We start from the raw sequence: 72,089 nt of genomic DNA, 5'->3' as shown, positions 1-72,089 counted from the left end.
CCTTCAACAACTTTTCTCTTTGATTTCAATCGAGTCCCTCTAGCAAACGTTGACCCCCCTCTTGTGCTTCCTTCCCTCTTTTTAACATTATCAGGGTTGACAAAATAAGAGATTTTTCCTTCTCAACAGTAGCTTCAACCTCTTCTACTGTTTGAACATGCCTTGTGAATGAGTCAGCCTGCTCCATTCGCTCAGCCTATACTCTATTCAATGCGTTTTACATCTCCATCATTTGTGCTCGAATAAGTTCTATTACTGATATAATATTTTGATGAAGCTCTAGGGTGAAAGTCTTAGTTTTAGCATGATGCTCCGATTGACGATTAAAGAAATTATTTTCAAACTTCTTGTACTGAGTGTTAAGAATGTTGATTTCATAAGTATTCCTCTTCAGAATTTTCTCAGTTTCTTTTTGGGTGGCAAGAATGGAAGAGACATCTTCTTTACTTTAAGTAGACCCTTGTTCAAGATGACCCAATCTGGACGATATGTCCATTATATTCTGCTGCATAGAACTCAGCGCATCCATGACTGAATTACAAAAGTTTGCTCCACCAGGAGAAGCTTCTTCAAAGGATTGAGCAGCCGAAGATACGGCTTGGGAACAGGCTGGAGTAGTGCGAATGGGGCTCACATGCACATTTACTTGTAAAGAACGCTCTAGTTCTTTATCTTTGGGAGGAGAAGAGGGAGCCTTTGATCCATCCTTAGACTGATCTTGTTCATTTAGAATGTCGGCACATACCTGATGAATATGCTCTGAAATATCTTCAGAGTGAAGAGGTAGATCAAAAACGTTGTCAATAACATATGCAGTTGTCCTGATGGGGGATGATCGACGAATAGGAGGAGAAGGAATAAGATCTTCTTACAAAGGTGCTTCTTCTGAGGATGAGGATGACTCATCTTTTTCAGATTGATCCCCCTCAGCAGAGGAAATCCTCTCAGAATCTGCTTGCTTCAAGGGTTCCCCCTCAGCCTATGACCCTGGTGACTAATGAGCTAACTTAGATGATTATTCCTCGACCAATGGAGATTTTTCTACTTGAAGAATAGGAGGGGCCACTTCAGATGTCTCCTTCTATGGACTGGGCATATGATTAGCTTCATCAGTAACTATTTCCTCTTCTAAATTGATATTAGATTAAACTAAGACAGGAGTTTGTTCAATAATATGCTAGGCCATTAAGCGCTTTTCTTCAAATGATACATTGGTCAGCTCAATAAGATGTGCAGCAGCCTGCGCCTCTTCTTCGGAAATAGTCTGATCACCTTCAAAGATTTTCATAGGCTCTTCTTAACTAGAAGACATATCATCAAACAAATTCAACCCAGAAGACTCGGTGTAGTGAACGTGTTGAAAGACTATCGAGCAATAGTTATTCATAATCAAATCAAGTCGCTTCAAAGCATTTTCTTTGCAAAAGAATCCCTGTCAAGCGGGTTGAAATTGGCATTTCTTTCCTCAAGCATGGGAAAGAGAGCCCGACCCATGATATTCGCCACCACGAGATCCTTTCTTTTGAAGGGTTTAGAGACCTCAGAAGTCTTTGCCCATTTCAGGACTCTCTTTTCCATCTTGATCAATTTCTTCCACTCCTTTTTCAATTTCTCCCTCTTGGATAATTTCATCAAATTGAGTGACTAACCTGTGATTCAGTTAGGTATCGAAAATTTCAATTTTCTCAATCGCTTTCACTTCAACTTGCTCCATGATAAGATTAACAATGCTGCTGACATACGAAACCTTTTTCGGAATTTCTTTAGCAATGCCTTTTCCCTTTCCAGGAACTACGGCTGGTTTAGGAGTGAGCAAAGGTTCTCTGATGGTTATGCTAGGAGCCCCCTGACTTCTCTAATAATTTCATAAGGGGACATAGCCTTCGCAATGGCCCCTTCTAAAAGTACAGACACTCTTCTCGTTCCCTTAACAATGGGTTGTTCTTCAACAATTTCATTAATAAACGGCTCAACATTCGGCTAAATGGGAGCTTGTTTAGAGGATATAACAACAGCAAGAGTTGGAGCAATTACCTGCTCTGTTTCATTAACAATATTGGCATTACTAGTAGCCTCAGCAACTACTGATTCTTCAGGAAGGATAGACGATAAATTCCTGTCAAAGCATTCAATATTTGGACCAACTGGCTCAACAGTCGGTCCTTTAGCTTGTTCCAACACAATAACATCAATACTTGGCACTACGGCCGGAGGAGTAGATTCTTGGACGCCTTAGACTCCTTAGACGCCTTAGACACTTTAGACGCCTTAGACGCCTTCGTCTGATCAACAGCAGGTCCAGAAGATCTAGCCTACTTCTTCATCGGGTTGGGGGAGGGCGAAAAAGACGAGATTGGAATAGCAGCAAGAGGAGGAATACCTTGTCTTGTCCTTTCTGGAATGGAGTCAACTGCTCCAGAATCCTTCTTCAACGTACTCTTTAGGCTATTAGAGTTAGTCGCATATTCCATAACTGAAGATTTGACTCTTTTAGTGTCTGTAAAAAGGATGGAAGTAACTTGACATTTAGACTAAGTGACCGACTGGCTACTCGTCTGTTGGCTAGATGAACCAGAGTTTATTTCCTTTAAGAGCTTCAATCTTGCAAGGGTGATCTTCACGGAGAAATTAGTGAAAATGCGACTAGGGTTAATAGCCTCACCCTCGCCCATAAGAACACCTAGATGCTCCATGAACCAGCCGAGTTCGATTAAGAAGCCCACACTCTGCTTGTTCCTTGAATAAACCAACTGGCAGAGATTAGAAAATAAGGTGGATGCCCAGTTGATCGACATACCTTTTGATATGGCAATTATGTAATCGAAACGGTCTTGGTTATACAAGTCGAACGAACTTGCCCTGCTCTGAAGAGCCTTAGCCACAATGTCGTTTAGAAGAATAAAATGCGGCTTCAGGGCCTTCTTCCTGTTTAATCTGATAGAACTGCCATCGTTTGAGAAGACGATCTGCATTTCTGAAATAGTTCCGACTGGAAGCACTATGTCAAAGGTGTGACCCTCTAATGGAAGTTCAAAGAACTCAGCATACACCGATTCATCGAAGGAGATAAACTTTCCATTCACCGTCGCCGTTATCGAATCTCCAACCCCAATCGTCGTCTTGAAAAACTCGCGGACCTCCTTTTCGTAGAAAACATAAGGACCGCTGAGATATTTCCTAAGGTCGGAGTACTCGAGAGAACAGAACATTTCCACGACATACTGTTGATCGAAAGAGTAAATAGAGTCAAAATTTACTTGTAGTGTGTTGTGAGCAAGAGAGATAACTTTCTTGTCAGCCATTTTGAGAGTAGGAGATGGATTGGTATGGAAATAAGCAAGGTTCTTTAGAGAGAAGACAGAGAGAAAACTAGGGTTCTTAGAAAATATGAAGCGTAAGATACCAGAACACATGCAAAATGTCTTTAAATAGAATTCGAACAGTCACATGTTTAACCGTCACTTTTTGAGAAAGAAACTCATTAATTAATTTTAGACGCCTTTTCCCAAAGTTAGTCATCATTAACTGAGTTTTTACCAAAAAAATATCTTAATATTTAAGGGTATATTAGTTATTTTCTTTAACATTGAAAGACATGTGTCTTCAAGTTATTCGATTTTAGAAAATAACTATTTTAATGTTGGGGCGGGAAATATTAGATGACAACGCATGTATAGATGACAACTGTCCTCAATTAATCCGAAGATGAAGCGTCAAACTACACACGTAGTTAGACGTCTAACTTGCTATCTATATTCTGGCGTCTATGTTGGATAGACGTCTATTAGACGTAGACATCTAATCACGCTTGTCTTATAGACGTCTAGTCATCTATTAGACGTCGATGTCTAATTACGCTTAAACAACACGTGTTAAACGTGTGTCTGGTTAGACGTGAGCGTCTAACTACGCTTGTTTTTCAGACGTCTAACCTGTGTAGGTTTTAAACCAAGACAAATATCCAACACAGAAGCACATACTACATAAGCAAGTATACGTCTAAGTACTTGCTTTTCTTTTAGACGACCTCGTCTCTTAGACAGATTAAAGATTTCGTCTGCGTGCATCTGTCTGAACAATTTAAACATTAAATTTCCCCCTCAATTTATTCATATTTAAAACAAATAAATAAATGATTTGAGGTCCTAAAGACCCAAAAATAATTTTAGGGAAGAAAAAAATAGTCCATAGGAGTGGCAAATGTGCCACTTGTTGATTTGTTGGAGCATGTTCTCAAAAGAGTGGTGCTCCAAGTTTCCTCCATGCAGCTGCCCTATATCACCTACACAAAATGTATTTATAGCTTTTGGTACCCACATTCACTTGGGTCCTCGATCAATCAGTCCTTTAGAAATCCATATTTGAGTTATTCTGATGGACTTCCCATTTTGTGTTGTGATTAGTGCGCATGATTTAGGCTTAGCACACGTCTTCCTGCTAGCAGTAAATCCCTTAACTTTAGAGGATGATTTTTGTTTAAAACTCCTTGACTTCTTGTCAAGTTTTGATATGTCAAACTTGCTGGTTGCTTCCTTTCTAGGTTTCAACCAGCCTACAGTTGGCGGAACATAAATAATCTCATCCTTAAAGGTTAGATCCTCACAGCTTGGATCAGTTTCATTATCAGTTAAACTCCCTTTGACAAAGCTTATTGGATTAAACTTGTCTGTTGTTGAGTTTAACTTTTCATTGGACTCATCTGGGATAACTTTATCATATCCTAAACTGGATTTGCATCCGACAGGCCTTAACAGACTAATCTGATATTTGACAGCTTCTCTAGACCTTGTCCAAGAACTGACAATATAAGTTAAACATTGGTTTTCAGAAAAAATCGTTTGAACATTTTCTTTAAATTTCTCATTTTTAGATAAGATCTCGACCATGTTGTTTTCAAAAACTTTTGAATCAGTAGTTTGAGATAAAATAGATTTATCGATTTCAGATATTGATCTTATTTCATTTTGAGATTCAGATAACTTTTTGTACTCCATGACCATGTCATTGAGTGTAGTAATTAAGTCATTTCGTGAGAACTCTTCTAAAGATAAATCAAATACCTCGGATTCCTTAGAGATTCTTCTTCTCTTACCATGAAGCAAGCAACCTCTTCATCATCACTATCACTAGATAATGAGTCGTCTGAGTCGCTTTGGATCCATTTAGCCTTGCTATCAGCCGCCATGAGGGCTTTCAGCTCTTTCTCGTTGTCTTTCTTTTTCTCATCATGTTTTGGCTTCTTGCACTCCGATTTGTAATGACCTAGTTTGCCATAGTTAAAACATTTCACGTTAGCCTTAAAGTTAGTCTTATCATCATTATTATTATTTGAAGAGTTTGAGTTATAATTGCTCTTCTTTATAAATTTGTAGAATTTCTTCACGAAGAGAGTCATCGCGTCGCTGCTGAGCTTCTGTGCAGCCGTCTTTACTTCAGTGGCAACTGGTGGCTCATCAGTAGTCACCAAAGCCTTGGTAATGATGGTGGATGTGGGGTGCTCTTCTTCATTCCTAGAGTTCAACTCGAACTCATAAGACTTCAGATCGGCAAACAAGTCAAAGAGCTTCATCTTATTAAGGTCTTTGGACTCCCACATCGTCATAGTCTTGATGTCCCATTCCCTGGGCAAAGCTCGCATGACCTTTATAGCAATCTCTCTGTTGCTGTATGTCTTGCCCAGAATAGATAGAGTGGTAACGATTTTGCTGAATCTTGCATCAAACTCAAACATTGTTTCTCTATGACGCATCTTAAAGTTGTCGAACTGTTGTGTGGCAACCGTAATCTTGTTTTCTTTGGTTTGCTCGTTGTCTTCACAGAGTTGAGTGAGTCTTTCTCAAACTTCTTTGGCAGACTCGCATGATATGATGTAGTTAAACATGCTATCGTCAAGAGATCTGTATAAGATATCCATGGCTAAGTTGTCGAGGTTGTTCTTTCTCTTGTCTTCATTTTTCCACTCAGATCTGTCTTTCTCTATCTTTATAGGACCTTCTGTGACAACACTGCACATGTCATCATCTATGGAAGCAAGATGAACACGAACTCTCTTCTTCCACACGATATAGTTTTTTTCGAAAATATAGGGATCTTGGAGGAGCTAACGTCTTTAGTCATGATTCAGGTTCTTGTTGGTGCTGGAGAACAGAAAACGAGCCTCTGATACCACTTGTTAGGATCGGTGCTACCAATAGAGACTAAGGTCTAACTATTGATAACAACTTATGATAAACGATTCGATAATAATCCTATGAGGGATTAATATCTGTTTCTATTCTTCATAAATCCTTCCAACTCTTGAAACAGATTCAAGTGCGGAAATGTTCGTCGGATTTGAAGCTTTGAACTGATGGAAGATAAATGACAGAAAGTAAAGAACACAGGGAGTTGTTTATGGATGTTCGGAGTAAACCCTCCTACGTCACCCTTCTTCCACAACCGGAAGGATATGCACTAAATACTTTGAATCAAATACAACTTATTGAGCTAGCTAACTCTCTGTTAAACAGAACAACATCTGTTCAACTTACAATATTCTCAACAATATTCTCATAGCTAGACAATAATTGATTTTCTCTCCTGAGCTTGAATGATGATAGAAATCAGTAAGAGCAAGAGTAAACTTGTGAATTCAGTAATTGTTAAGGTTGGTAAGATTGGTGATTCGGCTGGTGTCCTTGAGCATCTATTTATAGAAGGACACCAACGATCGAATATTTTTTGTGGACACGTGGCAAGAGTCCGTTGGAAGGCCTCCCATATTACCAGAATGCAGCAGACTCTGAGCAAATGAATCGTGGTCGTACCGAACTTGTAGTGCGCCAAATATCTTCTAAATTTGTCTTGTACGAGACAGGCAGTTGGAAGGATATTTGCGTACGTGGCGTTCGTTCATTTGATATAATTAGTTGGCTTGTCAGACTACACGGAAGTGAGTGGAGCAGGAGTAGCAGACAGCTAGTTGATCGTGGTTAGACATATGCTTTCTTTATACAGCTGTTAAAGCAAGGCATTAGATGTGCTTCGTTAGACCAAGTCTAAAGGAGTTAGACGTCCTCGTCTAACTACGCATCCCTTTAGACCAAGTCTAAAGGAGTTAGACGTCCTCGTCTAACTACGCATCCCTTTAGACAAAGACTAAAGGAGTTAGACGTCCACGTCTAACTGCGCGTCCCTTTGGACCACGTCTAAAGGAGTTAGACATACTCGTCTAACTACGCATCTCTTTAGACTAAGTCTAAAGGAGTTAGACGTCCTCATCTAACTACGCATCCCTTTAGACCAAGTCTAAAGGAGTTAGACGTCCTCGTCTAACTATGCATCCTTTTAGACCAAGTCTAAAGGAGTTAGACGTTCTCGTCTAACTGTGCGTCCCTTTAGACCAATTCTAAAGGAGTTAGACGTCCTCGTCTAACTACGCATCCCTTTAGACCAAGTCTGAAGGAGTTAGACGTCATCGTCTAACTACGCATCCCTTTAGACCAAATCTAAAAGAGTTAGACGTCCTCGTCTAACTACGTTACCCTTTAGACCAAGTCTAAAAGAGTTAGACTACCACGTCTAACTACGTTACCTTTTAGACCAAGTCTAAAGGAGGAGTTAGACTACCACGTCTAACTATGTTAACCTTTATATTAAGTCTAAAGGAGTTAGACTACCACGTCTAACTACGTTAACCTTTAGACTTGGTCTAAAGGAGTTAGACTACCACGTCTAACTACGTTACTCTTTAGACCAAGTCTAAAGGAGTTAGACTACCACGTCTAACTACGTTACCTTTAGATCATGTCTAAAGGAGTTAGACTACCACGTCTAACTACGTTACCCTTTAGACCAAATCTAAAGGAGTTAAACTACCACGTCTAACTACGTCTAATTAGTCTGCTTAGACCACGTCTAAGTTAGCATAGTCTTATGCACCTGCACAAAATAGACAACTTAGCTTTATTCTAATTAAACATATATCTTTATTCTAATTAAACATATTTCTCACCTAATTAACTATTTTCTTTACTTTACTTGTGAATTTAATTTTTCCCAACATGATAAACACATTTTCCGCCTCTAATCCGCCTCATTATCATCCCCATGCAAGAGTCTTATTTTCATTCTACATCGAATAATAAATTAAAAATACAACTTTTCATAATCAAATTCTGAATCTAAAAAATACTATAAAAACCTTCATTGAAAATATCACAATTGGAGAAAGTGGCTCTAGTGTAGTCACACCATTATAAACGAAAAGGGAACTCAAGGGTGGGTGCCGGCGGTGCGACATTAGTGTTTTAGGCTTAAAAAATAATTTATTTTATTAGGTAGCCAATTCTCGTACTGTCACTTATATTTATACTTTCTATAGCAAAATTTTGCCTTTCTGTCAATTTTGATTGAAAATAGAATAAAATTTTATTTTGACTATATTAATTAAAGATTAATAACATACAAATATCATAATTTTGACTATAATCCAAGATTAACAACGAACACATTCGTTACACTTCGAGCAAACTCCTAGAGTTGTTCGACACAAATTATAACAAAAATCTATACACTTTTTGTTATGAACCCCATATTTACAATATCCAAACGAAGGATGAAACCCACAACAAAGGTTACTTTCATCTGCGGCCTCCCATATAATAGAACACCCAAAATTATTCATACAAAATATGAAAAAATACTAATAAAAATGTTGGTTTCCAAAAATAAAATTTTACAAACCTATGCATAGGATTAGGGAGACTACAACAATGAGAGCCAAAAGTCTTGTTTGTTCCATCTTTTTTTATTCTTCTTGCTAAAATAATTTTGATTTTAGTGGTTTTATTTTGTGATTATTTATAGTCTTGGTTTGTTTGGTAAAGTAAATAAAATGGAATTGATAATATTAGAGTATTAAATTTCAACACAAATTTTTTTATAAAAGTTAAATATGTTATCACTTGACTAATAGACTATCAGAATAAAAATAAAAAGTAAAAAGTAAAATTGATTTTTTTTTTATAAGATTTAATTAGATAAAAATAATTTTTAATTTGTATAAAATAGAATGCTGATCAGTAGGCCTTGTTTGAAAAAAGATTATCTGGATAACAAGATTTTTATTATCACAATTGTATCGTTCAAACCTACTAAATTAATTATTTTATATATATATATATATATATATAATTTAAATATTAAATAATAATAATAAATAAATAAATTTATAAATAATTCAAATGTGAATTCGTATCCTTAGAGATGAGTTGTAACTAACTTGGAGATGTGAGATTTGTACTTTTGTAAGGTTAGGTTTTATGTAAAATTCTTTATATAAAAATAAATAATAATTCTGTAAATATAAAAATTTGACATATCTTAATTTATAATTATATTATTAATTTTATAATAATATTAAAATAATATTTTGAATTTTTTTAATTAAAGTAATTTAAAAAAAAATTTAATTAATTATTATGATTCTAATTAAAAAATATAAATAAAAACTAAAAATAATTTGAGATTAAAATATTATATTTATTTTATCCAAATTAAACCCAAAAATGAAATGAAATAATTTAATTATGATTTTAAATATAGATTATATATAATTTATGACTTAAAACAATTAAATAAATACCTAAAAATACCCAAAAATAAAATAAATGGACATAATTTTTATTATGTTTCCAAAAATATTTTTGTTTATTAATTTGGTGAAGGAAAATTCAAGAAAGGGTAAAATTTTGATTTCAATTAACCCTTTTATTAAAAATATAAATTGATGATCTTGTGTGACGGAAATTATGTTTAAACTTTACAGCAGAATTTGTGGCCATCAGATGAGCGCTTGAGTTTCATCCAACGCGCCAGAACGTTCCACGCATCTGGTTGTAATCAAGGAAGCGCGCGCCCGGGTCCACACCGAATCAACTAACGGGAACGCTAACCCTATTAGCCTAGACATCCAAACACCAAATGGAACCTAACGATGGACGGAACGCAACATCGTGTTCAAATTAAACAAAACGACGTCGTTTTGTTCAACTTCTTCGCAAGGTCAGAAAAACGCGTTCGACTCTAGCGTCCTTCCAGAAGTCTTATCTCCGCCATTACTCAACCTTATCCCTCCATTCTTTCACTAACGTACACGTCTCTCCCTCGCCTTCAATTTCCCTAGGATTAGAAGTCAAAGCCTACCCTAGACCTAGGTTGTCGAGGACAAAATAGAAACGGAGAAGAAGAACTTCATAAGTAAAATTAAAGTTGAATTCGTCTATGAAACCGACCTAGCTCGGGTATAAATAGTCTCTAAGAGTTCTTCTTCCAATTCATCGAACAAAATGCAAATATTATAGCTAATTCGAAGAATTGTGAAGAACTCCGACGATTGTCTTTTTGAAGAAATCGTTCCAGTGATCTAGGCTTCGATCTAGGACTTAAGAAATCTTCCTACAAATCATTGGAGTGTTCTCCAATCACTTATAAGCTTCTAGACCTACTATAATTCAAGTTAGGATTTAAAATTGGATTTTTCTAAGTTCGATCGGGTTGATCTTATTTATGGTTCAATTTTGTTCTTCTATAGTTGAAATCAATCCCTAGATGATTTCTAAGCTTTCTATCGAAAGAGATTTCATCAATTCAACCTTAATAAAAAACAAATTTGATTTGAAAATCTAGAAATTTTGAATTTCGTGTTCTTGAGCTTTAAAGTTTGAATTTTGATTCAATTAGCTGTCTAACATGTTAGGATGATTTCTAAATCATAAAACAAACATCTCGATCATGTTTGATCCAACTGAAAATTTTAAAATAAATGAGTTTGAATTTTAGTTTTAAATATTTTTACAAAGCTTGATTGATGTTTTTGTTTTGGCCGTATTCGATTGTAAACATAATTTCAAAGCTGTTGGAACAAGAATTAGGCCATGAGATGGCCTAAATCAAAAGTTCTAAAATTTTACCCTAAAAACCATTTTGAAAAATCAATCGTTATAGAGTTTGATTGATCGAGTTTAGGGTTAGGGATTATGATCCCTACATTCATATGAGTTGTTAGCAATTTACAAATCATGTTTTTATGATCTGTATAAAAAGATACAAACTTATAGTCTTCATACATACTAAATGAAGAACACTCGGTCCTCTTGGACAGAGTCCTGTAAGACCGAGGACCGAAAACTCTCGGTCCTAACCGAGACCAAGGATCGAAAAAATTGACCTAAGACCAAGACCAAGACCAAGAACCGTTGTTCTTAAATTAGGACCGAGCTCTAGGACCGGTGTTCTTGAGTAAGGACCGAGAGATCCGACCGAGGATTCTCACCTAGGACCGAGAGGACTAACCTAGGATCGAGACTCCCCAAACTCATGACCGAGAAATCTAGATCTGGGACCGAGACTCCCAAACCTAGGACCGAACAATCCGAGTTCAGGACCGAGCCTTCTAAACCCTATGACCGAACCCTCTAGTTCTCTAACCGAGTGTTCTGACCCCGATCCAGACCACCCTCGGTCTAGACTGAACCCATCTGATCCCAGACCGGTAAAAATGGACCCAAGCCCTAGGACTTTGGTCTTAAGGCCTGTTTTGTTCCACTTTTCAATAATTTTGGAACCCAATCCATTTTCAAATAATCCCGAGAGGTAATAAAATAATTTAAAAATATTTTCGGGATATTTTCCAAACAAGTATTTTTACGAAGGTCCCGTTTGGAATTTATTTTTAAATTCTAATATTTCTCTGAATATTTTTCGGGTCTTGAACTCAATATTTATTAACCGCAATCGCAGGTACGCACTTCTAAATAATTTTGTACAATTATTTATGTAATCTAAATTTATCCTTGATTAGGACATTCGGACAACTAATTAAAGGAAATAAATGTTATAAATAAATCGTTTGATAGCCAGAATTTTAAAAAATAAATCTGTTTTCAACGGGCGCGGAGGACATAGCGTGAAAGCTCTTTCCCGAGCATAATCAAATAATGAACATCTTATGGAAACTTTGGTATAAAGTATGTCTATACATGTACCTTTTATTGATTTTTCTAAAAATCATTTAGCGACTCTATTTTTGAATAAATAACATTTTATTAAATTAATTGTGTTTGATTAATTTAAATTGGATTTCAAAATTAAATTATTATTTGATTACCATAAATTCTCATATTATTAAAATTTGAATAAAATTAATTATTTTTACATAATTAATTTTAAAAACGATAACGTATTGTCAAAATCTTTAAAAATAATGTTTTATTTTTAAAACATGTCTAACACGCAAATTAATGTTGAAATGCATCGAACCTCGAGCCACACTGAGCCCGTATTGCTACGTGTTTCTAACACGTGCTAAGTTACAGAATTTCCGAGTTTACACTCTTATTATTTAATTTCTCAAAGACAATATTTTTAATTTAAATTATTCTTTTAATTAATCTCAAATTATTTAAGCAGATAGAGTTGTGATAGGAAAAATTGTTTAATGTAAATGAATTATTTAGATTCATATATTAGAAAAATTAGATTTAATTCTATAAAATTAAAATTAAAATACTTAATATTTTTATTAATTATATAAATAATCTAGTCCAACATTAAATTATCGTAATCGTTTACTTTTTTTTCAAGATTTTAAGAAAATCAAAAATTTATGAGCTCAATAATTTTTTCACAAGTACTTAGTTTCTATTTTTATATTTATTTTCTTGTACATGTCAATTTTGTTGATTTATTTAAACTGCTTTTATTGTTTTTATAATATAAAAATCTTTTCTAATAAAAAATTTATATATATAATGATATTTAATTTTTAAAGTTTCTGAATTGCCGGGTCGAGAGTTGTGGTTAATTTGGATTTATATATGTGAGAGTAAATGGATATTTGGGTCGGATTGTGGGTTGACCCGCCCATATATATTTAAAACGGTTAAAAATAAAATTTAAAATATTATAAGTACAACCCTTTAACCAACTAGGCTAATAACACTTTATATCTTAAATTCAACACCAAAATTTGATGAACGCGAAACATTTTAACAATATAAGTTCAGTTTTTTAACTAACTAATATATATATGTTAGATAAAATTAGACCGGTTCACATAAACCTAACTTAAATAAACCTTTCATGCAGAACAAGGAACCGGACCGGTCAAACAAAAGAACCGACTAAAAAGGCTAGCCGGTCAAGTCACTAAACCGACTAGGAACACGTGGAATATAACCGGACAAAGAAAGGATCGGCCAAAGCTTAAAACCGGAAACATCAGACAGCCGACCAGCCACAAGGCAAAGGAATAACCGGAAGAAGTCCAGTTACATCACTCGTACCGGAAGCCATCCGGTTAAGTCGAATGACCGACCAGTACAAGAAGACGATTCGGGTATCTGTTGAGAATGATACCAAAGGAACAGACTGAACACTTACATATCCATACAAGTCTGAGGAAAGCCTGCAGGTTGTAGAAGACAGTCCTACAGGATCTTTCCACTTCGGGATAAGTCAGAAAGGAGATCTTCCAAGTACAGACAACTGTCTAACAGACAGTGTCCACATTGAGTAAAAGACAAACCTAGCAGGTTTGCCTTACACACCGGAAGAACAGACCGCCAGGTCTAAGACAGACCGCCAGGTCTAAGACAGACCGCCAGGTCTGAGGTTGACCGCCAGGTCTGAAAAGATGACCGCAGGCACTGAATCACTGAATCACTGAACCTCTGCACCTCTGCTCAGCCAATCAGATTCAAGGAAATGAAATATGACCGTTGACATATTTCACCTATAAAAGGGGCAGTTGAAGAAGAGTAAATGCGGGACAAGTAACATACAGTGAGACAAGTGAGAAATTCTAAGAGCATTTATTCTACAAGTGATAAGACTGTGTTGTTCTAGAAAGCCTAAGTGCTAAAGCTAAAGTGTGTGTTTTACAATTTCGGTGTAAATTGTAAGAGTGTTATCGAGCAGAAAATAAGTCTCGATCGGATTGTACTTGTATTCCTTAGTGAATATCCTTTTCGCGGTTTCGAGAGGAAGGGGTGACGTAGGAGCTTTATCTCTGAACATCCATAAAATCTGTCTTGTTATTTACTGCCTGACCGACTTCATTATCTAACCGATCCATACCGCTCCAACCTACCTAATCCTGTCCAAGCTGAATCTCCAGATTACCGAAACCGACCCACCAAACTTTAAACGTTCATCATCTGAAACTGATACTGTCTATCATACAAGTGTGCTGCTTCAACCTGAAAGCAAACCTCTTCCGCGCTTGAACCTAGTTCAAGGGGGTGTGACAGGCTGTGTAGTATTGAAACCCCGGTGTTAATCTCTAACCGGATTAACCACCACCTTTCGAGTAAGAACCGCTAACCGGTCCAACCCCGGTCCTCTAGCGGCTACCTAGATCCTAACAATTGGTATCAGAACAGGTAGTTTCAATACTCAAGCAAGCATGTCTTTCGATAGGCCTCCAATGCTAGAAGGTGATGACTTTGCCAACTGGAAGGCACTGATGCATTTACACTTAATCACCTTGGACGATGAGATGGAGTCCATTCTGGCCGAAGGACCAATAATTATTAACAAGGACAGAAAGGAATGGACAGTTGAAGATAGAAGGAGACACAACCTGGACAACCATGCAAGAAACCGGATCTCCAACAGCGTGGACAGAAACACATATTGCAAGATTAGAGATTGCAAAACCGGAAAGGAGACATGGGACACCGTTATCCAGATTTTTGAAGGAAATGAAAGAACAAAAGAGAACAAGATAATGGTAGCCACCCAGAAATTTGAAAGCATGAAGATGAAACCAGGAGAGACAATGAAGGAATACAGTGACCGGTTCACTGGTGTGTTAGATGAGCTAGCAACACTTGGAAAGAGGTATGACAACAAAGAGGTTATCATGAAAGTATTGAGATCTCTTCCAAGTGCGTGGGACATAAAAACAATGGTAATGAGGGAGTCAAACTGCCTAAACAAGATGAAACTGCACGACGTATTCGAAGATCTAAAGGCATATGAGTTTGAAATGAGATCTAGAACTGAAGAGGAGGTCTCGGCCTCAACCTCAACCAGAGCATTGATCACACCCATAGAACCGGTCGCTCCTGCACCAGCACCGATCAGAACAGCCGAACAGTTTACTAAGGATGCCATGGCTATGCTTGCACAAAAGTTTGGAAGATTTATGAAAAGGAGCCAACCAACAAACTACAACTACGGCGATAAATCCAATGTAAGATGTTATAATTGTAACTGTTTGGGTCACTTTAAGTGGGAATGCAGGAAACCAAGGAGGGATACCCGGAAACCGGATAACCAAGATAACCGAAATAGTTATCAACAAACCGGTGAAGGAAGTGAGGTACCGAAAGCACTAATAGCCGACGATAGAGGAAGTCTGTGGGCTCACAACGATAGTGATAATGAACTCACCTGCCTCATGGCAAATGAGGAACAGGTATTTGATTCTCCTTGCGACGAATTTACTAAAGATGAACTATACAATGCATTGAATGACATGGTAGAAGAATATAGGAACATACTAGCCATGTTTCCTAAGCACCTAAACATTAGAACCGGCCCTATAATACCCATTCCGACAGAACAAGAGGTACCCATTATAACCGAACCTCCGGTCGTAAAACCTGATGATACCCCTATTTTAGAAACCGAGTTAGATCCCAAGACCGAACAATCTAGTGAACCGGCTAGCGAACTAACCGAGGAAGAAAATGCCCGACTCCAATATAAGATGGCTGCATATAAGAAATCTAGTGATATAGTAAAGAAAATGTGTAGTCATTTCAGACACCCCCGTTGCAAGTTTGGCCTAGGATACACAGAGGATAGCTCTAAAAACCAAAAACCTGTAGGGAAAGTAAGGTTTACAAGGAGTCACCTCCCTCTTATAAGATTCATTAAAAGTTCCATGACCGCTGAAGAGGAACTGACCGCATACTATAGGGAAGAAAAGTTAAAATACGACTATGTTGGTCCAACCGACTCTGAGAAATGGCTTGACCCTGTAAAAAGAAAAGCCAAAATCCTCAAATATATGAAAGCTCATCCTGAACCGCGTAGGTCAAACCGAAGATCACCAAACCGAAGATCACCCCCATTTAAGACCTATGTAGAAAAACCGAGATACACAAGACCGAGTGCCAAAAAGACGGTTAAAACCCTAGCAAAGAAGACCGTCCGGTTTGTCAAGGTTTGGATACCCAAGGGACTAATCGCATGTGGACCCAAGTAAATGTGGGTACCAAATAGTTGTAAATATGTACATTTTGCACGATCCAAAGAAACGGCTAGGAAACTCTGAATGGTTCTTGGACAGCGGTTGCTCCAGGCACATGACCGGAAATAGTAATTTGCTAACCGATATCAGAACAGTAACCGGTGCTCTAATCACCTTCGGTGACAACTCAAAAGGTAGAACTGTGGGCAAGGGTAAGATTGTCCATGGTAACCTGACTATTGATAATGTACTTTTAGTCGAAAACCTACGTTTTAACCTGCTTAGCATTAGTCAGATGTGTGATGCTGGATATACTGTAGAATTTCTTAAACATGCATGCTTAGTTAAGAACTCTCAAGGTATTGTACTGCTAACCGGAAATAGGATAAGTAATATCTACAAGGTAGACTGGAAAACTAAAGTAGAATATCCTATATGCATGATAGCTAAGACTGATCAAACCTGGTTGTGGTATAAGAGACTAAATTATCTGAACATGAAAACCTTGAACTACATTCGCGGTAAAAAGCTAGTTGAAGGTATTCCTGACATAGTATTTAACCAGGACAAGGTTTGTTCAGCATGTCAAATGGGTAAACAGACTAGGTCATCCTTTAAGAGTAATGGAAACATCCAATCTAGCCGATGCTTAGATCTTCTTCATATGGATTTATTTGGACCGATTCAGGTCGTTAGCCTAGGAGGTATGCTTTATACCATGGTAGTTATTGATGATTATTCTAGATTTACATGGGTAATATTTTTACCATCTAAACGTGAAACCGCATCAAACCTGATTACACTTCTTAAACGATTGCAAAATGAAAAATCAACTCGCATTAATAGCATTCGAAGTGATCGAGGTACCGAATTTACTAATAGTACCTTAATCGCATATCTTGATGAATCCGGCATTAGACACGAGTTGTCTAGTGCTAAGACTCCTCAACAAAATGGCCTGGCCGAGAGAAGAAACCGGACTCTCAAGGAAGCCGCACGGTCCATGATAGCTGATTCCGGCATTACTCAGAAATTTTGGGCTGAAGCTATCAACACTGCATGTTATACACAAAACCGGTCTTTGATAAACAAGTTTCACAACAAAACACCGTATGAGGTTTATTTTAACAGAGTTCCCAAACTTAAATACCTCAAGATTTTTGGTTGTAAATGCTATATACATATAAATGGCAAAAACTAACTCTCTGTTTTTGATGCAAAAACTGATATCGGGATCATGCTAGGTTACTCAGCAGTGAGTAAAGCATATAGAGTATACAATAATAGAACTGCAACCATGGAGGAAACACTTCACGTTGTTTTCGATGAATCGGTTGAAAGTAATACTGCGTCATGCTTTGATCTACACAACAGATTGGAAAACAATAATATCCATTCTGATAGTGAAGATGAGACTCCGGTCTTCAGGCGGTTTGTCCATGACCAAATGGGTAACATTGAAATCCGGCCGGATCAAGTTGTCCCACAACAGGAAGCTGACACTTCGGTTCAATCCGAGGAAGTCGGTCGGTCTGACAATCTTGTTCAGCCTACCGACATGTCTAGCCTTGATCAAGTAAACGGTAATTTGGTAGACATCCCTGAACTGAATCTCAGAAGAAACAGTAAACATCCTCCTGAGAAAATTATAGGTGACCCTTCGAAACCTGTTCGAACTAGGCGTCAACATCTGGAGGAATACTTTAATTCCGCGTTTATATCCCAGATTGAGCCGAAAAGAATAGATAAAGCATTGTCAGATCCGGATTGGATCTTGGGAATGCAAGAAGAGCTAAACCAGTTCGAGAGTAGTAAGTCTGGTACCTTGTCCCTAGACCGAAAGAACAGCCGGTCATAGGAACAAGATGGGTATTCAGAAACAAACTTAATGAGGACGGTTTGGTCACGAGGAACAAAGCCAGATTAGTGGCTCAAGGTTACAAACAGGAAGAAGGCATTGATTTTGAAGAATCATTTGCTCATGTACCCAGGATTGAAGCCATTAGGATTTTTCTAGCCTTTGCTGCTTTCAAAAACTTTAAGGTTTTTCAAATGGATGTTAAAAGTGCATTTTTGAATGGTGAATTACGTGAAGAAGTATATGTTGAACAGCCACCCGGTTTCAAAAGTGCTGAGTTTCCAAACCATGTATACCGGTTAAACAAGGCTTTATACGGTCTAAAGCAGGCTCCTAGAGCCTGGTATGATACTCTAACCGCGTTTTTATTAGCACATGACTTCACCATAGGTTCGATTGATAAAACACTGTTTAAATTTGAAAAGAAGGAACATATCCTACTTGTTCAAATCTATGTAGATGACATCATTTTCGGATCAACCGATCCCAAACTATGTGATAAATTCTCAAAAATGATGACTAATAAGTTTGAAATGAGTATGATGGGAGAATTGAGTTTCTTCCTAGGTCTCTAGGTAAAGCAACTCAAAGAAGGAACCTTTATAAGCCAACCTAAGTACACCAAGGAGCTCTTAAAGAAGTTCGGGATGGACACTTGCTCCTCGGCGGCTACTCCAATGAGCTCATCGATTAAGTTGGACAGAGATGATGAGGGCCAATCGGTAGATCAGATCGCATACCGGGGCATCATCGGCTCTCTTCTATACCTGACAGCGAGTAGACCGGACATTCTGTTTGCGGTCGGTGTGTGTGGGAGATTTCAAGCAAATCCAAAGCAATCCCATTACACAGTCGCAAAGAGCATACTGAAGTATCTAAAAGGCACATCTGATGTCGGTCTGTGGTATCCAAAGGATTCGTCCTTTAACCTAACGAGTTATTCGGATGCAGACTATGCAGGGTGTAAGATTGACAGGAAAAGCACAAGCGGTACGTGCCAATTCCTAGGTGACCGACTGGTGTCATGGCATAGCAAGAAATAGACATCGGTGGCCACATCCACCGCGGAGGCTGAATACTTGGCGGGCGGAAGTTGCTGTTCACAACTCCTCTGGATCCAACAATAGCTGAAGGATTTCGGTGTCACAACCGAAGAGTCCTCGATCTTCTATGACAACACAAGTGCCATAGCGATCACTTACAACCCGGTTCTCCACTCTAGAACCAAGCATATTGACATAAGGCACCACTTCATCCGGGAACATGTCACGCTGAAGCATATCCGGCTGGAATACGTACCGACTGATCAACAAGTAGCCGATATCTTCACGAAGCCTCTACAGGAAGCTAAGTTCTCTCAATTTAGACTCACTCTCGGCTTAACCGACATTAGCCAGATCCTTCCTAAGGATGCTTAAAAGGAAACCGGTTCGGACAGATAAAACCGGTAGTTCCTCCTAAACTGTTGAACTTCAAATTTTCAGGGTGTCTGTGGAAGAACCGCTCAGTTTATCAGATAGAGTAAACCGACCGGTTACTTGGTGTATGCACCAAATAACCGCATTGGGATGAACAACTGATAACTGACCGGTTCGGAAGTAGGTTACCCTAGATTATTTGAATTTCAAACAGAAGTGGAATAATTATCAGTGTTTAAGGATATCTGTTCTGAAGCATTGCCCTTTTAGAGTAAACTGGTCGCGCCTAAAAAGACGTGAAGATCTGATGATATCTTTCACAGTCCAGGCCTATGACCAACACCCTAGACTGAAAACCTGCCTATTTCATGCAAAACCTCTTATCCTGCAGTTAATAGATATCATCTCATTTAATACCTGGACAATAGGATAGCCCCCCAACTAATATTTAAGTGAAGCAATCACTTACCAAAATACTCACAAATCAAAAACTCACTCTCTCACTAAGGCAAAAATGTCTCAGTTTCCCAACATACTTCAGGTTGATTTTCAGTCGTGCTCCAGCACTGAGCACTACTATATTTATAGAATGATAAAATCTTTGGAAGATACTGGCCTCCAGTACTTCCTTGACGACAAACACACTGTTTACCCTGAGTCCATCCTGGAGTTTTTCTACAACGCCAGGGTGTTCAGGGGTACCCCCCATTTCGATACCCATATCCAATCTAAGGTGGGGGGTATCATCTTCGACTTCACCGAGAAGGACTTTGCTCGGTGCTTTATTCTGCCAAAGCAAGGGCTGACAGACCTCAACCCACCGTCCAACATAAAGGTCGAGGAGTCTCTCACTCTTGCCCGGTCTGATGAGCCGGTTGACGATCACGGCACTAAGTCACACCTAAGGGCTGAATATCAGCTCCTCAACGATGTGATAGGTAGGAGCATCTTCGGAAGGGATGTCACCAATACCTACTGTGCCGCGACCTTCAATATGATGGCGGCTATTGTCACCGGTACACCGGTGAACTGGTCTAGGGTGCTATTTGACGTCCTCATTTGGATGGTCGGCATCCGGTCAGTCGGCCTCATCCCCTAAATAAGCTGCCTTCTTGTGGAGCTTGGTGTTCCGACCTGTCCCGGCGAAGGTCTGAACCAAGCCCAGGTGCTAACCAAAGAGATAACCGACTCATTTTATGATCGGTTTGAGAGGGCCTGGAGGAGGAGGAACCGCCGGTACAATCCCAACGGTGAAGTCACTTCCCGCGCACCCTGAGTCACTCCTTCTTGCACCCGGTCGTTTTGTTGCATGCACCGGGTGCATATTTATCCAACCAACTAATGATCAATTTGGCTTGTCTCATGTTTACTTCGGTTTCACTTAAGTCACCTTCTGTCTTATTCTTGTAATCTTTCGACTCTATCTAATGCTACTTTCAGTTTCATTCAGTTACTTGGTGCACTGCTTCTCAATAAAACAAGAACCTCTTATCTAACATTATAACCCATAAACTAACAAAACATTCAATGTCCAACTAACCTAGTTACATTTCAACAAACATTTACCTCGAGACAAACTTTTACCTCGAGATCCACAAATAGTCAAAAAGCTCACTCTGCCCAATAACCTTGGAAATATAAAGATTCTATTCTCTAAAAAGACAAAACTGTCACTCAATGCAAATATTTTCCCTCCAAAACCGGCTCTATAAAAGGAGAGACTCCCTAATTAACTCAACACACCTCAAATCTTCAACTCTCTCTCTCTCTACCATCAAAGCTTAGAAACATGCCGAGTAGAACCCTAGGAAACTTTTTGAGCGTTGATTTCAACTCATGTATGGAAGAATGGGACGGAAATCATGCAAAGAAACTCATGTTTGAATCTCTTATTGATTCCGGTCTTCGAACTTTCCTCGAAGAATCCGGTCCCATACTGATTGAGGATGTCAAGGCATTCTTCAGAAGCGCCTGCATCAGGGGCGATTACATCGTCTCTACGGTAAGAGACCACACCTTCTGGCTTGATGAAGCCGAATTCGCCTCCCTTCTCAACCTACCCACGTAAGGGTTTTCTGACTTCCCAACTCTGGAGGGAATTGATGCATTCTATTATGCACTACTCTTCTCTGGAAACCTTGATCCAGTGGAAAACTATGGGTTAAAAACCCGCCTCGGTCGTAATGCTCAACTCCTTCTTGAGATTGTGACTCGGTCAATTCTCTGTTAGTCCCCAAATCAGCGATACTCAAAGAATACCTACAACATGATGACCCATATCTTTAGCAAAACGACCATCAATTGGTCAGCGGTCATCTTTCAAAACCTGAAGAACATGGTGCTGACCAAGAAAGGTCTCGGTTATGCACCTCACATAAGTAAGCTGATTCTCAAGTACCGGCCAGAATTTGGACCGGGTACACCGGCATCCCCTTCAAACATCCTTGATGCGGATGCGGTGGAGGAGAAGTTCTCCAAAATGGTTTTTACTTCTTGAATGTCTATTTTCGCACCGAACTATCTTTCAGTTCTCTTTCTGTATTGTCCCTTGAATAAAATTTCATTTCAGTTTAAATGACCGGATCTTCTTAATACCTTGAATATTTATCTAAGTAACCGGTTAACATCTTCAAATTATAACCGCGCCCTTATCCGATCACATAGAAAATCGCTTAAACTCAAAAGAGTGCAAAATTCGGCTTACTCAAAATAACCGGTTGTCTTTAGAAAACCGGCGCATCAATCGGTCTCAAAAAGAAGATTGCGTCATCAATGGCGAAAGCAAAAGTTTTGGAGGGAAATTTCCCGCCCAAAACTCCCGCCACCTGGATTACCGCCCACGGAATTGGCGCCTTTTCATTCCCGCCCATGGTTTGCCGCCCTTTCAGCTTGGAGGGAAAACTCCCGCCAAATCTTGATGGGACGGTTGGGCTTCCAAACCGCACCTATAAAAGGAGCTCTCGGCCATTTTATTTCATTCTCACGCGAAATTGCTTTCTCTCTCTAACGTTTTCAAACTCTATCAAAGCGGTCATCTGCTATCATATTCTTCAAACTCTCTAAGATGGGGCGCGATTCGGCCTTGTTTAAGCACTTGACTCAGGTGGATTTCAAGGAAATTCGACAGAAAAGCACGTCTGCGGCAAAGGAGGTTATTGATCGGGTAGCCAAAGCCGGTCTGGAGTATTTTCTCGGCGGTCCTCATGTTCTATATAAAGAGGCGGTTGAGGAGGTTTCAACACCGCAACTATCTCCGACGATAAGATCACCGCAACCGTATGCGGTACTGAAATAGAGCTCACCGAGGCATCGGTGGCAAAGAGCCTGCGCCTTGCAACAACCGGCCAGGATGCAACGGCAGACATAGAGCTTAAGACTTTTGAGGCAGCTTGCCAGATACTCTCGGCGACTAAGGAGCCGATAAAAGTATCCGGTAGCAAATCAACGTTGAAACCGGAGTATATTCCAATTTGTGATATCTTCGCAAGGGCGATTCTAGCAAGGGGAGGAAACTACAGCAGCCTAACCAGGGACAAAATCAGGATGCTGGTCGGCCTGATAGAGGGAACAAAGGTTAACTGGGCAAAAGCAGTGTTCCACAATTTAATGGAAATGGTGAAACCAGACTCAAACCGGTCATGGGGATATGCTGTTCCTCTAGGTAAGATCTTCCTTCACCATAACCTCAAAATCGGACCCGGCGTCATCATCGCAAATAGAAGCCTCATCAGATCCAAACAATTCTTAGAAAGGAAGAAACCGGCCCCCGATTCCACAGGTGGCCGAAAGAAGAAAGCCGCCAAGAAAGCGGCCCCAACGAAAGAAAAGGCCGAGAACAAAGGAAAAGAGAAAATAGTCTTCTCGGAACTGCCACCGCCAACGGAGGAGGGAGAGTCGGCCTCTAGCTCTGAAAGATCCGAATCTGAAAAGACCGATGACGAAAGATCGGGCAACGAAGAAGAGCATTCGGGCCGAAGTCCCGATAATGCCGGTCCTGACACAAATCCTGAGACCACCGAGGGTGGTGAAGAAGGTGGTGAAGAAGGCGGTAATGAAAGAGGTAACGAAAAGGAGAAGGAGGACGAAGAGGCAGAAGCCGATAGGATAACGCTCAAAATTCTAAAGGGCACTAAAAAGCGAGCCGAGTCGATTGACGAAATATACCTGGAATGGCACGAGCACCGGTTCGGCAAACGATATAGGGACATCCTACCGGACTACACAGACGAGAAATGCCTCCAAAGACTGAAGAAAGTGGAGGACGTGGTCATGGATCTCACAAAATCCGATACCATTGAAGAGGTCCTACACCGAACCTATCTCTTAAGACCTCGAGCACAACTACAGAAGCTAACCATACGCATCCGGAAGGTTACGGAAAGATATGAAGAGGTAGCATCGGAGGACACCTTAACACCGTTGGTGTTAGAAAGGCTTGAGAAAGCAAGAGGAGACCTTATTCAAGAAATTGACCGGCTAGAGGCAATGTACGGTCAAAGGTAAATACCGGTCTATACAGCTCCCCGGATTGATACAAGTCCAGATCACTGTCCAACACCTCCAAGGGCAAATTCGGCATCAGATGAATCCGATGAAAGGGCGGACCCTCCTCTCATCGGGCAATCTCCACTTACACAACCGGAAGTCCCCGAACCGGGTGTTACAAAAGAATGGGTTGAGAGCCGTCTTCAAGGGTTTAAAGACTCAACAAAAGAATGGGTTGATAGCCGTATTCAAGAGATTGAAGACTCCGCGGTTCAGCCATTGAGGGAGAAATTTCAGAGAACCGTTTGCTCGGCACTCAAGTTCGCCAACACCACAAGGCAACTTTTGGATAGAACGGAAGAACGGTTCTCAGAAATCGACGAAGATCAACGGGAAGAAGCGGCTCTGCGCAGCAAACATCTAAAGCGAACCGTAATTCTGGAGGATACGACCTCCGAGATAAAAGAGGACTTTGCTCGGCTTGAAAGAGAGACCGATCAACGATTGGCGGAGGTTGCTGGGGACCTGGTCGGCACAACACTCGGACGGGTCTCCGAACTTGAGAAGAAAAATGAGGGTCTCGAGGCCGAACTCAAAGCGCTCTCCGAACAAGTTGTCGAACTGCTCCAAGTCAAGATGAATGCGGATGCCGCGGCTGTAGAGGCTGATGCCCGAGCGGCTAAGAAGATCCAGGATGCGCTGGACGATGAAGCAAGAAAAGAAAAGGAGGCACCGCGACCATCGCAACTTACCGAGGAGGAAGAGGAAGCCGAGCGAATTCGACGGGCAGAGGCTAAGTTTCCAGGACTTGCAAAGAAGGCAGACGCTCAAGCTGCGAAGGATGATGCGCGGTTAGAAAGAGAAAGTCAGAGGCTAGAAGGCTATGCAACCGCTAACAAAAAGAAGAAGGAAACCGCTGCCTCGTCGATACCGGCAAAACGGAAAAGAGAATCCTCGAAGAAAGCTCAAGTGGCCGACCTGCTGAATGTGGTCACTGAGACGGTCATTGACAGTATACCGGATCAGGCCACTCACGTCGAAGAAGAGGCTGAAGTGCACCTACATCGGCGGCCCACTAAACAACGAGCCTCCAGATCGGCCAGTCAACCGCAGCAAGTGAAGAAAAAGTGGAACATCTATGACTTCTCGGATTCGGAATAGGGGCTCCCCTTTCTCTTACCTATGCTTGTTTTAGTATTTCTATATGATTATCTAATATAAAGTTAGTTTTGAAACCGGCCATCTTTTGCATCTCTACTTGGTTTTGATAATTCTAAATAAAATAATCAAAAAGGGAGAAATTGATAAAGATAAAAGATAAGATTTTCCGAAAACCGAAAATTTTTCTCAAAATTTCTTTTCCAAATTTTTCGAAAAATTCTCCTAAGTCAGTTTCAAAAATCCGGACAAACAAAAGAACCGGCCTACGGTTGCAAACTTACATGATTTTGATCATTTTAAATAAAATAATCAAAAGGGAGAAATTGTTAGATAAAATTAGACCGGTTCACATAAACCTAACTTAAATAAACCTTTCATGCAGGAATAAGGAACCGGACCGGTCAAACAAAAGAACCGACTAAAAAGGTTAGACGGTCAAGTCACTAAACCGACCAGGAACACGTGGAATATAACCGGACAAAGAAAGGATCGGCCAAAGCTTAAAACCGGAAACATCAGACAGCCGACCAGCCACAAGGCAAAGGAATAACCGGAAGAAGTCCGGTTACATCACTCGTACCGGAAGCCATCCGGTTAAGTCGAATGACCGACCAGTACAAGAAGACGATTCGGGTATCTGTTGAGAATGATACCAAAGGAACAGACTGAACACTTCCATATCCATACAAGTCTGAGGAAAGCCTACAGGTTGCAGAAGACAGTCCTACAGGATCTTTCCACTTCGGGATAAGTCAGAAAGGAGATCTTCCAAGTACAGACAACTGTCTAACAGATAGTGTCCACATTGAGTAAAAGACAAACCTAGCAGGTTTGCCTTACACACCGGAAGAACAGACCGCCAGGTCTGAGACAGACCGCCAGGTCTGAGACAGACCGCCAGGTCTGAGACAGACCGCCAGGTCTGAGGTTGACCGCCAGGTCTGAAAAGATGACCGCAGGCACTAAATCACTGAATCACTGAACCTCTGCACCTCTACTCAGCCAATCAGATTCAAGGAAATAAAATATGACCGTTGGCATATTTCACCTATAAAAGGGGCAGTTGAAGAAGAGTAAATGCGGGACAAGTAACATACAGTGAGACAAGTGAGAAATTCTAAGAGCATTTATTCTACAAGTGATAAGACTGTGTTGTTCTAGAAAGCCTAAGTGCTAAAGCTAAAGTGTGTTTTACAATTTCGGTGTAAATTGTAAGAGTGTTATCGAGCAGAAAATAAGTCTCGGTCGGATTGTACTTGTATTCCTTAGTGAATATCCTTCTCGCGGTTTCGAGAGGAAGGGGTGACGTAGGAGCTTTATCTCCGAATATCCATAAAATCTGTCTTGTTATTTACTGTCTGACTGGCTTCATTATCTAACCGATCCGTACCGCTCCAACCTACCTAATCTTGTCCAAGCCGAATCTCTAGATTACCGAAACCGACCCACCAAACTTTAAACGTTCATCATCTGAAACCGATACTGTCTATCATACAAGTGTGCTGCTTCAACCTGAAAGCAAACCTCTTCCGCGCTTGAACCTAGTTCAAGGGTTTGTGACAGGCTGTGTAGTATTGAAACCCCGGTGTTAATCTCTAACCGGATTAACCACCACCTTTCGAGTAAGAACCGCTAACCGGTCCAACCCCGGTCCTCTAGCGGCTACCTAGATCCTAACAATATATATATATATATATATAATGATGCTTAATTTTTAAAATATCTGAATTGTCGGTTCGAGAGCTATGGTTAATTTGGATATATATGTGAGAGTAAATGGATACTTGGGTCGGATTGTGGTTTGACTCGCCCATATATATACTTAAAATTGTTTAAAATAAAATTTAAAATGTTATATGTGTTTCAAACTTGCAACCTAACAACACAAGTACATCCCTTTAACCAACTAGGCTAATAACATTTTATATTTTAAATTCAACATCAAATTTGATGAACGCGGGACATTTTAACAATATAAATTCAACTTTTTAACTAACTAATCTATATATATATATAATGGTACTTAATTTTTAAAGTGTTCGGATTGTCGGGTCGAGAGTTGTGGTTAATTTGGATTTATATATGTGAGAGTAAATAGATACTTGGGTCGGATTGTGGGTTGACCTGCCCATATATACTTAAAAATAAAATTTAAAATGTTATATGTGTGTTTCGAACTTGCAACCTAACAAAATAAGTACAACCCTTTAATCAACTAAGATAATAACATTTTATATTTTAAATTTAACACCACGCGTGATATTTTAACAATATAAGTTCAACTTTTTAACTAACTAATCTATAATATGAATCAAATGTTTGATTAACCAAAATAAAAGTGTAAGGTCACGAGATGAGAGGTTCATTCAGAAAAAAATATGAGATAAGATATGTGAGAAGATAAGTTGTTTTACCGAAGTAAATAAGATGTGGAATGATGGCGTTTTATTTTTATTCCTAATTTATTAAGAATTTTAAACATTAAATATATATTATTTTTTATTATTAAATTTATTTTAATTATATTTTTATTCGTGTGCATTGCACGAGCATTTTCCTAATTCTATTAAAAATACAAAACTCACTTAAGAATTTCTTAATTAAGTAATCACATAGAGAATGAGGGTGAGAATGACTGACCTTATATATGTCACTCTATAAACTAGTAATATTAGTCAAGCACCGAGATTCCTTAGCACCTAGACCGATGATTTTTAGGCTCTAAACTACAAAAACAGACCCAAAACTTAGGACTCCGGTTCTAAAGTCTGTTTGGTTCCACGTTTCAAAACCCAAAATTATTTTTGTAATTTTGGAATCCCAAACTTTTTTCTAAAAATTCCAAAAAATTAGAAAATGGTTTCAAAATATATTTGGGAAATTTCCGCAAAAAATATTTTTTCCCAAAAATATTTTGACTAAGGTATGTTTGATGATTATTTCTAAACTCTAACACCTTTCAAAATAACTGATATTATTCATGTATAATCATCCCTAGTTATCATAAGCAACATGTAGCATCATTTAAATATTGTTATTTTAATATTTCAAATAATGTTAAAACCTAGAAGAATGACTAAAACTATAAAATAATTGGTTAAAGTTAAAACGTTATACAACCAATTTTCAAAAACTAACTTTATAAGTAGAGATTATTTTTTAAACGGGTAAAGAGGATGAAACGCAAAAATTCTTTCCCGAATATTACCAAACTACGAACTAAATCTGGCCAATACGTTTGTACACGTATGTCATTTTTTATTGATTTCAAAAATTAATTGGCGACTTTGTTTCAAATGAATAATCTTTTAAATTAATTATGTTTAATTAATTTAGACTAAATGATTTCTAAAAAATCAAACTGTAATTTGATTACCACAAATTCCCAAATTATTTAAAATTGAAACGCGAAATGAATTATTTTTAATTGATTTAAAATCTGTCAGAGATTATTTTAAAAACTTTTAAAAATAATTTTTATTTTATTTTTTAAATTCCTGACATGCAAATCGAGGTTGAAATTCTCGAAGCTCAAGATTATCCGCAAAACTCTAGACTTGAAGAATTTTTCGGGAGTTACAGTGTTGTATACCCTTTGATATGTCTAGACATTTATTATGATAAATTTTATGCATCTTTTGGGCGCGATTATTATGATAAATTAATTTTAAAGAACTCGAAAAAAGTTCCCATGTTATATCTTTCATGTCCATTTGACTCTACCTCACAAAATTTAAATTATTTTTAGAATATTAGATTTCAAGTTTTATTTATACAATTATTTTTCAAATCTTATATATATATATATATATATATATAGGTTTTTTAATCAAAATAAATGTCAATACCTAATGATGTAAAGAATAGTTGAAAAATAAGTTTTTGATAAGATTTGTGAATTAAAACTTCCCCGTTATTGATTGAGTGATTATATATATTATTATTTTAAATTATTTAAATTTTAATTATTTTAAAATTTAACAAATATAATTTTATTTATAAAATAAATAAAAAATAATTTTTTATTTTGTTATTATATCAGAATTTAATTATATAATTAATTTGGAATTAATTAGTACAATAATTATTCTAAATATTTTTTAACTTTTATTTTAATTTTTTTAATTTTTTATTACAACATTTATTAAAAATAACTATTTAAATTTTATAAATTGAGATACTATAATTTTATTGATTATACTCCCACAAAATTTAAATTAAATTTTTATTGTTAACTTAAAAAACAAGAAAAAAAATTAATTTTTTAATGCATTGATTAAACTTTGTTGACTCGACAACAACACATCTTTTATATATTTTTTTAAGTAAATCTTAGTATTATTGTTTGTAAATTTGGAAGTCTGATTATTTAAATAATTCTTTTTTATTTTAATTAGTTGAAATAAATTATTTAGATAGAAAAGTATAATATAAATATATAATAAAAACATTATATATATTTGATTATGTAAATAAATAATTAAATCTGAAAACTAATAATATTATTTAAGTTAAAATATAAAGTTAGATAAAATAATAGTTTCATTACAAAATATATATATATATATAAAATAAAACAATATTTTATTAAAAAAAAATTTAATATATTTAATTATGTTTATTAGTGTAAACTAAAAAATATGTACACATGTTGTCCCAAAGATAATATGTCTCTGTTTCATATGAGAGAAAGATAGTGGAGAGAGGAAAGATAAAATTGAATATTAAAATAGAATGTTATATATATAATTTTTTAGGATTTAGAATTTAGAATTTAAGGTTTATAAGTTAGGGTTTAGGGTTTGGAATTTAGGATTTAGGGTTTATTTTATATATATATAATTTTTTATTTGTCTAATTTATCAAAATTACGATCGTTTTGATAAATGAGACGGTAAGGGACGGCTTCACTTGGGACAACAGATCTCTCCCTATATAAATATAAACAAAGAAAAATGGTATCATACACACCATTAGAAGTATAATTGACTATTAGTTATTCCAAGTGTCTTGTTTTGTGAGATGTGTTACATGCTACATTCACTTTGTAACATCATATCTCACCCTTATATATAAAAATGAAAGATTATGAGTATCATTCCATTATTAGATTCTTGATAAGATTACATATCAAACATAATAATAGACAAATAAGGTAAAATTTATTTATGGGTTGATATGTTTCAAAACTGACATAATCTATCTGGTTATGTGTTCAACGAAAGAATCAACCTCCAAACGCGTAGCACCACCTTCTTCAACCGCTTTTCTCAAACTCAAACCAATTTCCTTCGCCCTTTCCCTCTTAATCGCTCCTTCTTCAGAAACCATCATCTCTTCAATCGCCTCCTTAATCAAAACCGAACCCACCAAAACCCCATCACATTCCTTAACCGCAACACCAGCATTAAGCATCTCGGTCACAAGCATAGCATTATACGGTTGTTCAGAATGCATCGGCCAAGCCACAATCGGAACCCCCATACTCAAACTCTCCATACACGAATTCCAACCGCAATGACTCATAAACGCTCCAATCGAACCATGACCCAATATCTCAACTTGCGGTGCCCAATCTCGTGTAACCATTCCTATTCCCTTCACACTCTCTTCAAACCCATCTGGCAATCCACTTTTCCTATCTCCATGATCATCGCTAAATATATTTCCCCTTTCCGCATCTCTCAAAACCCAGAGAAATCTCTGTTTGCTCTGTTTAAGACCTATAGCAAGTTCCTTCACCTGTTCAGCCACCATTGAAGTTGTCGATCCAAATGAAACGAATAAAACAGACTTCCTCGGCTGTTTGTCTAGCCACAGAAGACAATTGTTATTATTAATCATCATCTCGTCGGTCGCTCTAATCACCGGATTCAACGGCGCAACAGCCCATTGTTTCTTATCCTTTAGTAAATCAAGATAGGATCTTTCCAATGTTCTACACGTATTGATTAAATCCCCACTCTTAAGATCTGCAAAAGGAGACTGTAATGACACGAATTTCATTATCTCCGGCGTGACAGTTTCTGCAATCGGTTGTAAAGTAATATTACTTTGATTGAGTATACAGTGAAGACTGAAGGCCGATATGCAGGAGAAAGAGTAGGATTCTGCGTTTGGAATGGTGGTGATATCTTGAATGACGTACGCCATATTTGTGTCGTTGATAACGACGACCCTTTTAGATGAAGAGGAGAGTTGGCGCAAGAGGCCGGCGGTTGGGTGGCGTAATTCTAAGCAGACATCCAAACAGGGTTGGAGATGAGATGGGAATTTTAGGGTTGAATTTGGATTGGGTGGTGGAGAATGGAAAGGTGGCATGGGTAATTCGATGAAATTGAGGTGGGTTATTGAAGATGTGTTTTTTCCGTTGTAACGTAGCTTGGCTTGGCGGCAGTGGACGGCGGAGGTGGCGTAGTAGACCGGGATTTTGTAGGAGGAGATGAGGTGGGCGAGCTGTAAAGCTTGGTTTAGATGGCTTTGAAATAATAAGGGTACGACCACCACCACCACGGCGGCGACGGCGGCGGCGGCGGGAGGATTTTCTTGGTGGATGGAGGCCATTGATGTGTACTTGTGTGGAAGGAAAAGAGTCTTTTAACTCTATACTCTTTTATAACCAAAAGAGAAAGAGCTTGGGTTGATTGCAGCCATTTTTTAACCTTATATTAAAAAAATTTGTTTTTTAGAATGATTATTTGAGGCTCTCGAATTTAAGTCATTTTAGAAATTTAAATTTTATTTATGTTGTTTTATTTAAATTTATCATTTTTTTATTAGTTTGTCAATTTTTAAAATAAAATAATACTATAAATATTTAAAATGTATTTTTGAGATTTACGAATTTGAATTTGTCGGAGTGACTAAAAAAAATGTAATATGAAGAAAGATTTAAAAAAAAACTTAAAGAGAGAGATTTTGTATTTATTTTTAAAATAAACTTGTAACGACATGACTTGGTGTACGGTTACCAATTTGGACGTAAAAGTATTTTTTTTATAGATATACGCGTTTTAAACTATCGGACAATGTTAAAAAAAATGTGTAATTAGTGAAAATAATTCGAAAAAAAATAATTTTTAATTTTAAAAATATGATAAATTAAGTAAGAGATGAATAATAATATGTAAAAGAAAGATATACTTAATTCGTTTGTGATAAAATCTTAAATGTCTAAAATTCTAATAGTTTAAGTCTCGTATGACACAATTTAAAATTCGAAAAATATTTGATAAAAAACAATTCATTTTCGAGGCTCATATAGCAATTGGACTTTTCTATTTTAAAACTTGTTTGTTTGTTTTTATACGTGGTTTGCTACTAATGTTTGTGTTTGTGACACGTTCGAAAATAATTCTAAGCTTGGAGTTAAAGTTGAGTTTGAATTTTCACTTTGAAACTTTGAAATAATTTATGAATATGTTATTATGTTTGGTTTGATAAATCTAATTTTAAATGATATATAAATATTTTTACAACATGATAAATTCAGGCGAAATAGTAAAACTTTGTAGTTTTCAAGTAAAGATTTTTTTTTACTTTAATTGAAGTAGTTAATGATTCAAGTAAGAATTTGTTTTTTACTTTAATTGAAGTAGTTAATGATGTCATGATTGTTATTTTATTTGTGTGATTATGTTAACAAATAATACATAATATCATTTCAATTTGAACATTCTTAATATCATTTCAAGATTTTTTTAAACGAATGTTACAATAAAATAATATATATATATATATATACGTTGAAATTTTCTTGGCGGTGGTGATGGTGGCCATTGATATCTGCTTGTGTGGTCCAAAGTTTTAACCCTAACTCTAAATTATAATCAGAGTTTGGGTTGATTACAGCCATTTATTAACTTTATATTTCACTTTCATTTGATAATGTCAGAAATTTAAATTGCATTTATGTCGTCTTATTCTTATATTTATTTTTCTTTTTCTAATTATTATTTATGACTTAAATTTAAGTCATTTTCATCAAAATAATGTCAAAATTTTAAATTGCATTTATGTTAGTCTTATTTTTTTATGTATCATTCTTCTAATTAACTATGAAGATGGACCGGAGATAAAAATATAAATAAAATAATTAATAAAAAATTAATAAAAAAAATAATGAAATTTATTCAATGTTTAAAATTCTTAAAAAAATCACGAATAATATATTAAAATAAAAAATATAATACTCTTATTTCACATTTTATTCACTTCAGTAAACAACTTATCTTCTCACATATGTCATCACATATTCATATATTGGTATAAATGAATTGAAATAATGCTAGAGGAAATACCCGTTTGAGAGCTATAAGTTTATAATATTTTTTATGTTGTGAATTTGTGATATTGAGATATTCTTCGATATAAAATATTAGCTTATTAATATTAATGTTAAATATTATGTAAAGATGATAGTCCGGTGATTCATGTTGTTGGAACGGATTGTTTTGAGAATAACCGAATATATGATTTGAATATTCAATATTGTGGTTGCTAGATTTTATATTTGGATTGAAATGTTGTATGTTGACATGATGTTCTTAATGTTATTAACTTTTTATAAACATATTTAGTGTAATCGTTGTTTTGATAATAGAATTATTGATATTTTGTGTAATATTAATTTAATTGACAAATTATTGAGTTTAATTAGTATTTATTTGATTATTTTTGTATAAGTCTAAGAAGTTATATATATAATTTATATATTAATATATTTAAATTTATTTAAAAATAAAATAAAAATTAAATTCGGTCTAACCAGTGGTTCAACCGGTTGAAAGTTCGCCAAAAATCCTGAAATTATTAACCGACAAAATTTGAAGTGATTATAAATAGTTGAGTAAATAGGTCTAAATGATTTTTTTTTTGGATAATTCATACATTTTTGATGATCTTGGACAAGTAAATTCGTTTTTAACTTGATTAATCTCTCATAATAATATAATAATACTAAAATTGATATATAATTTATATATGTATAATGATACTTAATTTTTAAAGTGTCCGGATTGTCGGGTCGAGAGCTGTGGTTAATTTGGATATATATGTGAGAGTATATGAATACTTGAGTCGGATTGTGGGTTGACCCGCCCATAAACTTAAAACGCTTAAAAATAAAATTAAAAATGCTAAAGGTATGGTTTGAACTTACAACCTAACAAAAACAAGTACAACTCTTTAACTAACTAAGCTAATAATACTTTATATTTTAAATTCAATACCAAATTTGATAAACACGGGACATTTTAACAATATAAGTTCAACTTTTTAACTAACTAATCTATATATGTATAATGATACTTAATTTTTAAAGTGTCCAGCTGTGGTTAATTTTAATATATATGTGAGAGTATATGAATACTTAGATCGGATTGTGAGTTGACCTGCCCATAAACTCAAAACGCTTAAAAATAAAATTAAAAATGCTAAATGTAATGGTTCGAACTTGCAACCTAACAAAAACAAGTACAATCTTTTAACCAATTAGACTAATAACACTTTATATTTTAAATTCAACACCAAATTTGATGAACGCGAGACATTTTAACAATATAAGTTCAACTTTTTAACTAACTAATCTATATATATAATGATGCTTAATTTTTAAAGTGTTCGGATTGCCGGGTAGAGAGTTGTGGTTAATTTGGATATATTTGAGAGTAAATGAATATTTGAGTCGGATTGTAGGTTGACCGGCCCATAAACATTTTTACCGTAATATTTTTTTCTCAGTTTTTATATTATTACTCGTGCAAATGCACGGAATACATACTAGTTATATTTTAATTGCAATAATATATATAATAGGCATCTGTTTGGTAAGAAGTATTAACACTTTAGTTATAGTACAATTATATTTACAATAAAATGTATTAATTGTTTGATTGGATAATCGGTATAATTTATACCTTAAACTAGGTATAAAACTGTAACTACCTCCACCGGTTACAAACCTTTACTAAATTTTTAATCCATGATTACCCTCATATCTATTTTAATTATATTTTATTTGCATAACACTTATTTGTTCTTTATCCTTTATCATTTTTCCTCTCCTTCTCTTTCATCTTTCATTACTTCATCTCAGCAAAAATAATATAGTGTTGGTTAAATTATTAATTATTTATAAATATTTATATAATTATAAGGATTAAATTTTTATATATAAAATAATATAATCATATAATAATATTATTTATTTAAAAAATACATTTATATAATAATTATATATTTTTTTTATTAATTTCAATATAATTAATAATAAAAATACATATAAAATAAATATATTAATTTTAATATGATTAATAATACAAACTACCTATAAAATAAATATTAAAATAATAATTCAAAATAATTTATATAAATATAACGCTAAAATAATTTTTTTTTTTTACACTTTTTACTATTTTTATACTACCAACCAAACATAAAATAATAAAATTTATATAATTTATTACTTATTTTATATTCTCAACCAAACACTATTAACTTATATAATTTATACCTTTTAATACTTCTTTACAATTTATAACTCTTACAACTTATACCTACATAACTAATACTACATAGTAGAATAAATTTAAAAGGTTGAACCCATAAAAGTCCATATGACCTAGGGTTGGCCCGAAAATTGGGTATGCAAAACAAAAATTTTGTTTTATTTTTTATTTAACTGATTATATATATTAAAAATCAATAATTTTGTATTATATTTAATATAAATAGTTTAGTTTAATTTATTAAATGATATAATTGAATAAAAAAAAAAAGTTGAAGAGTAGAATTTGTATACTTTAGTTGTTTGTTTATGTATTCTTGGTTCTTTTCTAATCAGATGTTAAGATGTTGTAGGTTAGTTTGATTATTTTAATTAAAATAGAGTTGGTTTAATTTTGATAATTGACTATCTCATTTTCTTTTAGTTCTTTTATGAAAGGAAATGACTTTAAAATATATTTTTTTTTGTTTTCTAAAGGGTTTAGAATCAAATCTTTCTTATATATTTTTATAATATTTTTGGGACCCCTTAGATTGAGAAGATCTTGCAGGTATGGGTTGCATTACCCTATCCCTAAGGTGAGGCTCACTATTGCCTAAACAACTCTTTAAAAATAATTTTAACATTGTAATATTATATTATTTTAAATCATTTTGAAAAACACACTATTTACTTTTAAAAATAAAATAAAATCATTTAAGATGGTAAGAGTGTAAGGGGGACAATGGTGGATCCGAGTGGACTACATTTACCATTAAATGCCTAATTTTATTTTGAATACATTTTTTTACTATTTCACTCATTCAATTCTCACTCATTCAGTTTCATCAGATAATATGGTATACGTTATATATTTTCTTAAAAATAAAAAATATTTGATAAGATTATACGAACAAATTTTATAATATTATATATTATAACACAATAAAAATTTATATTATTATAAAAAATAAACTCAAAACTTTTATAAGATATGAAGAATAAATAAATATATTTGTGATGTAATAATTTTATTTATTAATTTTTGGTTAAATCGTGAAAAAATCTCACATAACAAAAGTAAAATTCAGATAGAAAATTAAGAGGGTTGCAATCGCTATAATGTGCATCTCAAACTCAACATTTAAAAAAAAATAACAATAACTGAAAGGCTACTTATGAAAATAAAATAAAATAAAATTTAAAAATATTATTATTATTATTATATATAAAATAATAATACAAAGGATATATTTTAAATATAAAATTTATTATTATTATTATTTATTATTTATTATTTAAATTTTTTAATCTAATTAAATAATATATTTTCTTATTAAAATAAAATAACTTTCAATATATATATTTTTTAATTATAACAAAATACTAAAGAGTAAAGACCTCATTTATATTACATAAAGAAATAATAATAATTTATTTATATAATTATTCCAATTTCCAACCACACGTCTTCACCCGGTCATTGATGAAACAATTGAACCGACCGGTTCAGCAAACACGTGTTATCGAGAAGCTTGACGGTGGAGATTGAGACACGTAGTCAGTTATAGAATGACTTGGCTATACTCGCTTCAGAAAATATTAGCCCTAGAATATTCCTACATCACAAGAACTTAGTCAATTGGATCATTCTCTTTCTTCCTCCCACCAAAATCCACACAAACCCTCACAAATCTAGAGCGAGATACAGAAATTCCCGCTTTCTACTGCAATTACATGGATATCTTGCCTAATATTTCAACTCAATTTCTATCTCAATTCTCTATTGATTCTCATATCTCTCGTTTCATCTACTTTTCAAATTCTTTTCATCTCTTAATTTCTAGTCAACCTTGTCAATCGTGTTAGCGTCTGTGGATAGAAGAGGCGGTCGTGGTGGTGGTGGTGTTAGCGATGGGAAAACGTAAGTCTTTGATAATTACTCCTTGATTGTAGAGTTGCGTGTCTTAGTTTTGTGTGGTTTTTACTTCTACAGGTAGTTCACAACGTAGGAACGTAGCTCTGTTGGATACAGACGACGATGATAGTGTTAGCTCGTCGTCTACTATGCGATCAGATCAGATGTTGTATGGAAGTGAAGAAATGCAGGTGGTGGATAAAGATGGATTGCTTGATCAGTATCTAGATGCTTTGTATGAGAAAAGGTACTAACTTTTTAGTCTTGTGAGTGATTTTCATGAATGGGTAAAAAAAAAGATTTGTTCTTAGTTAGCAGTTATAAGTCATTCAAATTTGGTGGAGTTGAGAGTACAATGAATGAATTTGATAATATGGTAGTCATTTCTTACTGATATGATATTGTTGTTCCCTTACTTTGTGAAGGAGTTCCACAAGAGAGAAGGCTCTGTCAGCTATTATTGAGAGTTTCAACAGCGAATTGCAGCACGAATTTGTCGATAAGAAGTGAGACCATTTTGTTCCGTCTGTTGATTTCATTGATTAAAATTCTGTTGAGGGTGATTCTTGTTTTATTCATATGAAATGTATGGTATACTTGAATGATTTTCTTACATAAAATTTTATGTGAAACAAAAATTATAATCGATATTTTCGACAGGATGAAGATTCTAGTTGAGGCTTATAGTTCCTGATTTATAGTTCACATGCTAAGTGTATATACATTTCTTTTGATTTTCCTCAGGTTTGCCACACTGTTACATCAATGCTTAAATTGTATCAAACGAGGTTCAGCAAAGGAGATATATTTAGCCTCGCATGTCATTGGTTGGTGACTCTCTTCATATTGACTAAACTTTCCTAAATTACAGTTATTCATAGAATGGTTCTTTCCATGTCCTTCACTGAATAGGACGTTTGGCTCTTACGACTGGACCCGGGGAAAAAGCTCAAGAAATATTGCAAGAATCATTAACTCCTATATCTCAAGCTCTTAAAAGTGGGTTTGAGGCAGCCAAGACATGTTCGGTAGGGGATGAAGTTTTGAGATTTCCAAAATTATATCTGCTCCTCAGTCTATTCTGATGCATAAATTCCATGGATAATTTTGCAGTTACTTGAGTGCTTGGCTTTAATAACATTTGTTGGTGGTAATGAACCAGAACAAACAGAGTCATCCATGCAGTTAATGTGGCAAGTGGTTCATCCAAAGCTGAGTAGCAATGTGGGTATCTTGTGGTATTCATTATATTTAAATTGATGCATGTTCTATAATGCGTTACCAGTTGGATGTATCACTAAGAAAATTTAACATTACAATGAGAATGTGCTTATGAGTGGTTTTGCTGATCTCCTATATTTCTTAGGGATGCTCAACTTGAACGTAACTCACAAAATACTACAATATTTGACATACAATTGTCACTACTTCTTTTCTGTAACTTGCTTATCTGCAGCTAGTCTAGTATGTCAGTCTTCTGAGATGTCTTAGCATTTCTTTTGGCGATAAAAACAGGCTCATTGAGTTATTGATTAGGATTTTATGATAATGTTCTCGCATTCAAAGATATGCTCTTATGTCAATAAATAAAATTAGGGTTTATTTTATTTCCCTGAAAATAACCTTATTTGAGAAAAAAAAGTGGATTATTTCCAAATAACCCTACATCAAACATGATAGCAGTCAATTCCTTGTTCATCCAATTTATATTGGTGATTATTAGTATTTACACTTTTTGATTGATGCAAAGGTAAATGATAACTTAATATTTTGTTGTGATCGACATGGATTTTATATATGATTTGGAGTCTATTTGTGAACTTCCATCTGATCACATTGTAAATATTTTCTCTTCATCATTTGCATTATTGTAATGAGCTAGCTAGGCTGACAATTGACATTACAATGTATTTTCTCAGGTTGTGGCGACTAAACCTTCAATGGCTGTGATAACAGGAATGGTGACCTCTTGGTCATTTCTTCTGACTACCATGGATGGCCAGACTCTTGATTCTAAAACTTGGCAAGGGTACATAGACTTATTCCTTGTTATTGTTATTTTCGATTTTTTATGTGGACATGTGCATGTTCATGTTTGAATTAGTCATGTTGATCCTATGGTGATTTGTTGTTTCAATACATAATGAATTTGTAGTTGGATTTTCTGATGTGATGGCCTCATTTGAATACACTTCTTGTTTTTGTATCTGAAAATGTTTGGATACTAAATTTAGTAAGAGATAGGTTGAGAAATTTATTTAAGTTTTCGTATTGGCAATGTTTTCCGGACAATAAGTGCTTCCAAATGGGGCACCGGGTTTATCCATATACTTCTATTTGAAGGCTAACTTTTATATGTGAATATGTTGACAGGTCCATTTCTTACTTGTCCACCTTATTAGAGAAGGACGATAGGTCCTTGCGCATAGCAGCTGGTGAATCACTTGCTACAATCTTTGAGATTGGGAACTTGGAGAAATTCTGCAGCGAGGCGAAGGGGAATAGTGATAGCTCCCTTCAGGAAATAAAGGAGTATGCACATATCCAGGGCATGCGAGTAAAAATCTTGAATCAAGTACGAAACCTTGCTGTTGAAGCAGGTGGTAAAGGTTCTGCCAAGAAAGACCTGAACAGTCAAAGGAACTCATTTAGGGACATTCTGGAATTCCTTGAGGATGGTTATACTCCAGAAACTTCTACAAAAATTGGCGGGGAATCACTAAGGACGTCGACATGGTCGCAATTGATTCAGGTTTGTGTTCTCTTTATTTTAGGTAGTCCTATAGTTTGTCAAAATTTACTCATCTCCCTTGTATATTTCCTTGTTCTGGCAGTTAAACTTCATGAAACATTTTCTTGGAGGAGGATTCGTCAAGCACATGCAGGTTCGTTTTATTACCTGGAGCTTGTTTGATGTAGGGTTATTTTGAAATAACCCAACTTTTCTAAAGAAAATAAACTGTTTGATGAAAAGTGTTTTATTTGGGTTACATGACTAGTTTATCTCTGTATTTGATATTTTCAAATGTTATAAAAATAAAGTATGTGTAATTTGGTAATTAGTTTGAAATGATGGGATAATAATCCTTCATCAAAGAAGGTCCTGTTGTTTTCATCTTTTATTTGAAATCTCGCGTTGTTTGATCCTTTGAATACATCATATAACAACAGGAGAACGAGTTTCTTCATGATGTATTTGGGTTCCTGCCCAAAAAGAAGCAGCTTAATGATCAACATTTGAACTCTGCTACCAAGGTAAGATAACCTTCACTTCCTAATCTAGGCCATTCTTAGTTATTTAATACAGGTGTATTCATCCTCTTTTAATAAGAAATTGGAATTTCCTTACAGAAATTTGATGGTTCTTTAATGTGTTCACCTTTTGTGAATGATGAACTACTAATGTTTTGTTGGATTCATCTTTTCTTGGTCCCACTACCAATTATAGAACATAGTATTTGGAAATTATCAGGATCTATGTCACAATCACGGTCCCATAAAGAAATAGCAATGTTAAAATTGAAAATATTTTTTTCATTTGGTATATATTTTCTCATATGATGGTCAACCTGGCAGAAGTTGATAACAAAAAAGCCCACAGTGTGGGAAGAACATTTTTTTTGTGAATAAAAGATGACAATCTTGGTATTTTCTTCTTTCACTTATAAATTCTATAACGTTCTTGATCTCTCCCAATTAGATCGGGAGCAAATGTCTATGAAAATAATAGCTTTGATTTAAGAAAAGGTCTAGGATAACAATATAGTATATTTCCAGGGTTACATTGTTGCTTAGTCCTTTTTATGAAGGATGCTTCAGAACAAGGGCGTGTTTCATCTTAGTTTGTTTTGAAATAAACTGAAAGTGAATTATATAGGTTATTTGGGTCAAATTACCAAAATATCCTTAGAATTTTCAAAAATATTATCAATAATATAGCAACGGTATTCTTGTATTTTAGTTGATTTGAATGATTCGGTTCTTCATACTAAATCAGTTTGGTTCCTCTTCTTGTTTTGCCTCAGAGATGGTATAAGTCGCCAAACTCGGCCCTCAACAAGGCAAGAACTCAGTCATTAAACAAGCAGAGAATGCAGTCTCAGGTAACGTTTTGATATTGGTGTCTGAGGCTAGTTATTTTAATTTAAAAGTAATATTTTCCCGAGCATAGACTAAGGTCCGTGGCCCAGTTCAAGATTGCATTTTTGGCTCGTTTCGATATTGGTGTCTTGAGGCGCATACTTTTGATAAAACTTGTTTGATGAAAAAGTTGATTATTTGTGTTAAATAACTGAAGTATTGGAATGATTTGAATTATGATAGGATAAGGGATGATTTGATATATTATTTTTCCAAATTGCAGGATCGGAATGTGGGTCACTTTGCTGTCGGTTTCTCGGATGAGTAGTATGTTTCATTCATCTGGCCGGAATGATTACAAAGCTAATGCGCGATGTTGTATACTACAAATTCTTTGGACACAAGACCATCACCACCCCCCCTCATTTGAGTGCACCATTTCATTACTGGAGTGGCTAATAATAATAATCATGTGTTATGAATTTTTCATTGCTGGTTTACCATTCGATGATTGTCGATGGAGTATACACTATTATTCTGATTTTGTCGGTTCACACGATGTGGTGGAAGGTTTCTTAATTATAACATATCTTTATATTATTGGTGTTTTTTTCTCTTATCCATGTTATTCTTACTTTATTTCTTGACTGGGATAGAGATGAAAATATGTTGGACTACTTGTAGTAGCAAATACTAATTGTGGAATAAAAGTTCAGTCTGATAGAGGCTAATTGACTAGAAGAATGTAAGTGGCATGAATTATTATTGTGATATTTTTTTATTTTTAATAATAATTTAGTTTTGAGAGAAAATATAATAATTTAATTTTTTTACCATATATTTATCTTCTTTTATATATAATAATGAGAGTAAGATAGGAGTTTTATTTGACCAAATAGGATCGTCTAGTTCCTAACCAAATAGGATCGTCTAAAATATCTTTAGAGGTCCTAACCAAATAGGATCGTCTAAAATATCTTTAGAGGGAATAAGACTAAGCGGATTGAAAACCGATTTGTGAATAAGTGATTGTCGGACAAAGAATATCTTTATTGAACTCATAATTCATTAATCTGTTCAATTATTTGATAACCAGGGTCATTATTTAATAAATTGAAGTGAGATGGTCATCAAAACCGTGGTAAACTTTTCAAATTCAGAAAAGAAAAAAAAAACCAATAATACAGAAAAATATAGCAATAAGTTTCATCCATCCACATAGAATCAATCAACCACTATTATTGTTATTGAGTTACAAATGTAACAAACAAAATACAAACCAAAATGTGCAATATATATAGACATGTAAAATAGTTTCCTGCTTACAGAAAGATTTCTCAACAAAAACCACTTGTTATTCTATATTAAGTAATAATAAACATAAATATATGAAATATTTGCTGCCTGCAAAATCAATTCATATCATCCCTCAATTCAATAATAATATACCAAAATGGATTGGACTAATTCTATGTGTATTATTATTATTATTAGTTAATGACCACTTACTGAAGACATATGCTTCTTCATAGCTCTATCTCTTCTATAATGATTTCTTCCTCCTCTTCCACCCCTTCCCCTAAAACTCCCCCTTCCTCCCGCCTCCGGTACCTCCGAACCCTCGTCCTGTCGTTCTTCGTTTGCTTCACTCAGCTTCTTAACTGCACCTAACGGTATATTACCACCTTGCCCCAACCCATGTATCATTTCTTTCTGAGCTTGGTTTACTATAGCAGCTTCATTCTGATTAGCAACAGCAATTGACCCTGACACTTTATAACTGTAATTCTTCCCATCTTTCACATAGAACTGGGGAGTTTTTCGTGAATTCCATTTGGAATCAGATGGATTTGCTTGGATTGGAAGTGATTCGGGTTCTTCGAAACCTGAATCCACAATTCCTAAACCGAGGTCATCGAAAGAGTCGTCGTATTCGTCGTCGTACTCTAGTTGTGAAGCTAAAGCTGCAGTTTTTGCTAAATCTCTTCCATCCCTGGTGTTTAGGGTCTCAGAATTGAATCCTTTCCTGACGAATCTTCCAGCTGAAGATCCTGACGAAATGGAGGGCCCGTTTGTATGGGACGATGATTTACTCGTATGTGTATCTGAAGGTTCCACTAATATTCCTTTACCTTTGTCTTTTCGGTTTGTAGTAGGGGCGGATTTGGGAGGAGGGTGATGAATTGTGTCTAGAGATGTGTCAAGTGATTGAAGATCTTTGTGAAGGGTTCCGTCGAGGATTCTTTGGATTACTTCTTCGGGATTTTGGTTATATACTTCAAGACATGCGGAGAGAAACCCTTTACCGTAATCTGGGAAAAGGTCTTTTATTTGGCTGATTTTGGACTCGATAATTGCAGTATCCTCTTCGTTTATCTGGGGATTGCTGCTCGTAGGTGTCGGAGTTGGAATAGGCATTGACTTCATATTGGTTTCAGAAAAAGGATGGTTGACTAACCCGAAAATATAATGAATTTGTGTATCCTCCATCACAATCCAACCTGATTCAATAGTTGTATGAACATTAATTATATCTACATATAGTATAATATCAAGAATATGAAATTAATGAATATGAGATTGCAATTCTGTAACTGAGGGGTTGTTTGATACAGATATTTTCTTTTTAAAAAAATGATCTGATTATTTTGGCAAAAAAAAGCCATGAAAATAGATAATTTTGGGTTAAATGACTAAAATAGCAAAATGCCTTTCCTTTTTAATTTGTGATCAAAACCTGGAACAGGCTAGCACGACCCCCACTTAAATCAGGGTGGTCCGAGTGGAAATCAAACCTAAGACCATTTGGACTCTTAGGCAAGATTCTTGTTACAAAAATAAAGTAGGGTAATTTTGTTGTTGATGAATTGATACGGGGTTATGTAGATCAATCAAGACCCTAAAAGACTCCTCGTATTAAATTAATAAAATTTATCAAATAAAATAATTGAACTTAACTTGATTGATGAGTTGTAACAATGAACAACGTTAAGATCACTTGTTCAAGAATCAAGACTTAGTACAAACATTTCTACTATTTGAAGCTGCATTCACTTCAATTCTATTAAATATTTGAAATTTCAACAAACAATCCCTTATAAGTTTTAAATTGGCCTAACCCACTTTCCTCTTTTTTGGCCTTCCTTTTCCGGAGAAGGTCAAAGGAAAAGATTTCAAAAGATAAGTGGAGAGATGGGAAACAAAGAAGCGCCAAAAGAGAAAGGCAAGTGGGTCCAATTGAATTTTAAACAAATAAAGGGTTGTTTGTTTAAATTTCATAACAGTGTTAATATGAAAACCGGCAAAAATCTCGTTTTCATCCATAACAGAAGTTTAGCAAGCGAATTAATGCAGATGCAACTCAGCGAGCAAAACAAACTTGTTTGTTGTTTCCCTTGAAAATATATGTAATAATATCATCAGTTTAATATACTCATGAATAATACCTGCACTCTGCAATTCCTGTATTCTCTCTGTTATCTTAAAATGTTTTTCAATATTCTGTAGGAGTGTTCCTCTTCTTTGGCCTTCTTCCACATTTGGGTATCCTTCGCCAATTTCCCTAAACGTCTGAACCAAAATGTCGGATCTTACCATTGGATCTTCTACATTAGCTGGGTACATCTTTGTAATGGCAGGAAGATTATAACAGCCATCAAATACTTCACCAGAAAGATAGCAAGTACTCAGTAACTTCCATGCTAAATCCACCATTCGTTTTGATAGCATTTTCAAACTTAGAACTGCGTCATGTTTCTCCTGGACATCTTCTCTTGAAGAGAGAACTTTGAAACCCTTTTGCAAAGATGGAAGCAGTACATCGTGTAGTCTTGTGAGGGTATTGAGCAAGTCTTCATTTCCATAGCTTCATAATTAACAAAGAAAGGGCACTGAAAAGTTAGTTGTTTCCTTGCTACAGCATAAGGAGACGAAGACAGTGTTTAACAGCTTATCCGATCTAAATGACTAAGTGCTTATTTGAATTAAGTTAATTTAAAATCACTTAATTACTTATTTTCAACTCAAATTAAGGCACAAAAATATTAAGCTAAAAAGCTTGCTTAATTTGGTAAGCTATGTATGACTTAACTAGGTAATATAGTAAGAGCATCCAAAAGACAATTTTAACCATATTAAATTTATCAAATTACGTAACTTTAACGACTTTTCCAATATTAGTTCCACATTTATCGGATCAACTTACAAGTAATTAAAATTTAGATACTTTCGTATGATTTATTAAGAGTTCATTTTTTTGACTCTTAACTCAATGGGACACTTAAAAATATAGTATTTATCATTTTTTGTTTAATAAATCGCACCAGAAGAATATGAAAATAATTGTCTGATACCTCAATTCGACGGGGCAGGAGAAAATTACTGCAGCAGGCTTGTATGCACTGACAAAAGCATCCATGGATACAATAGAATCATTGAGGAAGTCCATTACCTATGGAAAAACAGAACACATTATTCAATGACTAGTGAAACTGAAATTGTAGATAGAGCAGGAGAGGGAGAGAGATCAAGATGACAAACGATTGTACCATACTATGATAATATACTTATCCTATTTCTTCCAAGAAAAACCAAGTGACAGTTCCGAGAATATACAACAGACAAAAAAGAGAGGAAGTTACAGACCTCCAAATAGTCTGAACTTAGGTGACTTGATCCACCATCTTCCTTGCCATGAGAAGAAAGTAAAACCTGTATGAAAAACAGATGATAACACAATCAACCATTCAATTCTCATCTTTAGCTTTTTGTCTGATAAGTAAAACATAATGAGCCTATTTGAACACTTGTATTTTGTCACAATCACAAATCATAATCGCATTAGAAAATTGAGGAAGATAGAAATGGAAGTGATTCTCTTTTTACGTTTGATATAAGTTTCTATTGGGATCATCATCTATATTATAATGTGCTTCATTTTTATTTCTTAGTTTGGTATACAAAATATTTTCTAGATCCCGATGCAGGTTATACGGTGTTGGCTTCATTTGGTATAGAGATTATTTCTTTTTCGGGTCCACATTATTTTATAGATCGTTGTGATATTTTGCAAGCATAACAAATGTAGTTTTTTTCTGGATCATGATCCACATAAAAATCAAAGTAGGGACGTTTTAGTACATAAGTTAGTTAGGATATAAATAGAGTACACAAGTTAGTGAAGGATATAATTGGTATACTTGATTAATGATATGTATAAGAAGAAGAAGATGATAGTAGGCTTGTATAGAATATGACTGAATTGATATCGTTTGATATTTAATATAAGTTAGTAAATACCCTCTCATTCCCAATTCTCTCTAGGACTTATGCTTAATTCTCCCATTTAAGATTTTCAATTGTGACAAAAACTTAAAATATACTTCTTCATTACACTTTTACATCATCAAATTTAATCATACAAGTAGTTCACAGTTTTCATTGATTCACCAAATGACTTAATAATTTAATGGCATGCTAGATAAATTCAAGCAATATAGGCCATCTAGTTAAGAGAATATTCTCCCAATCTTGATAGAACAGATTCTCCAAGAAAATATAAATGTTCCTGAAATATTTACATTAAACAATACTTGGGGATTGTTTATTGTGGTTTATTTGGATTTAGTCCAAATAAATCACTATCCAGTATCCATTATCAATCACTTCCATAAAACCATTCAAATCATCTAACAAAATATCCTAACTTAAGGATATATTATTCATTTTGCCCAAAATAAACGAAATAAACCCCCTTTTACATCAAACGAGATTTTTTGGCAAAAAACCTAAGACTAAACAATCTCTTGGATAATACTAATACACAGTGATGACAATTTCAATACACTTAGCTAGCAAGCTTATTATAAATGCACTGTTATTCATAGTTCTTACAACACCAACTGCAAGTTTATTCACATTTATTGGAGTTGATCATTAAGATAAAAATGAGATTTGGATATAGGAAAACCAAATCTGGTAAGATAGCAACTTATGCACAGATAAAAACATATATATGCAGCAAACTCAAAAAATCCTCACTAGTTCCCTTTAGTAAGAAAGTAACCTCTAAAGATGCAGTACATCTTTGATACATGGTGTAGACAATATCCAGGAAATGAGTAATAACAGCAGTAAATTCATCTTGGATCCGAGGCTGAGCCTTAATAGCATTTGCAACCTGAAATACAATAGGTAAACCCCGCATATCAATTTGTTTCCAAATCTCCTCGCACAGAGGCAATGAAGAATGAAGAAAATATATGAGACACTAGAAAAAGGTTTGATATTCAGATGCTTACCAGTGATTGTGTCAGATTTTCATTCTCATGACCATATATGGCACAAATATCGAATAATTTTGGCAAATCGAGCAGCTTCTTTTCCTGCAAAAGAACTAAAGAAAAAAATGTGTAAACAATTTGTGTAAATATAAACCATGGTAATCAAATTGATTTGATGCATATAGGCTAAATAAAGATAAAGAACAAATCCTATATTCTAAGCAAACCGTAAGAAATTTAATCAAAATCACATTATATATACCAATAGAAGTGGCAATAGAGACAACTTTATTAATACAAACTTTAGCATTTCAAAAATAAAATAAATCACAATATTTTAGCAATACTTTTGTCTATTATCACAAAATTCATCTTCAAACCCAAGTTTTTGACATCTTCAGATCATGATTTTTCTGCATTACAAATCTATTAATGAAGAATACTCAATAGTAACATAATAGCTTTCACAATAAAATTAAAACAGAACACTGGTCTTTTAACATATAGATCTAAGAAACCTATCAAAGCTGGATTCCAGCACAAAAAAAAAGATGAAACAGATGTCACAACTTGAATAGAACCAATCAAAAACATATACAAAGGTATAGTAAATCAAATCATCCAATCCAAAATAAGAGAAGAGGCAGGCATAAGGGAATCACTAAGAAAATAGGATAAAGTACAGATGAAAAGACAATAAAAGATGAAGTAAGCAAATTAGTATTAACAAGATTATTAATATTACTACATGCTTAGCAATTTGATGTAAGCAACAGAACATATCAAAAAACCCTAAACCTAATCCTCTAATGTCTTGTAAAATTCAAAGAGATATTCTGTTGAGAGCCAATTTCATTACATGAAAAACAAGACTTTATAAAGATAAACACCAAAAGTTCTAAATAATTTAACTGGCACCTTATACCACTGGGAATCAAATTTTCTTGCTGATATTCCAACATTTTGCTAGAACTTCAAAATTGAGTGGTGAACAAAATAAAAAACAACTAATTGCTAGGCAGAATCTTCTATTGTCATTGTGTAAAAACAAAACAGAAATGTTCTGTAGTTAACTTCATGTGTTTTGAATGCCAGGGCATACATAATTTGCAAGTAACAGATGTATTTAACGCCCAATAAACCTAGAGATTTTTTTAGGAAGTTTATTTTTCAAAAGATCAATTTTTTTTTTTTAAAATAAGGGATATGAAATAGTTGTGTTGCTTGTGTGTATTGTCCATTATTCTCTTTGATTGTAGATCTTAGGCAGTTTTATATTTTATAAAAAAAAAACATATTAAGAAGAGTATATTAGTATTTTAGTTGATGATTTGAATGATGAAGTGATTGATGATCCCGATAAAGGGTTATTGAGATTAAACAAGGCCCTTCAGTGTTCAGAGATCTACACAATGATAAGTGTAAGATGGAAAGACAAAATTCCCACCTGCATGATCCTTCGGACTGAGGCTGTCAGCTGCCCTAGCGCCAGGATCCCTATGGGAAGATCTGCAAAAAGGAAACAGAAAAGGTAACCATCTAAACTACAGGAGCAAGAACCAAGGAACACAATTAAGAAAAGATCATCAAGTGAAAAGTTACATTCGATACAAGACCATGAAAACCCGTCTGCTCAACTCAATCTCCCCAACAATAACACCAGCAACAATTCCTTTTGCGCCTCGATATGGAAAATCATACCATCTACTCCTAAACTTCAGATAGCTATCCAAGAAATTGTGGAAGGAAGAGTCACTTGCCACTGAATTCAGAGAAAGTTAATGAACATCATAATCAACTGATGAATTGTTTTATATAAGACATAGCCAAAAAAACTAGTCCTTGATTCAAGTTAAAATTGTTAAAAAATTATACCTTCTCCCCAGAAATCCCTGGGATTCAATTTCAACAATCTAGAAAGTTCCTTATTTAGATGATCAACAATCCTCTGAGATTCAACAGTATCCATTCCGCCACTATTGGCACCCAAACCAGCCGCCACCGCCTCATCTTGGGGTAAGTAAAGAACAAAATTTCCCTTCTGCAGTCCATTTTCCCCTGAACCCAGAACCCCGCTGGAGGCTGAAGAAGGACGAGAATCGGATTGATTGGAAAATGATTGGCTGAGGGAACTGGAGAAGTTCGGATTTGGGAGCTCTGATTGTCCTGGGATTGAATTGGTGGAGTTGACGGACTTGGGTACGAATCTTCTTTGCGGTTTAGCAAAACCCTTGTTGCGAATCTCGTGCCTGTCGTTAGATTGAGAGTATCGATTCGACATTTTTGAAGATGCAGAGAAGAATTCTTTCTCTCAAGATGTGTCTACTCGTTCGACTGCCCTATTTAGTTTAGTGCCTGACTACCAAGAAGTAGAATATGCGTCTACGATCATAAGAATTTGAGAAAACCCTCAAACTTCTTTCTTAGGCTTAATTTTAACACTTATATTTTATAAAAATAATTACCCAACAAAACTGAAAATTAAAATTAAGACACCAATACTAAATTTGGAATAGTTACTCAGGATCACTTGAAAATTTATTTTCTAGAGAAGTAGATCCGATCAAAGAGTATTTTATACGTAAATATTTTCCTTATTAAATTATTAAATGGTTTGTCGCAGTTGACATAGACATTACTAAAATTTTCAGATTAGGAACTAAGTATTATAAGGTTATGCAAAATGGGGTTGGGCTATGTACATCCATAATTGGTACTCATGAAAATATATATTAAAAAAATAGAACAAAACAACATGGGAGACTGGATCAAGTTCTAGGATGGGCTTGAGTTTGAAGACTACTGACATAATTCCTTTGAATCTCGTATGCCCACAAAACCAATGGTAAAGGAGGTTTCTGGGATTGAGTTATATATATTTTTTATTTTAAGGGAAAGCGATAGAGAATTGGCTAAACTGATGGTACGGGAACCATAAGAAAGTCCTTTAGCTTCGGCTTCAATCCGTCTACCAGCACATGGGAGAATTGTTTGTTCTTCCTTAGAACAATCACAACAACATTATCATTCCATAACAACCAAATGTCACCACTTCGTCCAATGACTTTCATTCCACTCTATGCGATCTCGGAAATTCCATTTTTTATAACTCTATAATATTTACTTTTCTTTTGTTTATATCTAAGAATTAAAAAAAAAATAGGGCTTGAGATGCTTTTTATTTGGCAGTTTCTGGATGTTAAATAATGGGAAGCCTCTCATAGAGTATGTTCTTCTTGGTGTCCAAAATCTTCCTTGTTCCAAGCACTCACTCTCTCATTAAGGTGGCGATGACACGAACGTAGCATAAATTCTTCCAACATCTGCTGACAATATTTAAATTGGTTTAATAATATCTAAAAACTATTATACTCATAAATTCAAAATATTAAATTATATAATTTAATATATATTAAAAATTAATTAAAATGAATACTAATATATATTTTAACTGTATATTAAATTATAATGGTTAACGTAATATATATATATATATATATATATATATTTATATATATATATATATATATATTTATTAACTTGTATATTAAATTATAATTTGTTAAGTAATATATATAATTTTTTTTATTATTTATTTTATAATTAGTTTTAGATTAGAGATATATTACATTATAATCTTACAATGCTTGAAATTAATTTATTAACATTAAAAATATGATTAATTATGTTATTCCTATCCCGCTTATCTTCTGGTAAACTATTTGATTTAAAAGAAATTGTAAAATATTTCATGATTGTTATCGAATAATGCGTTTAATTTATAATTATTTTATTATAACAAAAAAATGTTTTATTGTGTAAACTAGTTAAGACAATTAAAGAACTCATTGATATTCTTAAAGATATTTATACTCGTTAAAATTTATTCTTTTTGTTTGATCATTGGTGAATTATTTTAATGTTTTTTTTTAATTTTTGTAATATTTTTGTCGTTAAGCTTAAACGACTATTATTTATATCATTTTGCATTAACCATGTTTAAAAAAAATATATGATGAATTATGAAAAAAAAGTTTTTTTATTTGTAAAGAGAAAAACATGGAAAACTTAACTTGTTTAATTTTTTTTTACTCTTTTAAAATAAAATTAATATTTTAACTTATTATTTTTAACACATTTTCATTTAAATTTGTAGAAATAATTGATTAGAAATATGTGTTATCCAATAAACTTATATTAAATAAGTTATTAATATATTAAATGAATTGATAAATCAAAATTATGAAATGCTCTCATTTTGATATCCAAATTCTAATTCATCTATATTTTCAAACATTTTAAAAATAATATTATTATTTTTCTATAATTTACTGTGCATAACTTTTGTACTCTAATATATTTATAGCATACATATGAATCCCAAAGTCAAATTTCTTTGTTGTGACAACTTAAAAGTATTGTCTATAATTAACTACTAATTATCAAAATTATTTGGTTTAGTTTTAAAGTTAAGTTGAAATATTCTTATTTATTTATTTATTTATTTGGATTGTTTGTTTAGTTTGATTGACACTCAATTCTTATTATAGAATATAATATAATATATTTGTAAGATATTATCATAATATAATATATTAGGTAAGATATTATCGTAATATAATAAATTGTGATAATATCAATATTATATTAATTTCCTTGTAAATTTAATTGTGTAAGATATTATCACAATATGATAAATGGTGATAATATCAATATTATATTATATTAGTTTCATTATAAGTTTAATCTAATGTTTATATATTATACATAAATTATGTAACTAAAAAAACGATTCAATATAATATTGATATTATTCGTATTTATTATATTGTAATAATATTTTACAGATATATTATATTACATTCTACACTTATTAGACCGATAATATTGTGTTAAAATTAAGCCATACTTTTTGCTATCGCCTTTCTATTATTAGAGATATCATCTCAACAAAGAACACAATGACATTTAATTTCACCTTATTTGTCTTTTTACCAAGTAAACTTCATTGGTGTTGAATGAGAATCACACAAATCTAATGACAAAACACTTTGTAAGTAGGCATAACAATAAGTATTTATCGGGGGCGCCTCTACCTGGCCGTTACGTGCCCAATCAGGCCGAGTATCATGAATCAAATTTTTCATATCAAAATTAAATTGAATTTATTTCAGGCGAATCATTTATCTGTTAACTAATGAATCTAACAAATATAACTAATTTTATTTATTTATACCATTCTAGTTTTTGTAAAAATAAGAACTTTAATAAAAAAAAAGTTATATTTTTATAAAAGTATTATTTTTAATATTATAATAATATTTTTTATATATTTTCTTTTACAATCGAGGTAGATTAAATTAGTGAGTCAACATAATAATATGTCGGAGAGTCAACATAATAATATGGACATAATATTTATTTGGGCTTTGTTTGACTAAAAAATATCATTTCATTATTCTCTCCTCCGTCACATCTCTCAATTCATTAAATAAAATAACAGGATACCTTCAATTTTTATTTTTATTTATTTTTATCTTTTATTTTATCCTTATATATTAATATCATTTAAGTATTTTTTTTTGTTAAAAACATTTTTTAAATTCTCAAAATCACCAACGATCATTATTTTCAATAACTCATGTTATAATTTTAACATAATTACAATCTCATTTAAAACAAATTAATTTATAAAATAAATGGATTCTTATAAAAAAAAATATTAATTTATAAAACAAACAAGTACTTTTAAAATTATAGTTCAAATTTATAAATAAAAAAATTATAAAACACGAATATATTACATTTTCACCATAGGAACAAAGATCTCGCCAAAGTCAATACATTTTCTTTGCGAGAAGTCTTTTACAACCAACCGAACCTATATTTAGGTTGTGAAGTATGTTCATCTTGCTTCAACCGATAACGTCATCGATTTTTCAAAGCTTTATAGCCTTTAGACAACTTTTTAGCTCAAAAGTGTTATTCACACGAAGAGATTGCATCTCATCCTTTATGGCATCCATCAATTCCTTTCTATTTTAATTATCCAATACTTCTTGAAAACTCTCGGGTTCTTCAACATTAGTGAAAAATACATACTCATTTGCTGAGTATCTAACTGAAGGACGTCTCTATCGAGTAGACCGTCTTGGTTCATTAAAATGTATGGACTCCTTAACATTTTCATTCCCTAGATCATTTTCATTTCCAACATTAGATTCACTTCTAGAGTCAACATCAACAAAATCATTAGTATTTAAAGGATTACCAGAATGTAAACCCATACCTTGATTTTCAGTTTGATCATTGTTGGTGTTTATCAAGTTAGGACTGGAATTGAATTCATTTCAACCATCTCCTCATTTACTTGAGTGAGAACAACCTCGTCTATTTTATCGATATCTTCAATGATATAATCCTCCATAATATAGTATCGCGACTACGAATAAAATTCTTATTAACCGGATCAAAAAACCGATATCCAAACTCATTCTGTCCATAACCAACAAACACACACTTCTTAGTATTGGCTTCCAACTTTGACCTCTCATCTTTGGGAACATGCATATAAGTCATACACCCAAATATTCAAAGATGACCATAAGAGATATTTTTACCACTCTAAACATGGTTCGACACATCAAAGTTCAAAAGAACATATGGTGTGAGATTTAACACATATACCATTGTACTCAATGCTTCATCCAAAAAGTATTTTGGCAACTTTGCTTATGAAAACACACATCTCACTCTTTCCACCAGTGTTCTATTCATTCTTCCAGCCAACCCATTTAATTGTGGTATTTTCGGAGTCGATTTTTGGTGATGAATACTTTTTTGTCGAAAATACTCATCAAAATGCCCAATATTCTCTCCCCCATTATCCGTTCAAATACAATTCACCTTTACATTTTCCCTCTCAACTAAGGCTTGAAACACTTTGAATGTGTAGTACTTAATCTTTTTTCTTCCATGTATATGCCCAAACCTTTCGGGAATAGTCATTAATGAAGGTTACAAATTAATACACATCACCAAGTGATATTGACATCATTGGACCACATACATTAAAATGCACAAAGTCTAGTAATTTTGACTTTCTTTTCGATTCAGATGATCTAAATGATACTCGTATTTATTTTCCAGCCAAACAATCTAGACATCTCTTCAAGTGCAAATTTGAAACCCCACATAGTACATTCTTCTTAGCCAACATAACTAAGTATTTCTCACTAATATGAGCCAAACATTTGTTCCACACCTCAGAAGAAAATCAACTTCACAAGGGTTGATGTAACATTTAGATATTCCAGAACGAACAATATACAAATTTGAAAGTCTCTTACCTTTAACAACAACCATTGATCCCCTTTTAAGCTTACATTCATCGCCAAAATAAGAATTACAAAAGCCTTCATCATCCAATCTTCCAACCGATAAAGATTGAAGCAAATATCAGGAATATGTTTAACCCCTTTTAGCGCAAGAGTAGTGTCATTGACCATCTCAACACAAACATTACCAATTTCAACCACTTGAGCTTGACCACTATTGTCCATACGAGGAATACCAAAATCACCGCCTCATATGTTGAGAAAAAATATCGTTGTGATGTAGCATTAGTTGAAGCACCATTGTTCATAATTCAGTCCATCTCATCACCAAACACATTAACATTCTCAACATCATTATAACAAATTGTAAGAAATCGTCAACAATAGCAACATCATCATGATTTTTACCTTCTTTGTGGTTGGAAGTAGTGGGTTTGTTTTGAGTTTTCTTCTTGTTCTCCTTCTTTAATTTAAAATAATTTTTCTTGATATGGCCCTTCGGGCCACAATGATGAGACTCAACATTGCCCATTTATTAGAAGCCCCATGAGATTTGCTACGATTACTTACATCTCGCCATTTACTTCCCCTCGGATTCTGTAACCAATACCTCGGATTGTAAAGACTAGTTTAGTGTCTTTCATCTCATCTCTTCATCCAATACACTACTTTTACTAAATCTATTGAGAAAACACCATCTGAAGCGGAATTAGATAGAGTTGTTCTAAAAGTCTCACATGAGTTAGACAAAGTACCAAGTAAACATAAGCTTTGTATCTTGTCATCAAAATTGAGTTTCATTACTTCCAATTGATTAATAATTTCCACAAAAATATTCAAGTGGTCAATCATCGTAGAACTAACATGATCACTTAAGGACAACAATTGCTTTATCAAAAATAATTTATTATTACCTGTCTTTCTTCATACAATTTTTCATGTTTAGTCCAAAAGGTACGAGCATCAATAATATAAATCATATGGTTCAGAATGTTGTCATCAACTCATTATAGAATATGACCACATACTTGTCTGTACAAAAATTTCCAATCATCCACATTTTTTCTGCTGGCTTTGCTAGTTTAGTGTCTTTCGTCTCATCTCTTCATCCAACACACTACTTTTACTAAATCTATTGAGAGAACATCATCTGAAGCGGAATTAGATAGAGTTGTTCTAAAAGTATCACATGAGTTAGACAAAGTACCAAGTAAACATAAGCTCTGTATATCGTCATCAAAATTGAGTTTCATTACTTCCAATTGATTAATAATTTCCACAAAAATATTCAAGTGGCCAATCATCGTAGAACTAACTTGATCACTTAAGGACAACAATTGCTTTATCAAAAATAATTTTATTATTACTTGTCTTTCTTCATACAATTTTTCATGTTTAGTCCAAAAGGTACGAGCATCAGTAATATAAATCATATGGTTCAGAATGTTGTCATCAACTCATTATAGAATATGACCACATACTTGTCCGTGCAAAAATTTTCAATCATCGACATTTTTTCTGCAGGCTTTGCTGAAGAGAACACGGACAAAGGAAAATTTTTTCACATAAAATAAAATTTTCATTTTAGTCTTCCATATATTATAATTAGAATCATTTTAGATCACCATTCTGGATGTGTTAGTCTTCATCATTATACTCAGATAAAATCAAGTTCTGATACCACTTTGATGGTAAAATGTATTTTTCAAAAACATAACATTTTCTCAATTAACTTATCAGTATATAAAATGAGCAAAACAAAATGAAATCAAAACGAAAATGTAAGACAAGTTTTAACATGAAAAACATCTCTTCAAATTGAGAGTAAAACCACAGGACCAGTCAGACCACTTAACAATCAAATATCATCAATAAGGTTACAAACATGGGTTGACTCTAGTTATAATCAAACTAGAGTCACTAATCAATTACATCAAGATCACACAATAATCTTACAAATAACAACAAAGAGCAGAAAAATAAGATCAACTAACCTTATCAATTCTATAATTCTGGTTTCTCTCAAACTAACTTAGAAGCCTCGGAAAACAGATATTCACCGTTCAAAACGTAGCTCCAGAAATAACCAACAAGCTATATTTAAAGCCGATCAAACAATGCAAATTCTCACAATCGGAAATCTTCTCCAAATGTTACCTTAAACTCCTAAATCTGTTTTTGCTCTGATATCTTGTTGGGCCTAAATAAAACACACCAAGTTTGGTCTTTGAGAAAACCCAAGAACATGTATTAATCTTTCTAATAAATGATATCTAATTCATATTGATCATTCTATTACTTAAAGAATACACATTTATCTCTAGTCAAACAAATTAATATGATCTCGTAGAAAGATAATGTCCTTTTGAGCATAAATGTATAGATTTGTTGGGATCCTAAGTTCATATGGTTCCACAAATGGATGATCATCCTAGCCTCCTAGGTTACATCGGAATTAATAAATATGTAATTCTCTCTACAACATGCATGTTACAAAAACCACTAAAATTATGTCTTTCATTGTCACACCAGAGTTTAATTTATATGTTCAAATTGATCTATAAATTTTTCTTGCACATTACTAGTGTCAAAGATATGATTTACATATAAGTTACTTAACTACACCTCACGTTATAGGACGATGCATTATGGTTGCAACATGAACTATTAAAATTTGAAATAGGGCATTCCAATTACCACATTCAACTATTTGAGCATTCAAGTATCGTCTTAATCCTTGGCTTACAAAATCAGTTGCTTAAGGATTAAGAAAGATAACATACAATAGTCTCACGATTTATATGTATTCATTTGTTATTGATCATTCGATTATGAAATATTTAGATCCTATTGGTAATCACATATTGCAAATATTAGTTTCTTATAATGGATTTTATTTAACTATATAAAGGAATCAATTTTCAACATTTAATGAACTTATAACTCAAAAAGTGCATAATATTAATAATAAACCAATCATTCATATTAAATAATGTTGGTGCAAATGGGATATCCATTTGAATAAATTATGATATTTGAAGCATATATAATACAGTTGTGAATTTTAGATTTTTTAAAATTCAATTGAAAAACTTCAACTTGAATAACAATCATATTGAATAATTAAAATAATGTTGAATTGCTTTCAATCCTTAATAAAGATATTCGGTTGAATATTTTTATATCCAAGTTTGAATATTTGTTTATCTTGAATCTTCTAATTCTGAATCTATAATGAGTAGATTATTTTCTAAATCAATTGACAGGGGATTATATTTTTTTTCAAAAACTTTAACCTAAATTAGGGATGACAATATTGAGTTCGGAGTGGACTTACCATTCTCCCGGGAGTATTTTGGGGATTTTGTTTTTTTTTAATTCTCGAAGAATATCGTTTATACCATATATTCTAAAAATTAAAAAATAAGATTAAATGATGTTTTTGTATATTAGATATAAGATTAGATGTGTAAATCAGTCGAGTCGAACCGCGTACCATACTACTCGAACTCGACTCAATTTGTATTATATATACTCAAACTCGATCGAATACCAAAATTTATATTCGAACTTGGCTTGTTAACAATTCGAGCTACTCGAAATCGAAAAATTCGAAAATTAAATTTTATTAATTTAAATTACATATTTTACTCAAAATTGATTTACTCATTTGCATTTGATTGCAAGAGAGAAATGATGAATAAGAAGAAAATGAGTTTGATGGAAGATTGTCACTTAGAGTGGATGAAAATGTTTAGAGTTTCTATTTTATATATTAATATAATATAATATAAAGTTACTCAAACTACAAATATAAATATAAATGTATATAATATTACTACTCTCGAACTAAAATTATAAAGCTTGAACTCCAATTCATTACAAAATCAAGTTACTCAAACTTGGCTCAAGTTCGGTCAAATTAATCGAGTTCGAGTCTTGCTTTGACCAGGTACTCACGAGCTACTCTTGACTCGTTTACGCCCCTAGTCCAGATTAACATTAATAATAATATAAAAAGCTTATTGCTCGTCCTAATTAAATTAAGTATGAAAAAACTAAAGTTAATTACTTGAAAAATTCAACCTCATGCCAAAGAACAGTATACATGATTTGCATGAAGTAATTATGTACATCAAACAATAAAATTTATAGCTTTTAAGTATTTAGCCGTGAGGATATTACATATTACTCTTCCATAAGAAAAGAAAGGAAACAATTCAAACTTCTACATGTTGGAAATGATTAACATGTCTTAGTTATTGTCATATGTAATAATATTAATTACCAAGAAAATGAATGTCATTATTGTCTCACTATATATATATATTCATTTTTATATTAGAGTTTGATTAATTTACTTAGGCCTCTTCAAGATCAGCAATAACTTTGTATGGATTGGTTGGAATTTGGCAAATCCTTTTAGGTGTTCAAAGAGTTGGGTCCCCTAGTCTTTTGTAGAGGCCAATATCCATCCCATTGTAGGCAATAGGGGCAAACATCCATAATTCATCCGAGCCCAATAACTGTACAAACAAAAGGCATATCAATTTCAATTCGCCCACAAAAATCGATTTGAATTATCAATTCCAACATGAAAGTTTTGTTCCCATCAAGTTTAAACAAAATGACGATGATATTTACATGTTCGCCCGTGACCAAACCCTAAGACCTTGTTCAGTTGAGATTTAAAAAAAAAAATCACTCTTTATTTCATCACATCACTCAATTTATTTATTAAAATATTAAAATATCATCTATATCTATGAATACCTTTTTAACTCTTTAATATATGTAACTAACACAATTCCCAATATTGATCTTAAAATCAATAATTGCAAAAATGACATTAAAAATTAAATTATAAATAAAATGAATAACCCTTTTTCTTGCCAATCCTAATAATGATGTGTTTATTTAATATATGATTTAATTTTTGAATTTAGATGAAAATAAGACATAACATGTGTGATCATTGCAAGAAATCGTGCAAATGGCAGCACATACATGATGTGTTCTTTAATTATGGGTTCTAAAATTTTATTGAACTGATTTGGTCCAAATGTTTATACTCGATTATTTGAAAAAACATTATAATAATCACCTTGATTTGTAGCTGCAAGAACTTGACATAATGAACAGCCTCTTCCAGCATTGTGCTAATATCAACCTGAAATATTGTTGAATAAAATTCATAGAGTAATTAGTAAAACTTTTCATTATTTAAGTGTTGATTTGTTCTATTTAATAAATTAGTAAATATTATAAGGCTTACCTTTGTACCATTAGGGACAAGGTTCTGTAAGATTCTAAGCCTCTCATTGATCCTTTCTCTTCTTTTCTGCAAGTTTATTTAAGTAGAAAGAAATTTAGATTTTAAAATTCAAGTAAAATAGTTATAATTATGAATATACACGTTTTCTTTAAAAAAAAAAATCAAAAGCAATAACATTTTTGTTATATTCAATGAACCTTGCAAGCCATCTTAAATTGGTAGTAATACAAAAAAATTAATGTTTTTCATTTTTTTACTTCCAAGTTGTTGACTAACTTGGTGTAGTTAATTTCAATTTTGTTTTGTTCATTTCATTTGTTAGAGTTTTGGTAACTTTGTTTGACCTAATATACAACAAAATCCTTGATAATGCAATTATTCGATATAGTGACAGTTTTTATTTTTCTCGTGATTTTGTTTGTTTTGGTAACATGTTTGATGATTTTGTCGGAGCTTACCCTCGCATAGAGGCTTTGAGGATCGGTGGCAGCTCCTCGACTCGCTCTTGTTTTGATCTTAGCTTGAGGAGATTCTTTGGATTCCAAACTTGCCCCTCCATTGAGTTCTTGAGAAGCATTTGAATCGTCTTCCGAGATATACCCACTAGAGCTTGGACAAATTGTTCCTCTTTTACCCTCTTCGTCGTTGTTAGTATCATTTTCAATCATCTTTTGTTTCTTCTTCCTCGAGGTTATGTTCTCCTTACATTTTTTCACCTACATCAAATGTTTAATTTTATAAATTTCTACAACAAACCAACTAAGATCAACTTTATTTATTTTAGTTTGCTTACTAGATCTTTGGAAATGCGAGATTTCTTCTTGGGAGACATGGAGATTGAGTGAGCTTCTTCGACATCAATCTTCCTCTTCAAGCTTGGTTCATCGATAGATGCTTGTTCATTCCTCACCTTCTCATTGCCACCGCATATTTGTCCACTCATACAAAGAATATCGTTCATAACATCATTAGAGAAATCTGGTTCGGACAAGACATTGTTGTTTGGATATTCATTCATCATGTAAGAATCCATGGACTTGAGGATGTGGTTGTAATTTTGGTCATAACTTTGTATAGGAAGAAAACTACCATCAATGCCACTACTAGGACTACCTTCTTGAGAAAAATGATTGGAATTGCAATCATTTCCCACATTAGTAGACGAAAGGAACATGCTCTCATCGAAAGGAGGAAGAATAGTCATGTTAGTATCATCCATAGACAACAAGTTCGATAAACTTTCATAGCTCAAACCAGCATCATGTGGCACATGATGATCAAATTCTTCAATACCCGAGAACATTACGTTCAATGACTCCAACTCTTCATCGAGAAACATTCCGGTCATGAATTCCATCTTTTTCTTCTCAAATGATGGGGGGAACAAAGGAATGTATATGGATGCTAGAAAATGGTTAGAGTAAAGAGAATGATTGAAATAAGAAAAATATTGAGGCTATTATATACTCCAAGATGGGAAAGGAATGAGATAGGTAAGCTATAATTGACTTAAATATTTGGAAACACAAATTTTATAATTTTGTGAAGTATTATTGTGGGTTATGTCTCTATTTTATCTCTTAGTGAATATTAGGGAGTCAAATGTTAGCAAAAATTAAAAAAACATTATTAAGAGTCAATTATGGGGCCCAACACCAGGCAAAGTACAACTCATAGATGATAGATGGACCAAGTACATGCAATTATGAGTTAAAAACAAAAGCATTAATTAACTCATCTTAGTTAGACTCATTATAATCACGATTAGAAGAAGATCACTTACACTTCTTACCCCTAATCATTATCATATAATTAAGTAAGCACAATCATATAAATGGCAAAAAACAATTGGATTAATTATGATCAATAATACATAAATTAATAATATTATTGAGATAGATGATTAGAAGGAAATGTGATGGGTTTATTGATTAAATTGCAAAAATCTTATTAACATTGAAAAAAATCAAATACAAATATATTTATATAGAGAGAGAGCCCCTAAACCATAAAAATTATGCATTTGTGGATGGTGAAAAGTGCTATAGGTATAATTACTCATTTTTTCGTATTAAGGTCTTTATACGAAACTTAAATACGTGTTAACTTGTTGAATGTTCTTAAAAAAAAGGTTTGTATCATAATCAAATGCTTTATTGAAATTGTTCTTAAGACGTTTTCATCGCAAAATAGTCCTTTAAGGATGCAAGAGAAGTGACCACCGAGAAACATTCAAAAGGTGCAAAGAAGGAAGCTTAGGGAAGGCTATGGTGGGATTACAAGCTTAATCTGTTCATATTTGTAATTAACTTGATTTTTTATTTTTATTTTTTTAAACTCAGACCATTATTTATTAGACAAGCTTAATCTAAAGAAGATAATATCTTCAAACATGCAAGTATACTATTAACTATTATTTTTTCTTAAACTTGAGTTAGCAATTAATAATTAATCATCTCAATTGTTTTTCTTAACTTTTTTTTTTTGAAAAAAGGTTTAACATTAACGACAGTTGAAGATTCAATGGGATAGCTAGCTAAAAGAAAAGTTAGAACGTGGGAAGTTTATATTATCTTGGCATACATACATTTTTATTTAATTTATTTGAGAAATATTATAATCAAATTAATTATTCATCTCATCAGAAAAAAGACAAAAGCAAAAAGATGATGAACACATAAAGATCAAGGAATTAATGTGATGATCGTGGGAAAGAACCATTTCTTTAAGCCGACATTGTAACCGTGGATTTCGATTTTGTCCCCATGTTTAATTATAACCTTAATTCTCAGTTTCAATTATAGTCACATATTTAAATTTCTTAATTTAATTATCATAAGAATAATCTTAATCTTAATCTTAATCTAATGTCGGATGTCCCCATCCATGTACTTAATTAGTTCACGTACCAAACCCTAATTATTTTATGAACTTAATTAAACACCAATTAATTAAACCAGTTTAGTCTAAATTTGTCTTTATGATTCTCCCCTACTGTACATGGCAATTAAAATATACAATTGATTAATTCCTTCTTTCCGGCTTCTGCATTTTTTTAAACAATTATTATAGAATAAATAAGTTCAAGACTTCATTAATTAATTGTTAAAAATTCCCACCTTCGACAATGTTCCCATTGATGAAGTCACAATTTTCAAATAAATTATATATAATGGGGAAAAATCGTTTAAGGAGAATTATTAAAGAAATCGGCTCAAAACTAACACTAGTTGATAGAAATAGAGGTAAAATAATGAATACAAGATAGAACCCACATCAACAAATTAATACATATAAAGTCAATTCATTCTATAAATATTTTATAAAATAATTCAACTAATCATATTTTATAAATCTATATTTGTACATAAATATTAAATTTTGGAGTCTTTTTTAGCGCAGGATTAAAATTTAATGGGTGAAATTTGTGTCTTTAGTTATTGGAAAGTTTGAATCGAGGTAGACGAAACAACGTATCTAAATTGTTTGGTTATTATTCCTATTATCTTTTGATAAATTATTTGATTGGAAAGAAATTGTCATATTTTAGTAATTGTATTAGACTCTTCTTGTGTATTATTCATAAAACAATTATTTTGACACTATCTGATATTCAAATTTCGTAAATTCGATTGGAGAACTCAACTCCCTTTTGAAAACTTTCGTACACTTTATTTTATTTTTTATTTTTGTTGTCTTTGGCCTACCATCTTTACTGTTCTCTCTTATTTTCTTTCTATATTTTAAACATTTTTTATATAATATTTTGTTTTGTTATTCTTAAACGATTCAATTTTTTTTTTATATTTAATGAATCATTTTCAAAAAATAATATTACTTCTAATTTCATTAAAGATTTATTATCAATTATAATATAAATTCCAATAAGACATTATTTTCAATCTCTAGGTTCATTTAAAATTTTCAAAATGTTAAGTACTCTCTTTGTTGATAAATATTTTCTTACATTTTTTTTTGAAAGACTAGAAAGATATTATGAAAATTAATATAAAAAAAAACTTTAATTATTTTGTTGTGGGTGGTCTTCCGTCATTTTTTTTATATTTTTTTAATGTCAAGCTTTTTTGGTACGGAAACAAATTACATTTTTAATTTATTATTGATATTTTAAAAATAAAAATAAAAATAAATGCCACTAGAATGAGAAAAAAAATATAGGAGAATTAATTAGGGTTAAGTACAAGGTGAGTTGTAAAATCAAATGCATTAGAAATAATCAATTAAGAACTCTATGGTTAATTTGTTCAAAATAAACTCCAACTAAATTTAAAAATAAAATAAAGTTTCAAATTGCACTATTAACTCGATAACATATATAATTAATTATAGATTCTTCGTCTTGACCCTTTTTATCCCGCAATAAATTTTATTCAGGTGTTTTTATTACTTTTTAATTTCGTGAATTGATATGATAATTAAAATTTACTTAGAATAATATTAAAATTTACTATCTAAAATTTCTTGAAAAATACGGGACACAATATATACGCGACCAATTGACTCGCACCATAGAAAATTAATATATATATATATAGATAGATAAAAGAGTATCAACTATATATTATTTATTTTCTTATAGAACAACTAATAAAAAGGGGAAATTACCCATAAGAGTACTCACTTTGCTATTATTTATTTCTCATTCGGTTCTTTTTTACATCGGATTTGAAATCTTAGAATAGTTTGAATCAGATATCTTGATATTTCCATAAGAGAGTAAAAAAACTTTTTAATTTTCAAATAGAACTTATATTCGCCAAATAAGTATCTATTATGTAATTTAATATTTATACAAATTTGATAGAAGCCATGTTTTTATTCTACATAATTATCTATAACAAATTGAGAGAGAAGATTGCCTGAACTTAGTCTAGCTGCCTTATTTTATTTATTTTTTATAGAACTGTTTTTAATATTCGATCACTTCCTTTGTTTCTGGCGATCCTCCCGCTTCTTGACACAACATCTCTAATATCTATTATTTAATTATTTGCTCTAAAACAATTATTAAAATTTATTTTAATAGTTAAGTATTATTTTCTTATAATAAAAGTTTTAACTTATAAGAATGATAGATTGTTAGATAAATTCAGACCGGTTCAAAGATACCTAACTTAAATAAACTCTCCATGCAGGAACAAGGAACCGGACCGGATGAACAAGAGAACCGACTGAAGAAACCTAACCGGTCAAGCTACCAAACCGATCAAGAGTATTCGGAACGTGACCGCACAAAGGAAGGATCGGCCAAAGCTCAAAACCGGAACCATCAAACAGCCGATCATCCACAAGACAAGAATAACCGGAAGAAGTCCGGTTACATCACTACCAAAGACATTCGGCCAAGTCAAATGACCGACCAGTACAAGAAGACATTTCGGGTATCTGTTGAGAACGATACCAAAGGAGCAGACTGAACACTTCCATATCCATGCAAGTCTGAGGAAAGACTGTAGGCTGCAGAAAACAGTACTACCGGATCCTTCTACTTCGGGATAAGCCAGAAAGGAAATCTTCAAAGTACAGACAACTGTCCAAACAGACAGTGCCTACATTGAGTAAAAGACAAACCCAGCAGGTCTGTCTTACAAACCGGAAGAACAGACCGGCAAGTCTGAGACATAATGCCAGGTCTGAGATTGACCATCAGGTCTGAGGAGACGACCGCAGGTCTGAACCTCTGAAACACTGAATCACTGCACTTCTGATCAGCCAATCAAATTCAAGGCAGTGAAATATGACCGTTGGCATATTTCACCTATAAAAGGAGGCAGTTGAAGAACAACAAAAAGCGGGACAAGCAACAAAAAGCGGGACAAGTGACTTAAGCGAGATATCAAGCTAGACAAGTGAAGCGTTAAGAGCATTTACTACAAGTGATAAGAGTGTGCTGTTTTAGAAAGCCTAAGTGCTAAATTCTAAGTGTGTGTTACAATTTCGGTGTGAATTGTAAGAGTATTATCGAGCAGAAAATAAGTCTCGATCGGATTGTACTTGTATTCCTTAGTGAATATCCTTCTCGCGGCTTCGAGAGGAAGGGGTGACGTAGGAGTTTTATCTCCGAACATCCATAAAATCTGTTGTGTTATTTACTTTTTGCCGGCTTCATCATCTAACCGACTAACTTAACTACACCGCTCCAAACCGACTTTATACTAACCATACCGAATTTCCAGATTACCGAAACCGACTCACCATTCTTCAAATCTCCATCATCCGAAACCGATTCCGCCTATCATACAAGTGTGCCGCTTCAACCTGAAAGCAAACCTCTTCCGCGCTTGAACCTAGTTCAAGGGTTTGTGACAGGTTGTGTAGTATTGAAACCCCGGTGTTAATCTCTAACCGGATTAACCACCACCCTACGAGTAAGAACCGCTAACCGGTCCAACCCCCGGTCCACCAGCGGCGACCTAGATCCTAACAATTGGTATCAGAGCAGTTAGTTTCAATACTCAAGCAAACATGTATCAGGATAGGCCTCCAATGCTAGAAGGTGATGACTTTGCCAACTGGAAGGCACGCATGCACCTGCACCTAGTCACCTTGGATGATGAAATGGAGTCCATTCTAACCGAAGGACCGATATTCATTGATAAAGATAGAAAAGAATGGACGACTGAAGATAGAAGAAGGAACAATCTGGACAACCATGCAAGAAACCGGATCTCCAACAGCGTAGACAGAAACACATATTGCAAGATCAGAGATTGCAAAACCGCAAAGGAGACATGGAACACAGTTATCCAGATCTTTGAAGGAAATGAAAGAACAAGGGAGAACAAAATAATGATGGCCACACAGAAATTCGAAAGTATCAAAATGAAACCAGGAGAATCTATGAAGGAATACAGTGACCGGTTCACTGGTGTGTTGGATGAACTAGCAACTCTGGGCAAAAAGTATGAGAACAAAGAGGTAGTTATGAAAGATTTGAGATCCCTTCCAAGTGCTTGGGACATAAAAACAATGGTAATGAGGGAGTCAAAGAGCCTACGTAAGATGAAACTATACGATGTATTCGAAGATCTCAAGACAAATGAGTTCGAAATGAGATCTAGAACCGAAGAGGAAGTCTCGGCCTCAACATCAACCAGAGCACTAATCACATCTACAGAACCGGCTGTACCTGCTCCTGTACCTGCACCGACACCGACACCGGCTCCTGCACCTGTACCTATCAGAACAGCCGAACAGTTTACAGAGGACGCCATGGCTATGCTCGCACAGAAATTTGGGAGGTTCATGAAAAGAAGCCAACCAACGAACAACTACTATGGTGACAAATCCAATGTAAGATGCTACAACTGTAACTGTTTGGGACACTTTAAGTGGGAATGCAGGAAACCAAGAAGGGATACCCAGAAACTGGACTATCAAAATGACAGAAACAATTACCAACAAGCCGGTGAAGGAAGTGAGGTACCGAAAGCACTAATAGCCGACGATGGTGGAAGTTTGTGAGCTCGCAGTGACAGCGATGATGAGCTCACGTGCCTCATGGCAAATGAGGAACAGGTATTTGATTCCCCCTATGATGAATTTACTAAAGACGAGTTATATGAAGCATTGAATGACATGGTAGAAGAATATAAGAACCTACTGACCATGCTACCTAAGCACCTCAACATTAGAACCGATCCCATAATACCCACTCCGACAGAACCAGAGGTACTTATCATAACCGAACCGGAAGCTATACAACCTGATGATACTCCTACTCTAGAAACCGAGTTAGATCCCAAGACCGAACAATCTAGTGAACCTACTAGGGAACTAACCAAGGAAGAAAATGCCCGACTTCAATATAAGATGGCCGCCTATAAGAGATCTAGCGATATAGTGAAAAACATGAACAAACACTACAGACATCCTCGTTGCAAGTTTGGCCTAGGATACGAGAATAGCTCTAAAGACCGAAAACCCATAGAGAAAGCAAGGCTTACAAGAGGAAACCTTCCCTTTATAAAATTTCTTAAGAGCACCTGGACAGCTGAAGAAGAGGAGACCGCATATTATAGGGAAGAGAAGCTAAAATACGATTATGTTGGTCCAACCGACTCATGGCTTGACCCTGAGAAAAGAAAAGCCGAAATCCTCATATATAAGAAAAACTTCCCTGAACCGCGTAGGTCAAACCACAGATCACCGAATCAAAGACCACCATTTAGGACATTTGAAGGAAAACCGAAATACATGAGACCGAGTGCCAAAAGGACAGTTAAAACCCTAGCAAAGAAGACTGTCCGGTTCATCAAGGTTTGGATACCTAAGGGACTAATCGCATGTGGACCCAAGTAAATGTGGGTACCAAACAGTTGTAAATATGTACATTTTGCAGGACCCAAAGAAACGGCTAGGAAACTCCGAATGGTTCTTGGACAGCGGTTGCTCCAAGCACATGACCGGAAACAGCAATTTGTTAACCGATATCAGATCAGCAACCGGTGCTCTAATCACCTTCGGCGACAACTCAAAAGGTAAAATTGTGGGCAAGGGTAAGATTGTCCATGGTAACCTAACTATTGATAATGTACTCTTAGTTGAAAACCTAAGTTTTAACCTACTTAGCATCAGTCAAATGTGTGATGCTGGATATACTGTAGAATTCCTTAAACATGCATGCTTAGTTAAGAATTCTCAGGGTATTGTACTACTAACCGGAAATAGGATAGGTAACATTTACAAGGTAGACTGGAAAACCAGAGTAGAATATCCTATATGCATGATAGCTAAGACTGATCAAACCTGGCTATGGCACAAGAGACTAAATCATCTAAACATGAAAACCTTAAACTACATTCGCGGTAAAAAGCTAGTTGAAAGTATTCCTGACATAGTATTTAACCAGGATAAGGTTTGTTCAGCATGCCAAATGGGTAAACAAAATAGGTCATCTTTTAAGAGTAAAGGAAACATTCAATCTAGCCGATGCTTAGACCTTCTTCACATTTATTTGGACCGATTCAGGTCATTAGCCTAGGAGGTATGCTTTACACCATGGTAGTTATTGATGATTATTCTAGATATACATGGGTAATATTTCTACCATCTAAACGTGAAACTGTATCAAACCTGATTACACTCCTTAAGCGTTTGCAAAATGAAAAATCAACTCGCATTAATAGCATTCGAAGTGACCGGGGTACCGAATTTACCAATAGTACATTAACTACATATCTTGATGAATCCGGCATTAGACACGAGTTGTCTAGTGCTAGGACTCCTCAACAAAATGGCCTGGCCGAGAGAAGAAACCGGACTCTCAAGGAAGCCGCACGGTCCATGATAGCCGACTCCGGCATTGCTCAGAAATTCTGGGCTGAGGCTATCAACACTGCATGCTATACACAAAACCGCTCTTTAATAAACATATTTCACAACAAAACACCGTATGAGGTCGAAGCACAACTGCGGTCTCAGTCTACAAGACGACGATCTTCCGAACAGACCAGGCAACAGCAACCGGAGAAAAAGAAGAGCGCCTATGACTTCACGGACTCTGAATAGGGACTATCCTTCTTTTCTTACTGGCCTTAGTATTTCTATATATTTTGTCTTTTCCGGTCATCTACATATAAATATATAAAGCTATTTTTGAATCTGGCCTTATTTTGCATTTCTACTTAGTTTTGATAATTTTAAATAAAATAATCAAAAAGGGAGAAATTGATAAGATAAAAGATAAAGACTCTTCCAAAACCTTTCTCAAAATTCTCTCAAAATTTTTCGCAAAATTCTCTAAGTCTTTTTCAAAAACCGGACAAACAAAAACAACCGGCCTACGGTTGCAAACTTACATGATTTTGATAATTTTAAATAAAATAATCAAAAAGGGAGAAATTGTTAGATAAATTCAGACCGGTTCAAAGATACCTAACTTAAATAAACTCTCCATGCAGGAACAAGGAACCGGACCGGATGAACAAGAGAACCGACTGAAGAAACCTAACCGGTCAAGCTACCAAACCGATCAAGAGTATTCGGAACGTGACCGCACAAAGGAAGGATCGGCCAAAGCTCAAAACCGGAACCATCAAACAGCCGATCATCCACAAGACAAGAATAACCGGAAGAAGTCCGGTTACATCACTACCAAAGACATTCGGCCAAGTCAAATGACCGACCAGTACAAGAAGACATTTCGGGTATCTGTTGAGAACGATACCAAAGGAGCAGACTAAACACTTCCATATCCATGCAAGTCTGAGGAAAGACTGTAGGCTGCAGAAAACAGTACTACCGGATCCTTCTACTTCGGGATAAGCCAGAAAGGAAATCTTCAAAGTACAGACAACTGTCCAAACAGACAGTGCCTACATTGAGTAAAAGACAAACCCAGCAGGTCTGTCTTACAAACCGGAAGAACAGACCGGCAGGTCTGAGACATAATGCCAGGTCTGAGATTGACCATCAGGTCTGAGGAGACGACCGCAGGTCTGAACCTCTGAAACACTGAATCACTGCACTTCTGATCAGCCAATCAAATTCAAGGCAGTGAAATATGACCGTTGACATATTTCACCTATAAAAGGAGGCAGTTGAAGAACAACAAAAAGCGGGACAAGCAACAAAAAGCGGGACAAGTGACTTAAGCGAGATATCAAGCTAGACAAGTGAAGCGTTAAGAGCATTTACTACAAGTGATAAGAGTGTGCTGTTTTAGAAAGCCTAAGTGCTAAATTCTAAGTGTGTGTTACAATTTCGGTGTGAATTGTAAGAGTATTATCGAGCAGAAAATAAGTCTCGATTGGATTGTACTTGTATTCCTTAGTGAATATCCTTCTCGCGGCTTCGAGAGGAAGGGGTGACGTAAGAGTTTTATCTCCGAACATCCATAAAATCTGTTGTGTTATTTACTTTTTGCCGGCTTCATCATCTAACCGACTAACTTAACTACACCGCTCCAAACCGACTTTATACTAACAATACCGAATTTCCAGATTACCGAAACCGACTCACCATTCTTCAAATCTCCATCATCCGAAACCGATTCCGCCTATCATACAAGTGTGCCGCTTCAACCTGAAAGCAAACCTCTTCCGCGCTTGAACCTAGTTCAAGGGTTTGTGACAGGTTGTGTAGTATTGAAACCCCGGTGTTAATCTCTAACCGGATTAACCACCACCCTACGAGTAAGAACCGCTAACCGGTCCAACCCCCGGTCCACCAGCGGCGACCTAGATCCTAACAATTGGTATCAGAGCAGTTAGTTTCAATACTCAAGCAAACATGTATCAGGATAGGCCTCCAATGCTAGAAGGTGATGACTTTGCCAACTGGAAGGCACGCATGCACCTGCACCTAGTCACCTTGGATGATGAAATGGAGTCCATTCTAACCGAAGGACCGATATTCATTGATAAAGATAGAAAAGAATGGACGGCTGAAGATAGAAGAAGGAACAATCTGGACAACCATGCAAGAAACCGGATCTCCAACAGCGTAGACAAAAACACATATTGCAAGATCAGAGATTGCAAAACCGCAAAGAAGACATGGAACACAGTTATTCAGATCTTTGAA

At 34.3% G+C, this 72,089-nt stretch overlaps 3 protein-coding genes across 4 annotated transcripts; 1 reads left to right on the top strand and 2 right to left on the bottom strand.

The window, feature by feature from the left end:
- Positions 1-30,364: 30,364 nt before the first annotated feature.
- LOC124938991 (zeatin O-glucosyltransferase-like) lies at positions 30,365-31,729 on the bottom strand. The gene has a single exon (XM_047479511.1). It carries the CDS (start codon positions 31,727-31,729, stop codon positions 30,365-30,367), a length of 1,365 nt encoding a protein of 454 aa, XP_047335467.1.
- Positions 31,730-37,295: 5,566 nt separating this feature from the next.
- On the top strand, positions 37,296-42,268 carry LOC124938271 (interferon-related developmental regulator 1). The gene is made up of 12 exons (XM_047478688.1): positions 37,296-37,575; positions 37,648-37,816; positions 37,995-38,075; positions 38,314-38,396; positions 38,482-38,597; positions 38,683-38,793; positions 39,489-39,598; positions 39,943-40,321; positions 40,404-40,454; positions 40,741-40,824; positions 41,595-41,672; positions 41,933-42,268. Exons 1-12 carry the CDS (start codon positions 37,566-37,568, stop codon positions 41,975-41,977), a joined length of 1,317 nt encoding a protein of 438 aa, XP_047334644.1. The 5' UTR covers positions 37,296-37,565; the 3' UTR covers positions 41,978-42,268.
- A 575-nt stretch (positions 42,269-42,843) lies between these two features.
- Positions 42,844-50,280, bottom strand: LOC124937791 (activating signal cointegrator 1 complex subunit 2). 2 transcript variants are annotated; one of them, XM_047478117.1, is made up of 9 exons: positions 49,806-50,280; positions 49,533-49,692; positions 49,378-49,439; positions 47,949-48,043; positions 47,714-47,827; positions 46,294-46,359; positions 46,002-46,099; positions 45,096-45,514; positions 42,844-44,150 (listed from the first exon to the last, which is right to left on the bottom strand). In XM_047478117.1, the coding sequence occupies exons 1-9, from the start codon at positions 50,209-50,211 to the stop codon at positions 43,144-43,146; spliced, it is 2,427 nt and encodes an 808-aa protein (XP_047334073.1). In that variant the 5' UTR covers positions 50,212-50,280; the 3' UTR covers positions 42,844-43,143. The 2 variants fall into 2 exon arrangements, with proteins under 2 accessions (XP_047334073.1, XP_047334074.1); XM_047478118.1 differs by lacking the exons at positions 49,533-49,692; positions 49,806-50,280 and having other exon boundaries at positions 47,949-48,032.
- Positions 50,281-72,089: the final 21,809 nt, after the last annotated feature.

The sequence above is a fragment of the Impatiens glandulifera genome, chromosome 5 (assembly GCF_907164915.1).
Source record: "Impatiens glandulifera chromosome 5, dImpGla2.1, whole genome shotgun sequence".
Lineage (NCBI taxonomy): Eukaryota > Viridiplantae > Streptophyta > Magnoliopsida > Ericales > Balsaminaceae > Impatiens > Impatiens glandulifera.
Note: the sequence above shows the minus strand (reverse complement) of the source record. Positions and strands in the feature narration are given on the sequence as shown.

What these genes read in the sequence shown, in the direction of transcription:
- LOC124938991 (XM_047479511.1), bottom strand. Translation starts at nt 31,729, where the DNA reads ATGGCCTCCATCCACCAAGAAAATCCTCCCGCCGCCGCCGCCGTCGCC.
- LOC124938271 (XM_047478688.1), top strand. An exon ending in CACGAATTTGTCGATAAGAA is followed by an intron (nt 38,076 to 38,313) that starts GTGAGACCATTT and finishes GATTTTCCTCAG; the next exon opens with GTTTGCCACACTGTTACATC. An exon ending in AGGCAGCCAAGACATGTTCG is followed by an intron (nt 38,598 to 38,682) that starts GTAGGGGATGAA and finishes ATAATTTTGCAG; the next exon opens with TTACTTGAGTGCTTGGCTTT.
- LOC124937791 (XM_047478117.1), bottom strand. Translation starts at nt 50,211, where the DNA reads ATGTCGAATCGATACTCTCAATCTAACGACAGGCACGAGATTCGCAAC. An exon ending in TAAGTTCAGACTATTTGGAG is followed by an intron (nt 46,100 to 46,293) that starts GTCTGTAACTTC and finishes GTTTTTCCATAG; the next exon opens with GTAATGGACTTCCTCAATGA. An exon ending in ACAGGAATTGCAGAGTGCAG is followed by an intron (nt 44,151 to 45,095) that starts GTATTATTCATG and finishes CTATTGAATCAG; the next exon opens with GTTGGATTGTGATGGAGGAT.